At 36.3% G+C, this 72,089-nt stretch overlaps 4 protein-coding genes across 6 annotated transcripts; all 4 read left to right on the top strand.

The window, feature by feature from the left end:
- Positions 1-39,823: 39,823 nt before the first annotated feature.
- LOC128527664 (uncharacterized) lies at positions 39,824-45,965 on the top strand. Its single transcript, XM_053500126.1, has 23 exons — positions 39,824-39,894; positions 40,048-40,246; positions 40,337-40,450; positions 40,881-40,994; positions 41,159-41,247; positions 41,411-41,609; positions 41,727-41,840; positions 41,957-42,064; positions 42,187-42,275; positions 42,452-42,650; positions 42,742-42,855; positions 43,022-43,135; positions 43,300-43,388; positions 43,552-43,750; positions 43,868-43,981; positions 44,093-44,200; positions 44,323-44,411; positions 44,579-44,777; positions 44,867-44,980; positions 45,149-45,262; positions 45,427-45,515; positions 45,679-45,877; positions 45,942-45,965. The coding sequence occupies exons 1-23, from the start codon at positions 39,839-39,841 to the stop codon at positions 45,963-45,965; spliced, it is 2,847 nt and encodes a 948-aa protein (XP_053356101.1). The 5' UTR covers positions 39,824-39,838.
- A 295-nt stretch (positions 45,966-46,260) lies between these two features.
- LOC128527409 (uncharacterized) lies at positions 46,261-50,308 on the top strand (the record flags this gene model as incomplete). Its single annotated transcript, XM_053499738.1, has 16 exons — positions 46,261-46,327; positions 46,450-46,538; positions 46,700-46,898; positions 46,988-47,101; positions 47,270-47,383; positions 47,548-47,636; positions 47,800-47,998; positions 48,116-48,229; positions 48,341-48,448; positions 48,563-48,651; positions 48,818-49,016; positions 49,113-49,226; positions 49,395-49,508; positions 49,673-49,761; positions 49,930-50,128; positions 50,246-50,308. Coding segments are annotated over exons 1-16 (1,953 nt in total), but the record flags the coding sequence as incomplete, so codon positions are not given.
- A 19-nt stretch (positions 50,309-50,327) lies between these two features.
- Positions 50,328-53,736, top strand: LOC128527663 (galectin-6-like). The gene is made up of 13 exons (XM_053500125.1): positions 50,328-50,359; positions 50,473-50,580; positions 50,704-50,792; positions 50,955-51,153; positions 51,247-51,360; positions 51,529-51,642; positions 51,807-51,895; positions 52,064-52,262; positions 52,379-52,492; positions 52,596-52,703; positions 52,826-52,914; positions 53,088-53,179; positions 53,648-53,736. Exons 2-13 carry the CDS (start codon positions 50,521-50,523, stop codon positions 53,734-53,736), a joined length of 1,356 nt encoding a protein of 451 aa, XP_053356100.1. The 5' UTR covers positions 50,328-50,359; positions 50,473-50,520.
- On the top strand, positions 53,191-68,638 carry LOC128527408 (uncharacterized). Of its 3 annotated transcripts, XM_053499734.1 has the most exons (55): positions 53,191-53,286; positions 53,376-53,489; positions 53,648-53,761; positions 53,926-54,014; positions 54,178-54,376; positions 54,494-54,607; positions 54,721-54,828; positions 54,952-55,040; positions 55,204-55,402; positions 55,498-55,611; positions 55,780-55,893; positions 56,058-56,146; positions 56,310-56,508; positions 56,625-56,738; positions 56,842-56,949; positions 57,072-57,160; positions 57,333-57,531; positions 57,620-57,733; positions 57,892-58,005; positions 58,170-58,258; positions 58,422-58,620; positions 58,738-58,851; positions 58,965-59,072; positions 59,196-59,284; positions 59,448-59,646; positions 59,735-59,848; positions 60,011-60,124; positions 60,289-60,377; positions 60,541-60,739; positions 60,856-60,969; positions 61,082-61,189; positions 61,312-61,400; positions 61,570-61,768; positions 61,856-61,969; positions 62,138-62,251; positions 62,404-62,492; positions 62,660-62,858; positions 62,976-63,089; positions 63,191-63,298; positions 63,441-63,529; positions 63,718-63,916; positions 64,020-64,133; positions 64,265-64,378; positions 64,496-64,584; positions 65,174-65,372; positions 65,500-65,613; positions 65,748-65,861; positions 65,938-66,026; positions 66,225-66,423; positions 66,506-66,619; positions 66,702-66,809; positions 66,920-67,008; positions 67,100-67,298; positions 67,393-67,506; positions 67,593-68,638. In XM_053499734.1, the coding sequence occupies exons 7-55, from the start codon at positions 54,769-54,771 to the stop codon at positions 67,608-67,610; spliced, it is 6,126 nt and encodes a 2,041-aa protein (XP_053355709.1). In that variant the 5' UTR covers positions 53,191-53,286; positions 53,376-53,489; positions 53,648-53,761; positions 53,926-54,014; positions 54,178-54,376; positions 54,494-54,607; positions 54,721-54,768; the 3' UTR covers positions 67,611-68,638. The 3 variants fall into 3 exon arrangements, with proteins under 3 accessions (XP_053355709.1, XP_053355711.1, XP_053355710.1); XM_053499736.1 differs by lacking the exons at positions 60,856-60,969; positions 61,082-61,189; positions 61,312-61,400; ... (3 more) ...; positions 62,404-62,492; positions 62,660-62,858; XM_053499735.1 differs by lacking the exons at positions 61,082-61,189; positions 61,312-61,400; positions 61,570-61,768; ... (3 more) ...; positions 62,660-62,858; positions 62,976-63,089.
- Positions 68,639-72,089: the final 3,451 nt, after the last annotated feature.

The raw sequence follows: 72,089 nt of genomic DNA, 5'->3' as shown, positions 1-72,089 counted from the left end.
GTGTAACAAAGTTAAACAGAAATGTTTAGAGTATTTCTTCTCTTGAAAACATTTTTAATGTATACACATTGTAAAAAAAAAAAAAAAAAAAAAAAAGGACTTGATAGCTAGCTAACTACTTGAAGTACAGTAGTTAAAGTTGCTTATTTGTATAGGACTTATAGGATAGTTTTTCTGTTAATTGTCAATCTGTCTTGTCTCGGCTAGTCAGCTAATTAAGTTTTTTAGTTAGTTACTGTAGTTTTGTTCATTTATGTTGTTTCGTTAAAACACATGGCCATCAATAAGGACCAAAGCCAATGTGAAAGATTTAGGTTATACTGGTTAATCGAACTTGTCATTTTTCATGTAAAAGTCTTGGTCAAGTCAAAAGACATGAAGAGACATTTTGCTATATAGGCGGAGGTGATAAGCTGAGAGAACAGGGCCTGTATTCACAAAGCTTAGAATTCTCTCAGAAAACTCCTATCTGAGCCTTAAATGTCCTAACTGGGAGTCTTAGGTTAAAAGTGATTTAGAAAACTTCCCAGAGCAACTCTGACTAAGGAAAGTACAAGAACCTTTATTTTAGTGAGGAGATGTGGTTGACCCTGTTGCTCGTGATGATGCAGCAATTCAAGCATGTGATTGGTTGATAAAAAATTAACCTCTGACCTCTGTAAAGGTCTTGAAATGCACTCTTTGTAAAAACAGAAATATATAATAATAGTGAAATAATAACGACAGTGAAATAATAATGTTTGTATTTAATTAAATTGTATAATTATGACTACAGGCTACTTTATGCAAAGTTTCTATTTTAGGCAAAATTTCTTAAAGTTAATCAAAACAGCCAAAATTTTAAAAATGTGTCTACTTTGGAAGCAACCAATTTCCGGCACAGTAGTCACTATATTAACGTTCTTACATTTATTTACCATACTGATTAACTTACAGTACTTGTAATCTATTTCAGATTAATGGGTGCAAAATGGCTCACCTTTTTTCAATGTACATGACTACAGGACAGTCTATTTAAGTTGCACATTTGGATGGTATGTAGCAAACAATCCAAGATAGATGGAAGGAAGTAAAACAAGAACATCAAACTGGGCAGAAGAGCAATGTTTACATTTAGTGTTTGGAGAATATTTATTTTTTCCACTATTTTGTCCTCTGCTATAGAAACTCTTAAAAATCCTCCTCTCCTAACAATTTTTACCTTAGGAGCTGATTTTAGAGCAAAGATGTTTCGTGAATCATTTTTATCTTTACTAAGATTCAGTCCTAAAGAAATTTCTTAGAATTTCGTCACTAGGAGCAACGTTTATGCTTAAGAAGCTTTGTGAATACAGGCCCAGGTGTGCAGAAACCGGAGAATGAAGCAGCAAAGGCGAAAGAGTGGAGTGGAGTGTGGATTGGAGGTGCAGGTGAGCATGGCTTGTAATGTCACAGGTCCTGTCAGGTGCAGCCCTCAGACTTTTCAGACACCTAAATCTTGCTTCAGTTGCCCGAAGGTCATTTCAATGCGTGCCCTTGTCCTAGTTTGAGCTTGTGGACCTGGGTTTGGGTCTGGGGATGGAATCATAAAATACTGCCTGCAGGCATAACCACTGTCTCCAATAAGAACCTCATCATAATCATCTGTTTTATGTTATACAATCACATTAGGGAAGCCTGGGGACACACTTCATACTTATAATTGCATTATTTCCATCAACAATATCTATACTGTACCTGCTAAAGCAAAAATAAACCCTTCTGTTTTACAACCTGGGGTCATAAGTGGCTTGGAAATAACACAAATACCCTCAAAAACTGTTTGAGTGCCAAGTAAACTTTGCAACTGGCATGGCAGACAGCACTTTTCGCCATGTTCTCCATGTCTTCAACGGTGTAAAGGAAAGTGCCACTCACAAAGAACCTCAGGGCAATACACACAGTTTGTGCGGTTGTTAACGCTCATCTCCGGTGAGTTGAACATTTCACATAGGGGCTTAACAAAGAAATTAAATATATGATACCCTGACAAGGAAAGCGGTATCTCTCAAGAAGTATATTGTCATGCTGCGCTGAAGGATCCTGTCTATCACACAATACATGAGGAATTTGAAAAACTCTGCGAATAATCCTCGCACCTTCGGTAACCAGTTGCTCTCTCATAAATGAACAAGACATGGCTATGACAGATTTAAGAAAATTACCTCCACTTATATAGATGCAATCGGGGGATCAAATGTTACATATTAATAGACACATGCAGTGAATATCACACGAATGATGACCACAGTCGCACACACATGTATACATATACTGATCTTTAACTAATCAGATGTGACTTCGCCATTTCGACCAATCATAAACCGACAAGAGTGGAGCCTAAATCCTGTTTACATGAAATTAACCTGCTTCCGAGCAGGTTTAAGCTTACGGACCTGTTGCTATGACAAGTGCGAGATGCGCATCGAAGAACGAAACAATCCAAGATCAGGACAAATCCACAACAATCCAGCTAACTGATTTAGCGATAAATTAATTTGATAAATAAATTTGATTTTAACATTAAAATGCATACTGTACACACCTACCTGAGAAGCGTAAACACAAACACAAACAGCAAAAAACATGATGAAAAGCCCGAAGCACTTTGTGCTCATAAAATAATATTTACTTAATATAATAAAATTATATACATATGAAGTCTGGTTTAATTGGTACCATTTAACATTTTATTTCTATTTATGTTCATGTTTTGCTGGTGAAATACATTTTAGTCAGAGATGTCTGATCGGTCTTGTTAATTCGTTTTAAACCGCTCAATTCCCCCATCAGCGATACCGAGTTTGTTAACTTCACACCTATCGTGAATGAAAGGTGAGAAGAGGAATTACAATAACTGGGGTTCTGTGGAGTTCTTGTATTCAGCGTATAGACTGAAACAAAATCATTTTTGCTTTAGCATTGGAAACTTTATTTGGGATTATACAGTTTTGTATTTTTTGTTGTACTTCATCTTCTTGCACACACGCGCGGGCATCAATAAATTTAAAGTGAAAATAATAGTGGGCTGGTGGGTACGTTATATTTTCATATAACTTAATTAAGCACTTAAATTAAATATTATTTATTTGTCACATACACAGTCATACACAGTACGATATGCAGTAAAATGCTTGCACGACCGCCAGTGACCTTAAAAAGAGAATTAAAGCTTATAACAATAAATAAATATGAATAAAAGAAATACAGTAGAAAATTTTATTTAACTAGGATAAAATAGAAGTATACTATAAATAAAATAGAAATAAAAATAGAAATATACTGTACAATAGAGCATTTAATTTTTTTTTAAATTGGCTCACTCATGTGTAAATAGATTTTTCATTGTATATACTACCATATCATATCATTGTGTCTAACACTGTTTTATTTATATTTTACAACATTACATGCAGTTATTTACTTGCAATTGTACTTTTAAAATGTAACCTATGTATCTACAGTATAAGCATATTTACCTACTTCAGCAGTAAATGAGAAATTTGGTCGGTCGGGCTTTTAAGCTACGTTTACTGTCAGTTAAATGTGACTCAATTCCGTTTTTTTTTTTGCTCATATCGGATATCTTGTATGTCCATGTAAACAGAAAAAAAAAAACGCATGCATTCCGATATTTTAAGATCAGTTTCAGGCCTCTTTCATATGTGGAAATAAATCAGATATAAATTAGATATGTGCTAATGTGATTGTCGTGTAAACAGACAGATTGGATTTTCTGAGGCATTGTGTTCTGTATGTCATTAATGACGTAATATTATGCTCTGGTGGAAGCACATGTGATATACAGATGGAGCCACGCCAAATAGCTGCGGCCGTGTGAATGGCGTATGAATGGCGTATGGCTGCCCTATGCACGCCGTAGTCCCCCCTCCTTTTCCTTCGAGAAAGGCGTGTCAAGATTTCACAGTAAACACGCCCATTCAAGCCCTATTTATGCATTTACCTGGTTCCACCACTAGATGGCGCTTTGTTCTCAAGGACACATTAACACAAGCCAGCAATTTAGCTGCACTGAGTTGCAATCACGTGATTTTAACAACCCACCCCGAACTGACGCTGCCAAACTGCACTAGAGATGAAGATGGCGGCTTAATGGACTATTCGCAGTAAGTGGTGTTTTAATTTATAAAATTTGTTTGGGATTAGTTTACAGTTTAATTCCCTGTTTAGTTTTTTATCTGCCGTTTTGAAAATCACTGGCAGCACCAGCAGCGGTCAGATGTAACTTTAGATAACTTAATGATCTGTTTACCAAGTCTGGAGTTAACATTACAGCTTACTGTCAGTGTCACAAACTCACAATGTCACTCCTCTTTAACTAAAAAAAGACACTAAAGCTTCGAAAATACTATTTATGTCCCTATTACAAAAGCTGCACTACCGGATGAAGAGTGTTTGTGTTTTATAAAAATGCCTTTAGAGTCTGACCGCGTGTTGTCTGGTGAAATTCAGCATTTATTTATTCTTTGGGTAAGAGTTAATCTGCAGGTTATATCTGTAAATATAATGTGATGCAGTTCATGAAGGACACAAGCTGAGGATAGATGTACAGGAGCTCGCAAGCTAAACACTCATAACCGGGTTTATATTTTTCTCAATTTGGCCGTGATTTTGCGCGGTAGCGTGAGCGCTTAGTTACCGAGCTGGATAAAAACTCTGAGGTGTTTATCAGTTAAGGAGTGGGGGGAGAGGGGAGGTGTGTGTGTGTGGGGAGGGGGGAGGTGTGGGGGGCTTCAGTACTCGGGAAGTTATAGTTTGGCTTCAGAGATGAACTAATATATCCTCCTGACTACCTGGAAAAAAAAAATTTTTTTAATTACTTTTATTTTTCCTTTTTCTAATTGTTTGAAAGGCAATGAGCATACTGACAAGTTTTTTTTTTTTTAAGTTTTATTCTCACAATATGTTGTGTCCACCACACTGGACATCGGAAGTTAGTATATCCGAAAACAAACCATGAACACAACAAGGAAATTACAAAGAAAATATCAAGAATTAGTATAAACTTTGACTGGAACTAACACATCAATGTTAGTGTGGTGTTTGTTTTTTGAACTTTTTAGTGGTGCTTGCGAAGCACTACTATTGTTATCTCTCAGACTTCTTCTTCTTTTTTTTCTTCTTCCGTACAAAAGTTTGGCATGTAACTAGTCCCACACCGTTTGTCGTAGACCCATGAATGAGGTGTCAAATCATGCGCCTTATCCGGGAATGGGGTGCTATGACTTTTCTAAGGGGTGGGTGGTTATTTGCCCCCGCCCCAAAAAGTCCCATAGACTGAACATTGAGACCAACATCAGCTATGACATCATAGATATGACATCATAGCTATGTCTATGATGCCACGGCAAGCACCACTCATATTTTCTTTAGGAAATGTGCCTCTCTAGTATGTATTTCTTTGTTATGGGGTATGATATTTAAAGAAGCAATAGCCCCTTCTCCACCAGGGTGTTCAAAAGGTTGACAGTCGTAAAGTATTGGTCAAAGAACAAGTGGGTTTCTCTGGGAATAGATTTAGTCAAATGAAAAACAGCTTGTGCTCTGATGCCCTGTCCTGCTGTAATTGGGAAGGTGGTCTTGCCTTGGTACACAACAAAATCTAAGACCACGCCATTTGTTGTGGCCAAGACAAACACCTTCAGTCCAGTTGGGTATGGTTTCCCCGGGAACATACTGGCGAACTGGCGAATCTTAAAAAGTGTTATTAAATTTTTCAGAATATATAATTTATCAGAAAATTATAATTATAAGTAAAAAGTAAAAAACCTATAGGTACTGTTAATAGTGATATATATTTAGAAGACAATGACAGGGTGTACCCTTGGCCCAGAGGAGACGATGACCAGGTGTGGATGGTTGTTCTCTCGCTGTCTCTTGTCTCTGTCTCTGAGTTTTGACCAAAATTGAACAATTTGCAGCAAAATTCTCTCTGCCTCTGAAAGTGACTCCCTTCCTGCATACGATAATCAAAATTTTGGTAATAATTACAACTGTCCACTAAGGAGGACATTTTTTAAATGCTCACTTATCATGGAAAAACATTCATACATTACATTAGAAAATTCATTAAAGTGTTTTTTAGAGATTCATGTAAAATAAAACAACATTTCAAGATAAAATTTTATCAATAAAAAAGATAAGCACTACTTTTTTTTTCTTTCCATAAAATGTCCTGGTGGTTGATAGATGCCATTTTCCTAAAAGAGGAAAAGGAAGTTCCCAAAGCCCCACCCCTATAAATCTGGTATCATTTAAAAGTCCTGAATGTCCTCTATAAAGCACAAGATGAGTCAATTGGGTAGCATGCAGGATATGGGAGATATTCAAGTTTACAAATGTCCTCTAGAGAGGACAAATTTTAACTGCCGGTAGTCACGAGTGTTATATCGCTTAACTTATTTGTATGAAAAGGGCATTAAGTAAATTCTCGGTTAATTTAATGCAGACGATAATACAGACAGACCGGGGTTAACACTAACAAAGTTCAATGATTAAAGTTAGCCCAGTTTATTTACATTTCAGAATTCCCCAAAACAGTATTTTACACACTCTGTGGTCTAGGTTTACTAATATATTTTATATTTGTTACAACAAGATATTCTGTAAAGTTTATTTATCTTTGTCTTCACTAAATTCTCCTGTTGTCTTTAATCAGAGCTCCGCTGTGGAGGATTGGGGAGTCAGACGGATGACGGTTGGCCTTTTGGAGCCTGAACAAGCTGTTGAGGGAGCTGTAGGAGGGATGATGTCACAGTGCAACAGCTTTAGAATTATGTTTGTTCAGGTCTACTGTATATTCTGAACATAGAATTGCAAAACGTCTAATACTTCAGGGGGGAAACAAAGACTTAAACTGTTCCATCTTTAATATTTTTTTAAATTGATATTTTAATATAAAAGAACCAGATAGAGACTGATAAGCAGCTGGTGTTATCCGGGTATTTTAATGACCTTTAAGCAAAAATTAAACATGTTTTCACCTGTTTTATACAAATGATTGTTTTACCTTTGACTAGTTTTGGAAGAATAAATTTTATTTTTAAAGTCATGTGTGCGTGTTTTAATTGTTGGGGGATTGTTTGTGTATTTAAAAATACATTTACTTAAACCAACAACTTCAATGTGCAAAAAATGGGACCCGACGTTGTTTTAAATAGTCAAAGAGTTGGGCTAATGATAATAATAATAATAATTATTATTATTATTATTACTGGTTATAGAAACAAATGAAAACAACAGTTAAACACTTGATCATATGTATCTGTGCTAGTTTGTGTTTGTGATTATGTGACTCATAATCATTTTTTTCTCAGTATAAAATTTTTGGGGGGTTTTAAGAACTCCATCAAAAGAGCAAAGACAAATTTTAGAAGGAGTGAAAGGTAAGAAACCTCAGTGGAGAATACTGACTGTGACATGGTGCTAATTGCTCTGTGTGTGTTTGTGTGTTTTTTGGCGGGGGGAGGGGTACTTCAGACTTACTTGTCTGTGCGCAAATGTTTGTGTTAAACCAACGGAGAAATGCAGGAGCGCGCGCACACACACACACACACCTCTCATCCACAAACGCTTTAACTGTTGTCTTGTAAATCGTTGATTAAACCTATGAACACAGCTGTTCAGCATCAGTCCTAAACACAAGCGCAGGGTCTGTTTTTGTCCTTAATTAAAATACACCAATATGTTAATAATTTACACAATGATAACATGTTTATGTTTAATGTTTATTTTGCGGGAAAAGGTAATAAGCAATATTTAAAATAAAACAAACCAGGAAGTAAGTGTTTCATACATTAAAGTGCTGTGTATAACCAAGTGCCCCAACAGACATAGCAACAGTATACAGAGTGTGTGCGCTGTGGGGGATTGAAGGTGAGCGAAGATAATCATTTACAAGACAAAAGACGTTCAGAGGTGTGTTATGCCCTAAAACGACCCCCCCCCCCACTCCTGCCACTGATTGCCCCCCATTATGCAATCGCTATCTTCAAAGAAAAGCCGCCGCCCCTTTTCATTCAAACGCGTTAGCGAGTGTTTTTCTTTCCCTCCGCTCGGTTTTGTGAACACAGTTGCATTCAGTAACATGATGGAACCAATAACCTAAACAGCAGCAACAACAACCATTATGATCACACTTTGTTGAATTTATATTGCTTAAATATTTCGCAGCTCTGTCCTCTTTGCATTGCTACGTGTTTATTTACTTACTTTTCACATCGCACGTATAATGCACTCTAAAATCGACACTATCAAACTTGGAAATTATATAATATCCAATCAAACATCATCTTATTAAAAGTAACAAATTTGTCAATACTCTTCTCTTATGCAGCACGGCTAAAAAGATAATAAAAATTAAACCAAAGTGTAATGTTTGGTGTTTGTGAGCTTTTCCTAATCAGAGTTAGACGGGGGCATTTTGTGGCTGATCCAATTACACTATACTTACAGTAGATATTGCACAGAGGAAAGTTCACTTCTGTTCTCTTCATCCTAGCTTAATTTCATCTCATGAAATAACAGTAAGTTTTGGAAAGTCTGAGTTCATCTCCCCAGCCAGTGTTGTGTATGGGCAGGGTAGCATCATGGCAGGATTGGTGTCATTTTTATTATTTTTTTAGCTGTGCTGCGTAAGAGAAGAGTAGTGACAAATTCATTACTTTCACACTAATTTGTCTGCAATACATCGATACGTTAATAGTTTACACCACGATAACATTACTGCAGAAGGATCCAGAGACGTGACTTCGAGACGTTCACAGTATATTCAAACCGTAGACAGTGTTTATTCTGCTGAACATTACAAAACAGCCATGTCCAATAAAACACTGCATCTTTAATAAGCCACATTGGTTTCGAGTCAGTAGTAAAATTAACGAAAGACTGAAAAGCCCCGTAAACTTGACCCTGACAATAATAGTCGATTATTTTTATATTTATGTATATATATATATATATATATATATATATTTTTTTTTTTTTCTTTTTTAATGTTCAGAGAAGCCTATATAATATCACACGAATGATGACCACAGCCGCACACACATGTATACACAGGCCCGTAGCCAGCCTAGTGGCCTAGTGCAAGGGGGGGTTCTTTTTTTAAAAAAAGTGGACATTTTTTCTCAGTACTTTGTATTTGAGTATTTACTCATTTTGTATTTCATTTTGAGGTTTAAATACTGCATTTTAGTGACATGTGCTGGATTAGCTTGTCTGCTGGTATCATAATGTGCATGCTTTTGATGCACCAAAAATATTTACTACAATGTTGTCAAATTGCTTATCAAGATCACGTGCAACTTTTTTCACTTTAAAAACACACCCACACACACAGAGTTCAAAAGTTTAAAAACCACACTAACAACAGAATACATTTAAGGAATTTTTACTGGAATATTATTAAACTTCTCTCATCAACATGCTCTCTCATTTCTTTGTCTTTGCCTCTTCACTTTATTGAACTTATATAAAATATATTTAATATTCAACGAATTGTTATTTATATAGTCTATTAATTAGGCAAAATATAATAAAATATGTTAAATTCAACCTTTAAAATCCCAGTCATATAGCATAATTTAATCTTTATTGGCATGTCGAGCATTTACAGTAGACTATCATTTACATTCAGAACGTAAAGTAAAGAGATCGACATGAGGAATATAAACAAATATAAAAATATTACCAATAATTATCTAATAATAATAATATACAAATATTACGGGGAAAAGACGATCAGTTAATGTACTTACAAGACTGTGGGATGAATAAAAACTACTTTTTTGTGGGCTTATTCTATTTTATGTTTTATGTAACAATTATTCATAATAAACTTCATTCGAATGCTGTCTACACCGCGTATAGACACTAGACAGCATCACCTATGGTTAATAGAATAATTTAATAAATTTACTAATTTAATAGAATAATTTAATAATTCAAAATAAAATGTTAATAAATCCTAATATTATGCATGGTCAAGCAGGTTTGTTTACGCATTGAACTCGTCGTTCTTTCTTTTTTTTTGATAGATTAACATTATTTAACATAATAAATTCACAGATCCATCAGATAGGCTACTGTCTGTTAATGTTTATTTAAGATGTTACAGACTTGTCATAGCCATTTAGACTGCTCAAGAAAAGGCACAAGAGAACTATTCTGTGTGTGATGTGGGGTTGACGATTAGCTACCACTTAACTAGCGTTAGCAATTTAATCTTGAGGTAGTAACAGACTTACTCTGTTTGGCAGTCTTTTTGAACATATGTTCAATATTCTGCGATAATGACGCTGCTGCCTGCTTTCTCTTCCGTCTCTCCTGCTCTTTTTGACCCATATTATACACCGCTGGATGCCGCCGCACACATTTAAAAAACGTCAGTTGCTGCGTAGATTTGTCACGTCGCGGGTTTTTTTTTTTTTTTTTGTAAATTGTTTTGTAATAAAGTGTTATTTTAAATAATGCCCAACAATTTTAATCTGTCTCAAAAAAAATTTTTAAATAATAATAATAACAAAAAAATCTGGACCTTTGGCAGTGGGGGGTGGGTCGTTCGAACCACCCGAACCCCCCCTGGCTACGGGCCTGATACATATACTGTATGTATGTTTAAATACATCCATATATATATATATATATATATATATATATATGTTTAGAGAAGCCTATATAATCTGTCTTGTCATCTGTTTACAGCGTTGGCTGATTTTGTGATTGAGACCCATGGGTTACATTGAAATATTTTTATTAGTAGTAGTAAGCCAGGCTTTAGTAACCCTGGATAAATCCTAGAAGTAAGCCCTCTCTCGCACACGCTCTCTCTCTCTCTTTCTCTCTCTCACACACACACACACACACACATACAAACAAATAAAACATGAAATCGCGTAAAACCAAATGAAACTATGGCAAAAATATATAAGCAGTAAAAATTACAGTAGTATCCTGTAGGTGATTCCTGTCCTGATAACAGGCGCTAACCCTCTGGATCTGTTTAGTTCTGTTAGTATTGTGTTCAAGTGTGAATGTTTATAGGGATTTAATCTGTCTCTGCTGCCGCATCTATTCACCGCAGTGATAAGTGATTAATGCCCCATCAGATCTTTGATGTGGGAACGTTATGCTGGTTAAATGACTAAAGACATACTGATCCGTATGGACAGATATTTGTTCCAGATATTATGCGTTATTAATCGATTTGTTATGCCAATTTTTGACTATCAGCGGAAAAAAACATCAGCGAAAACATAAAAAATATAACGTAAACAAACTCAAGCAGGAGTTTAATTTTAAGCTTTACTTTGCAGCAAAATATTATCTACCAGTGTATTAAACTGAAATAGATAAAATACACTGTAATGTAAAATACTGTACATAGCCCACATTTGTGTTCCGTACCTACAACGAGCGGTATAGATAAATTCAGATGTTACCGTGTCTTTAAGTATTATTAAGGATGTCGTGAAAAATATTGCAATAAGTAGTTTTATTAATTAATTAATTTAATCATGAATTAAAAATAGCATAAGCATCATGGATTGTGTATTGAGTGATTTAAATCTGTTTTATTAATCGTTTTTTATCCGTCTTTTTTACCACATCATCTATTTATGAAACTATGTTGATGTAAGTTATGTTAAATATAGTAACCGACTGCTTGGACACTGCAGTTAACTGAAGCAGTCAATGCTCCATCTGGCGGAATTATACAGCATTGCAACCGTCTTTTTAGAAAGCGCATGGGGGCGTTTATGGGGCGGGGCATTGTTAACTACATCATCGCGGGGGATCACATTCCGTGCACGGATCGATCATGGTCCTGTCACGATCCTGTCATGGACCGATCATGCTCCAAGCGGCTGTTTGACGTGGCTCCCACTGTAATAAGATTGCAGGTAACGTGGAAAAGGAAAAAGCCCCCCGCCTTATGTTAATGCTTATTTAGGCTAAATAAAATTAGGAAATCAGTATTTGGTAAATGAAGCATATGCACAGGCTCCAATTATGATGTTTTCCCTCTATTCCTCCGTTTCAAAATCATGGGGACGTTTCGCGAAATTTGCATATATCGCAGAGCTAGCGTCAAGCATATTGTGTAGCGCAAGAACCTCCCTTTAAGTATGCGCAATGTTTTAGATGGTATGGCAAGTGTAAGCACTTAAATCAGATATGGGTCATAGTTGAAAAAACGTGTAAACAGATGGTCAAAAAAAATCAGATATAGGCAACAAATCAGAATTGTGTAAACGAGGCTTTTGATAAAGTCCTTACTTATATAATTCTATTATTTAATTAATTATCTTATTATAAATATGATTTTTATTCTTTCACTGTGTCAGAAGATTCTGCAGAATCTCTTCTCACCTTTCATTCACGATAGTCAAACTGTGTGCGCTGTTGGCAAATACTATAGGAGGGGGTTTAGATGAATTACCAAAACAAAGCAGACTTCTCTTCCTAAATTTTATTTCCCTAGAAAAACATTAAATAGACTAAAAAAATTAAAAAGATTAATAATAGCAATTAAATCAGACTTAATAGTTGGTTTTGATACTTTTCTTTTTATTTACTGTATGGACAGTCATATTATGCTTTCTCTGGAGAATTAACAAACCTGGTAGATTGTCTTAAAAGTCTTGAGCAGTGGAGGACTGGCCATCTGGAGCACCATAAATCATTCATTGAAATGCAATTCTTATGCAGAGAACAAAACAATTATATATATATATATATATACATACTAAAATAAAATATATTATATTATGACTTGAACAAATCGGCTCACATTGGAGCGCACTAGTGTGTTGTAAATGCCAGCATTTATTTAGCGAGTAGCCTACTGTATACTCCTGTCTTCCACAATAAACTTTGAATATCTTACTGAGCACTGGTTCCGTGGATTCCGTGATGGGACCAACAGAATACAAGCTGTGAACTGAGTAGACCAAGGGTGGTCTACCGAAATTCAAGAAATACTTACAATCTGGGGGCTCTGTCCAGGATACCTCCAATCAGGTGAGTGCTCCTTCTTTTCTCTATAACGATAGGGCAAGCACGCTTCCTGGTTTTTGGTATTTAGACTATGTAAAGTATGGGGAGGATTGTCTTGTGGCTTTTACGCCTGTTTAGCGTGCACTCGCTTCTGAAAAGTTCCTAGAACTGAAGCATAGTGTGGAAGCAGTATTCTGTTGCCCTCTTTTTGTTGTCTTTGTAGCGTGCTTTTGTTTTCTTTATTAGTATTGTGTGTTTGTTTAAGATATTGGTTCATTATGATAATTCACATTTATAAAATAAGTAATAACAACACAACTACTTATCCAAAGCCGGACCCAGAAGAGGTTCCGTGCGACTGGATAAATAGGTGTGGATTTACTTACTTTACCACACCTTGAGTCGATAATTTATTAGGGTGGACTAAATCACAATCTCAATTTTTAACCTATCCACATGGAGGTACTTTTAAGTCTGAATATTTAGCCTCTGCTAAATAGACATATGAGGGTATAGTTGTTCCAGGTTGAAATTATCCATACATGTTACCAAAAATGTGTATAAATGAAAGCTCTGTGGGATAAATACTATAGGAACTAAAAAAAAAGATTTCAAAGGTCACATAAATTCGAAACTAAATTCAAGCCGCCAGTTTACTCAATCTTTCCAATCCCTCTGCCATATCATGCTGACATAGTAAGATTAGCATCTAACCTACAAATTATTGAAATAATCTATCCTAATTTTAATTCCACTAATCTTTTCGTGAGCTGCCCATCTGTGCCTATCTCCTCCGTACTCACAAATGCGTGCTCACCTGCAAGCTGCTCTATAACTTAGAAAGCAAGGGAAGCCTCACTAAAAGGGTGTTCCTCTGGAAAGGGAAAGATTCCTGACAGTGCTCTTTCGGATGATCCCAGGATACTGATTGTAGGGATAATGATTATGATGACCCGGACGATGGAGGTCCGGATGCGAGGTCTTACCCCAACCCTCGAAAAAAAAAACTGTTTGTTTTCTCCATGGGACCAAAGGGTCCACAAATCCTTTCACCATCTGTAAGCATGCTGATGGACATTATTAAGATGCTATCTTCTTCCAACAAACCTTTGCATTTTTTTGATATGCTGATAAAGGCTTCTAGGATTATCACTTTTTTTGCAATCAGTTTGAGATGGGTACGATGAGGCTGATTTGATAAAAATGGTAAAATGTTTAGACCCTAAAAAAGACAAATGGGTTGTAATGGTGAAACAGAAAACTTGTGTAAGAAGGAATATGACTTTCTTTGGTGTAATGAGGCTATGAAACTCTTAAAAGAGGAATGAGATCACTGTCAAAAATATGTGTGTAAAAAAACATTTGTGTGTAATTCTGTCTTTTGTCTAAGTTGGATTCCAAAATCTATGGCCACGACAGCATACAGATACGAGATTTTGTGTGCTTGTTACAATACAACTCTGAAATATACGACCGTTTACAGACACAAAACTCGTTTTTACAACTCCTCTGTTTCACGGACGATTTGCGAAATTACGGCCACGAATGCTATGCGTTAAACCACTGTCAAAAATACGTCATTAAGGCCACATGCACAGGCATTACTATCCGAGGGAAGAGGAATCAATTGGCACATGCGTCCCGCCACCGTTTTAAACTCCTAATATCTTATCTACTATAGTAGACTTCTATAGTAAACTTCTCTATAATTTACTTATCTTAAACATGTCTCTAAAGATTTTGAGAGACCTGGCCCATTTTGGGTGGTATGCCCTTGCCTAAGGGCAAAGCCTAACCCACTTTTCCTTATCACCTTCTTGAATAATTGTCAACCTGAAATCGTGAAATTTTTAGGTTTCAATTGACAGATCGTTCTACAATGACTATTAAAAGATTAGGTGAGCGTGTGAGAACAATGAAAGGAGCAGCGGCCACAGCGAGCGCAACAATAACAGCAATATAAACCCAATCCTTCCTCAGGGACGCAGGTGGGAGTATATGATGCATAGGGATGCCCGCAGTTCCAGCCCTCCGAGGCCAAGGCAGGGTGTTGTTAAACCATGTGTGATATTTACAAAAGATTTAAGAAAAATAAATGACATAATTATCCCTGTTGCACCTAATGTGCTGTCCATTGTCTCCTCTATACCCTGTCATTCTTCACATTTCTCTGTTATTGACCTTTGCTCTGCCTTCTTCAGTGTTCCTGTGGAAAAGCAGACTCATTGTTCACCTTTACCCACAGGGGGTGTCTGTTCACCTGGTCTCGTCTTCCGCAGGGTTTTATTGACTCGCCTTCTGTTTTTTCAGCTGTAGTAAGAGATGCACTTGGAGATCTAACTCTCCCCACTGATCAGATATGATTGAGGCATACCAGAACCTGAAAAAGGCCGTATGCTCCGCTCTACCGCTAGGCCTGGCTAACCATCTAAAACCATTCTATCTATACGCCTGTGAGCACGGGGGAAACGCTTCTGCTGTATCGGCAATGAAGCATGTGGGGGGAGGGTGGTGAGCCCATGTGCTTTCTTACCTAAAACTTTAGATGCTGTGGCTCATGGTTTGCCTGCCTGTCTCAGGGCTGTGGCCGCCTGTCCGGTGATGGTACAAGATGTTGAAAAGTTTGTTATTATTTATTGGTCAATTTAGTATTCTTCACATTAGGTTAAACAAGTGCTACAGAACCTTCAAACACAACACATGACGGCTCTGGTCTGGGTATGAGATTATCCTTTGTTCTACAAGTAACTTAGCGATAAAATCCACCTCTTCTTTTGACACCCTCGGATATGCTCTGGCATGCTTGATCAATGCACAGGACAACACGCTAGTAGATACAGATCATGACTGCTGCTCAGAGATTGTTTACTTCACTAGTATACGTCCTCGTCTGTCTTTCAGCCCATTAACAACTGGTGACAGTCTGTTTGTAGATGGTTCCTGTTCAAAACCGTATAAAAGTTCTCTGTGGTTATGCTGTTTGTGCGCTGCCAGTTATAACTGTTGAAGCTTGCTCTCTTCCTTTTTTGTCTGCTCAGGCTGCTAAACTTTTTGCTCTAACCTGTGTGTGTGTGTGTTTCCTTTTAAAGGCTACACTTGATGCTGCATGAAAACGCTATGGGAATATCTTTTCATGTTGCCGGTTGTGAAGCATGTGTGTGCCAAACACGCCAAATTTTGGCTTATATAACCTCGGTCAGGTGACGTCATCTGATTAGATGCACCTGCAGGTTATAAATAGAAGTGAACCGGCAACATTCCTCAGATCTTTTTCTTCACCGCATTGTGCGCGTGTGTGTGTCAGCAAAAGCATACTAAAATATAAACAAGCAGAATTTAACTCATAAAACTCACCAGATAATAGCGGAGTTTAGAGTTAGATGCCCCCCTCCTTTTACTTTCGGAGGGTGATATGCATACTTTCTGCTTCGAATGTTTGGGTGAGAATTTAAAATGTTAACCATCAAAATGATTGTTTCGCAAATCCAACCAGAAGATTGGTTTGTGATGATAAAAAACCCGACGAGGGTCCGTCAACACGGTTTGCGCCTCTTACTGATAGCACCCCGTTGGCCAACCAGAGTATGGTTCTCGGATCTAATATCTCTCCTCGATGGCTCACATTGGATAATTCCAGTGAAGAGGGATCTTCTGTCTCAGGCGCTGGGGATAATATTTCATCCCTGACCCGAGCTTTGGAACCTTTACGTTTGGCCCCTGAACGGGACCAACTAAGTCAAGCTGTTCTCCCAGCCAGCGTAATTGACACTATTCTAGCCGCTAGAGCTCCCTCCACTAGAAAAGCTTATGCCCTCAAATGGAATGTTTTCAAAAGTTGGTGCTTGACGAAGCAGGTAGACCCAGTCCACTGGCGAATTGTTTCGGGGCTGGAGTTCCTTGTGCCCTAGTACCCTCAGGATGTGCGTGGCCGCTATTTTAGCCTGCCACATTCCAATCGAGGGGGTCACTGTGGGAAAACACCCTTTAGTTGCCAGTTTTATTCATGGAGCTAAACGCCACCCACTAGTGCCACGACCCCTTCATGGGATTTATCTATCATGCTCGAAGGTTGACACTCTAATTGACACTCCTTTCGAACCACTAGAGTCAGCGCCTGATAGGCGTCTAACTCTTAAGATGATTTTCCTTATGGCCATTAGCTCTCTCAAGAGGATTGGAGATCTGCGTGCCTTCTCAGTCTCCCCATCCTGCCTGGACTTTGCCCCTGGGCTAGTCAAGGCCATTCTGCATCCTCACCCAAAGTATCTTCCGAAAGTTCCATTTTCAAACATGCACCCTGTTAGTCTTGAAGCCTTCGGGTCCTCTGCCTTTTACAGCTTCGGAGCAGGTCACTACACAGACCTTGTCACACTGGGTAAGAGATGCTATTGCTCTCTTCTATGAGGCGCGTGGGCTCACTTTGCCTCTAGCAATCAGGGCTCATTCAACCAGGGGGATTGGCGGGAACGAGATGCTGCATCCCAATGCCACACTGCCCACATGACCGGATGTCCGTTCAGACAAATCAATCTGAGGAATGTTGCCGGTTCACTCCTATTTATAACGTGCAGGTGTGTCTAATCAGATTTCATTACCTGACCGAGGTTATATAAGTCAAAATTTGGCATGTTTGGTACACACATGTTTTACAACCAGCAACATGAAAAGATATTTCCATAGCGTTTTCACGCAGCATCTCGTTCACGCCTTTTCAGGGAACAGGGTTACAGCAAAGTAACCCAAGACGTTCTTTCTAAAGGAAAAGATGTCACTATATACACTGATTCTCGTTACGCTTTACGAAGTGCGCAGAAATTCACTACCTGATCTATTGCTAAAGAAGTGGACCGAAAACAGATTTTTTTCCTGACTCTGATTCTGATCTAATTAATACATGTTTTCTTGCTAGCTATTTGATTTCAGGTTTAGATCAATTGTCTTTACAACCTTTATCCACGCCATATGATTGTTCTTTTTGGCAAGCTCAGCGTGCATACGTTGCTTCTGATGGATTATGGTATTGTGCTGATGGTCGTTTGTGCCTGCCATCTCAGTGTCTTCCATTCTTTATTACATAAGATATGAAAAAACTCTTTTGTATACAGATGTTGCCATTAAAACTTTGCATGTTTTTCCGTGAGATGCCGCAATTTGGTGCGCGGCGTGCCGCGACTTGCAGCAAGCAACATTCGGGAATTTGAATTTAAAGTGCTTCACTGAATATCCGCCAGATGGCGCATTGAAGGACTTAACCTAAAAGCCAGAACAAGTACAACAAGGAGTTGTGTATAATTAGTTAGCCTAAAACAATATTGTTTCCAAAGCTGAAGCAAACATGAATTTTATTTTGTTTTACAATAAATCTTTTATGATGAATGTGTGTATATGTGCTTCATATTATTTTCATAATGATGAAATGAGATGCCCAAATTCTTGCTTTAAAATTTATAGTAAGTTTCTTATACAGTTTTTGTAATGTCTTAACAGAGACAAAACAATGAAAGACATGGTATTGCCTCGGTTTAAATGGTCTTAAATAAAATTTATTTAAATACCTGATAGTAGGCTAATTTATAATCTGATAGTGTTAACTATGCGAATGTCCTGATTCGTGAATATGCCAACATATCTTATTTAAAACGTAAAAATGTGTCGCCATCATCAGAAGACATGAATTAACAATATTATACAGTACAGTATATATATAATACGCGCGATTTATCAATAAAAATGCAGACATTCTCGGCCAGAAATTCACCAAAGACAAAAACATGTACAGTAGAATATATACAGTGGTTAATCAATCGGACTGTAGGTCCTACCGTCGCCGCGCTCGGCGGTACCGTTTGGCTTTGTGCGTTTGCTGGCTTTTACCGTTGAGTGGCGCTATATAACTACAGACTGACGCCTCATGCCTTAGTTCATTCTCTGCTGGATTAATGAGACACGGAGTTTTAGAACTGCACGTAGTAGCGGATAAAATCAAGTAAAACATTGTAGTTAAACAAATTTATAATCACAGAACTAAAATGACGATACAAATGTAGAATTTAAATTAAATTAAATCTTATTAGGATCAAATTTAAACAAAATAAATGTTAACACAGTGAGCCTTTAAATTTTATCACGTGTAATTAGAAAAGATGCGTGTAGGGTTTTGTGTCGTCTTATATCTTGTGTTCTTTAAATTTATAGTAGATTTATTAACTAAAATAAATGACCATAAAAATTATAACATTGTCAGGACGTTCTACTGCGTCAGCTGATGTTGGTCATTCAGCCCCGCTTGTGTTTGTGCGTTATTATAAGAATGAAATGCAGTAGACTGTTATGATCTGTAACGGATTCGACCCATGTTGCACGGGCGGCACCATAAAGCACGGACACGAGGAGAGGTCTTACGGGAAAAGGGTAATTTATTTAGGCAAAATGGGGAAGGAAAGTGTTGAAGGAGGGAGAATGGAAAGAATGGGATAAAGGTTGTGCATGTGCAGTCCTGGGGGCTGTGCCACACTGGCATGCGGGCACACAGCTGACGATAAGTGTTGGTGCGAGTGGCAGAACTGAGCACGCGGAGGCAGCGCTCCTGCACGCTCCCTCGTAACGGCGCTTCTCCCGCTGTCGATGGCCGGCGCGAGTTCTCGCTGACGCAAAAACCTAACCACACTTTTCCTCTTCGGCAGCGGGGCTGCGAGGGCGGGCACGGTGCGGGAGTGAAGATGCCGCGGGAGCTCGCGCAGCTCTTTCTCGCGCTGTCCTCAGCGCGGAGATCAAAGGGCGGAATTCTAGTGCCCTTGTTTAAAGCGCCTGGGCCGCGTCACATCTCCCCACTGACATGCTTCTTTCATATTCTCCATTACATCACGTACTTCCCAGACCTCAGACAAACCTCCGCGCCTTGCTTTTATAATGCGGAGCAAGCCCGAGATCATATTAACGTTAATTATCGCCAGCCGGCACAAATAGGCGGCTCCCGTCCATTTGCTGCCTATTCAGGGAGCCTACGGAGTGAGGGAGTAGTCATAGTAGATTTGGGCGTACACCCATCACACGCGCACGCCGTGGCAGATCATCATAACTGTCCTAAACTTGTATTTCATAAGGTTTTCCGAGCGGTGGTACAGCGCAACGGGGGTCATTATTTACTATTAAACATTAAACGAATTTACAAAACTTAATGCGTGCGATTAAGCGCTGATTCTACGTAGGAAAGTAAAGAAGAGGATCCTGATGCTCAACATTCCGGAGACCAAACCCCATTTAAATTAAATTAACAAATATTGCATGTAAATAACAATAGCCCACGTTTAAAACAGCATTTTATTTAGATTATAAAAAAATAATCCTGCATCTGTTTTAGGTGTTCCAGCTGCCACTGTTCTAGAATTTAAATTAAATCAAATCTTATTAGGATCAAATTTAAGCACAATAAATGTTAACACAGTGAGCCTTTTGATTCTATCACTTGTAATTAGAAAAAAAGCGTGTATGGATTTGTGTCCTTATTTCTTGTGTTCTTTAAATTTATAGTAGATTTATTAACTGAAATAAATTACCATAAAATTAAAACAGTGTTAGGACGTTCTACTGCGTCAGCTGATGTCGGTCATTCCGCCCCGCTTGTGTTTTTGCGTTATTATAAGAATGAAATGCAGTAGACTGTTATGATTTGTAACGGGTTCGACCCATGTTACTCAAACAACTCAGTTCAGGTGTAAGTAAATGTCTGTGCTGTTTGGGGGAGGGACGTGCTAATGATTTGGTCGGCTCTGTGTGTGTGTGAGAGAGAGAGGGGGGTGTCGCGGTGGTTGATTATTCAGTGAAACAAAGGCTCAGCTGAAAAATGTTAGGCACATCAGTCACTTAACCCCCAATAAAAGGTATTTGAGTGTTATGATAGTTGTAATATAACAGATGCGCACTGAATACTAAACCAGGCACGGAGATTAATGAACCAAGATAGCCCCCATACCCGTTTAAAAAAAAAATAAATAAATAAATACCAAATAATATTATTGTGTATAGACTGATTAAAAACAATGCAATTTATGCTATCATAAGGAAAATAACAAGTTCTTCCATTCCAATGATTAAAAAAGGTAACAATGTCAACTTTAGAATCTAGAATCCAGGAGATTAAAATTACACAAATTGAAATCATTGAAAGTCTCCAGAAGAGCCTCAGATTCAAGTGGTTTTTAAAGTGTGGAGAGGTCCATTACAGTTTCTCTGAATGTATAGGTGAGAACAGCCGATTCACACCTGGGGAGGGTGAATCATTTGTATTTGAATGTTGTCTGGCATTGTAAAGCACTATAGTGACACTAAAAGAACAACCCAGGATTAATAGGAATTCTTATACTGCATAAACATTATTTAGCACAAAAAAAATTCCTCGCGCTCGGGAAAACTATGCGTGCGGTTGAGCGCTGGTTAGACTATAGGAAATTAAATCGGAGGGTTTTTATTTAGACTATTAAAAAAATAACCTGCGTCTATTTTTAGGCGTGCCAGCTGCCACTTTTTAGTTAGAAGTTTTCAATACAAAGCTTATAATGCCCACATGACATGACGGAATAAGGCACGGCTGGTGATGATTGGGGTTTGTTGGGTTACAGTGGATTTTACTACGCGGTGTGAGTGCAATGGCCATCCGTCTGCTCGCGCTGACTCTGCTCTCCGCGGATGGCCGGACCGGCCCCTCCCACCTCTCGCTCCTTTGAAGTCCGGGGGCGCGTTCCATTTGCCCTGCTTGCATGCCGCACTTCCGCGTTGTTGCACGCGCGCTGCATACACAGCGCGTAGTAAAATCCACTGTAGCCCAACAAACCCCGAGTATTTTATAGCGCGGAGTGCAAGCCCGGGCAACGATAGCAACGATAGCTCACCAGTCATGTGTAATTCTGCGGTCCCGCTGCTTCTCATGTCTGAAGGGGAGGCCGCCTAACTAGTGAGCGAGGAGCGATATTGATTTGGGCGCACGCCGTGACAGGCTGAAAAAATTGCTGTCAGATTAATGTGCAAAAACTATATAATAAAACTATATAAGACTACATGCCTTTATAAGACTTAACTTTTATTTAACACTAGAAGCGCCGAGCAGCGGTCATTTGACCGCAAGGGGGTAAAAAAAAAATAATACTTCACACTCGATCAATTTCCAGGACCCTCCTTTCATGACTTTTCCTAGTTCTGTGAGCTTAATCACCCTGTATGCTTAAATTTTTAAAATCGCACCAGTAAAAGCCAGTATAAAGCTATTTTGCTCTTATTTACGTGAAATCGCTGACAGCTGCGCGGCGGCATGACGTTTCCTGTCTTTTCCAACCTGCGATTCTCATTTCTCTCAGCAGATGGCGCAAGGAATCGCGCATACTATCTATGCGTCATTCAGTGCGTATGTGTAACTATCTCAGGTTTTATTCCATATATGCAGTATATATATGGATATATAGCAATATATATATGCTTCCGTAAAATATCGACAATTCGCCATTCGTTCTGGCGTTGATAATCAGCGATATTTTATAAGGACATTTAGGGAATTTCGCTTTACTTAATTTTATAAGGTTTTGAGAAAATTAATTAGTTTGTTCGTTCTGTTAGAAGCTTCCGTGAAATTATCTCTAAAACAATATTGTTTTACATATTACATATGTAATGACCCATCCTGAGGATATAAAGCCTCATTATTGAATGTAAATAAATCAGATCTACCACAGCAGATAATAAACTATGCTATGTCATAACCGAAGCAAACACCACGATTATGCCTCGTTTCGTTCAATGTTGCTAGGCAACGGACCACGCGCCTAATCGTCGGGAACGTGGTTCACTTGGCCACGGTGTATTATAAACCTGCGAATTGTTTCACTGCTTATGCATAAAAGCGAGGGAAATGTGGAGGTGATGTGTGGCCACTGAATGAGAACTAAATCAAAGATTTCGGTAACTACACTGAGTGTAACATCTGCATAGTGACACTAAACAGCTGAACAACTTCACTTTTCCGTTTACCTCTGAGAAAAAAAGCTGTATGTTGTTTGTTTATATGTAGAATGTTTATAAAAGTACAAGAAGTAGGCGCGCACACAGACACACACACACACACACACACACCTCCCCTGAGCCCTCGGTCAACATCTAATGACCGTCGATATGCAAATGAGTCCAGACGTAGCCTAACGTGGTGTCGTGTCGGATTTCAGCGGTCAAAGAAAGTGGAAAGACTTTGAAACAGTTGCAGCGTTTTTTCAGTTACAACAAGCACAGCGATGAGTCCACGTTGTTTCACTGGTTATGACATAGTGACACTAAACAGCTGAACAACTTCACTTTTCTGTTTACCTCTGAGAAAAAAGCTGTATTTAGTTTGTTTATATTCAGAGTAACACCTTCCAACCACCTCTCATAGTCTATTGTTAGTTTTAATGATTTGGCTGAAACTAATTATCACTACATAAGTACCCCAACACCCCTGATCATGAGTTTCAGCTGAAACTAATTCTATACATGCAACAGAAAATGTAGATGCAGATTCCAAATGTATAAAGATACATGCTATATATATATATATATATATATATATTCCGCTTCAGCGTGTTTCTTAATCTTTCCCTATATATATATTTATATTATTATAAATTATAATTAATAATTATATATATATATATATACTTTTCAAATAAAATCGCTATTACTTGACCCTGAAGTTTAGTTTAGCACACAAAAACTGAAAATTCCTTTCTGGTAAATCAACTGCATATGTAGTTTATTCACAGCAATTCATTAATAAAATGAATATACATTTTACAGTACAAGGTAAACACGAGAAAGATTACAAAATAAAAAAACAAATTTTGTGCTTCCATTTCAAGTGGAGAGATATTTGACCAACAGCTTAGAACAAAAGAACTGTAGGTGTGATCACAACCCCCTCCGAACGACCGTGCCATCAATCACTGACCACCTCAGAAGTTCCCTCCAATGTATGCTGATGTTTTGCAAGTATTTTTGCAAAACTATGGCACTCTCTTGAGAGGTGGTTGGAATGTGTTATTCATTCATTTATTCTATACAAGGGCACTAACTACACAGACCAAACTGATACCTTATTTTATTCTTATACTCATCGCTGTGCTTGTTGTAACTGAAAAACGCCGCAACTGCTTCAGGGGAGGTGTGTGTGTGTGTGAGCGCGCGCGCGCGCGCGCTGCAGCCTGTGAATGAATACGCACAGCAGAGGGACAGAGACATGAGGGACATCTAATACCTTATTGTGTAGTGTCCCTTTTTCAGCGGATTTCTCTGCTACCGCAGATCAGTTTATCAACTTGTAATATATTAATTTTAGGAATATATTAACATGTGCAGACATTTAGTTGAGCGCTGCCCCTCTTGCCCCTGAATAGAGCCAGCCTCGATTACACACACATACACACACATATATATAGCATACATCGAATACACACATATATATATATATATATATATATATATAGCATGTATCTTTATACATTTGGAATCTGCATCTACATTTTCTGTTGCATGTATAGAATTAGTTTCAGCTGAAACTCATGATCAGGGGTGTTGGGGTACTTATGTAGTGTTAATTAGTTTCAGCCAAATCATTAAAACTAACAATAGACTATGAGAGGTAGTTGGAAGGTGTTACTCTGAATATAAACAAACTAAATACAGCTTTTTTTCTCAGAGGTAAACAGAAAAGTGAAGTTGTTCAGCTGTTTAGTGTCACTATGTCATAACCAGTGAAACAACGTGGACTCATCGCTGTGCTTGTTGTAACTGAAAAAAACGCTGCAACTGTTTCAAAGTCTTTCCACTTTCTTTGACCGCTGAAATCCGACACGACACCACGTTAGGCTACGTCTGGACTCATTTGCATATCGACGGTCATTAGATGTTGACCGAGGGCTCAGGGGAGGTGTGTGTGTGTGTGTGCGCGCGCGCGCCTACTTCGTGTACTTTTATAAACATATAAACAAACAACATACAGCTTTTTTTTCTCAGAGGTAAACGGGAAAGTGAAGTTGTTCAGCTGTTTAGTGTCACTATGCAGATGTTACACTAAGTGTAGTTACTGAAATCTTTGATTTAGTTCTCATTCAGTGGCCACACATCACTTCCACATTTCACTCGCTTTTATTACATGAACATAAGCAGTGAAACAATCCGCAGGTTTATAATACACCGCGGCCAAGTGAACCGATTAGGCGCGTGGTCCGTTGCCTAGCAACACTGAACGAAACGAGACATATTCGTTGTGTTTGCTTCGGTTATGACATAGCATAGTTTATTATCTGCTGTAGTAGATCTGATTTATTCAAATTTAATATTGTTTTAGCGATAATTTCACGGAAGCGAGTTCAGAACTAAATCGCTGCTCCGAGACGTTCAGAAGCTTCAAATAGAATGAACAAACTAATAAATTTTCTCCATACGATATAAAATTAAGTAGAGCTTTCCTTTTTGTTATAGTACGAAGCCCCTAGATGGACAAAGGAGGAGAAAAAACGGCAGAAAAAAGTCAAAAACTTTGGGTTATAATTCCAAACATGACTTGTTTTTTCCCTCTGACTTGTTTTTTCCCTCTTCGTTTGTCCCCTTAGAGACTCTGTAGTAGGTTTTCTCAGTTGAATATGAAAAAAAGATACCGCTTATTATCAACGCGGGAATGAATGGCGCATTGTCCAAGTGCAATTTGATCTTGGAGCTAAACTATTTGCTTGGGTGAAAGCGCCATCTAGCGATCATTGTGTGTCAGCAGCAGCTTCCCATTCAAAACAATAGGCGGTCAAATGACCGCTGAACCGCGCTTTTAGTAGGTGACACTGGCGCGGCGCTTCTAGTGTTAAGCGCACTCACAATAACGAAAAAACGTTGTGATTTTGTAAGTGTTGTGATTTTGTAAGTGTTGTAAGCTGTGCTGCTCTGTATTGTTTTTGGTGAACTTGAGCGCGTCAGAAAATGAACGCAAACGTTTTTTTTAAAGTCTGCTTGCTGTTTTCCCGACGCGTTCATAATCATTAGTCTACTTCTGCCGGTGCGCTCTGGAAAACTTAATGCATGCGGCTGAGCGCTGATTAAAACTATGGAGTAAATTAATGAGGAGAATCACGATTATAAAGTCCTGAGCCCAAACTTCATTTAAATTAAATCAACAAATACTATAAGTAAAAAAAAAACAATAGCCCACGTTTAGAAACCGTTTATAAATTCTTTCCGACATGAGTTGGCCCGGTGTTATGCGCAGAGCGCCGGGAGACTTCCTGAAGCTCAGAAATCACTGGGCATTTTTTCTAAATAGCCGCTATCTTTAACAACTGATGGAGGTTTTGAGCTGTATACACACGCATTCCTGCCTAAACAACTCTTAAAACTACACCTGTGACATAATAACAGTAATATTTCAAACATTCTGCAGGCTGATATTTGGAGAAAGGAAAGAATAATGAATAAACCAGTTGTTGGGTCAAAATAACCCAACCAGGTGTTAATTTGTAAACTACATCTCATATGAGCCAACATGAGCAACCCAACAATGTGTTTAAAGTACCTGAAATAATCCAGAACTTAAATAACAATAAACAGATACAGAGATACGCTGTATAACGGTCACTGTTGTATTTACGGCAACGAGCGAAAATGTCACTTTGCGCCACCTGGCGGCCATTTTACGAATGACTTTGAAATGCAACTGATTTATTTTGGCCGCTGACGTTTTCACGCGGCGGTGAGCGCGACGGTAATAACCATTCCAATTGATCAACTACTGTAGGATACTCGTTGTTTTCGTGCGGAGAGATGTTTGTGTGTGTCCACGCATGCTTCTCATGTAGGTGTGTACAGTATGCATGGAGAGAGTTTGTGTGTTTGTGCGTGCATCTCATATTTGACATTTATATGGACATTCATATGAAATGCACATTCTTGATACTTGTTAATAAGTGTATGTAGATAAGTTGATAAGTGTATGTTGTCAACGTATTTGTGGACATATAATTAGGAGAAAAATGTAAATTAAGGATGTCTTTAAATATAATGCAGTAACTCTATTTTTTTAACATGGTAAAGGTGTTAATGTTTTGTACATTCCTTTATTTGTCCCTTCTGTTTTTGTTTTAGGTTTCACTGTTTGTCCATATACAAAAAAAAAAACAAAAAAAACGTATGGACAACAATGTTCTGGAAGCGTTATTAAATATTTAATAAGGAACACACACAATTTAGTTTCAATAAAGTTTTATTAAATATATAATAAAGCAGGCAGTAATAGGCAAACGGTCATTCAAAATCTTTGCAAAAGTAAGAGTATACATTTTTTTATTCAATCTTTTCTTTTTAAGAAGTTTGTTAATTCTGTCTCTTATTTGCTTGTTGTTGCGGGCTGTGGGGTGGAATTTCCTAGCAACAACATCGAAAATTACTTGACGCAGATTGAGCCAGTTTGAACCAGTTGCCAGTTGGTGATTTGCAGGTCGTAGGAGAATAAGAATGACACCAAGAAAAGACATGTACATGTCACTACATGAAATTATATTTGGCAGACCCTTTTCTGTGCTATTAAGGAAAGGCAAACCTGCGATTGGAACAAATGATCTTGATGTACATATTGCAAAATATTCTGCTGCTCTAATAGATACTCTAACTAAACATTATGAACAAATTGCTGATGTGACTCCAATCCCCTTAACTAAACCCACACATCCTTTTAATGTGGAAAATACTGTTCTGGTGAAATCTTTAACCCCCAGAAAACTGGGAGATTGTAAATATGACGGACCAGCTGAAATAATCGTACTGCTATTCTAACTGATCTTTTTCCACAGTAAATCCATGCTACTAGGCTCAAGAGATGTCCCATTCGGCGTTAGATCAAAAGATGAATAAATGCTTGTGTATTATTATCTTTCTTTCTATTTGATTTTTTTGTCTCCTAGACTAAAGACATGCTGCAGTCATGATTAACCCTTGTGACTATTCACTCACCACTTTAAATACTAGCCTCAATTTTATTTCATTTTACAGTGGAACCTCGGCTTACGAGCATAATTCATTTAGGGAGTGGGCTCGTATTTCAAAACACTCGTAAACCAAATTTAATTTTCCCATAAGAAATAATGGGAACTTAAATTATTCATTCTACAGCCCAAAAAAATAAATACATAAAAATAATTAATACAAATTATTAAGTAAAAATGAAACAAATTAACCTGCACGTTACTTTTCAAAAAAGTAAAAAATAAATCCCGGCAGATAAGCGTTTCCCTTTTGCATGCAGCGCTGTGTATGTGTGCGTGTGTGTGTGTGAGGCTAGAATAAGTGGAGACTCTTGCTTTCAGCCCCTCCTGTCTCCCCCTCCTCATCTTACACATTAAATCTTTCTCCTCTCATTTAAACACACTCACACACACATTTATGGAAAGACTGTTGTTTTCCTCTAAATTATTAAAGCTTCTCCGCTTTTTTTTATGTTGCTCGCAACAGCGTAACAGCTCGTTAATTCATGCTCGTGTAATGATGAGAAGGACAAACTGCTCGATGCCTCCGTTCTTTTATTTTCTGCATTGTCAGGTTATAGTACAAACTTTCGGGTGGATCCTGCACTTAAATCCAACTAAAAAAACTACTGATGAACAAAACTCAGGCTCAATATCCTAACTTAAATCTCGCATTCGCGTTCACACACACACCGGACTGCATTACCCACAATGCATCTCCTGCACTGGACTACACTTCCGTAAAAAGCAGTCATAAATCAACGTCTCTCTCCTGCTACACTCTTTTATCTAAAAAAAATAAATAAATAAACATCGCTAAAGACACTTGTGTGAGCGCAAACTAACAGAATCACTGCTGTAAAGAAAAAAAAACAAACAAATGACCCAGCACCTTGAGGAAGAAAATAGATTTTTAACCTCTGTATTGAGAATTTCTTTTGCCTTACTCGCGCGCACACACGTATGTTATAAGAAACAGCACACGCGCTGTACAGACACGCTTCTGAACACATAATAAAATATGTTTTACACACACACACACACACACACACACGTAGTCACAGTGTTATACTAAGGCACTAAGACCCAGCAGGGGAGACGATTCCGCAGCGCAAGAGAGAGAAAAACCGTTGGCTCAGTAGTGATCAGGTGACCCTCGGCATCAAAACAAGAAGCGCATGCATAAAACATGATACTCGGTGCTCATAGACCAAGAAAATGCTGGTTTTTCATGTTAAATTTTTATTAAAAATCTTTGCTCGTTTTGCGGAACACTTGTAAACCGCGTTACTCGTAATCCGAGGTTCCACTGTAACTAACTATACACACATAACTGAGCAATTTTTCATTTTTCAAAGGATTATATAGGCTACAAAAAGAACAGATTTATAAGATCAGGTGTGCCTGTAATAACAATAATAAGAAGAAAAAGAAGAAAATGCATACATTAAATATGCAGTCTAAAATAGGGTTACATGTTAGGAACTTTTTCTGTCAGCCACCATACATTTTATATCAAGGACATAATATATATTAATATGCACATTTTGTGAGTTCTACATTTTTGCATCGTCATTCCGGTAGTACATTACTACACTATCCCTAGCACTGTGTGTGATTCTTCTTTTCTGCCTTTGTTCTCTAACTGTGTGTGCTCACTAGTTCTTCCCACAGAGACTCCCAGTTAATAGTACGCCCACAACAAGATCACAGTTGCAGAGAGCCACACTCAGGATCAGCCCACACTTACTGTACATATTTGTTTGCCCTGTTTGTTTTGTGTTGTTTTATTTAGTTTCCTCCTCATGTCTGTTAGTCATGGTTCACTCCTGCCAAATCATGTTTCACACCACAGACCATGTCAATCACTAGGAGAATCTGAAGGCATTGATAAGTTTTGTGACAGACAGCATCTTACCTAAGGCCACTAAAACACAAAATGCAAAAGACATAGGACCAGCTAGATGACAATTTGGTAGCCAAGACATCCAGGCTCACCTACGAGATATTGATTTCCATCTGGAAATGAGACAACATCACTGACCGAGGTAGTGTAAATTAAAATGCTCCAAACAACATCCAGTCCTGAAGTGTGCAGCTTCCCAGACCGGCAGCCTGCTCACACAAAGTACCACCTGCTTCGAGAAGCCCTCATCAAAGAATTTACTGACCCTAAGTCAGAACAAGGACTAGTGGCTGCCCTGAAAACAAGAGAAGGTCGTCAGCCTACTGCTAACAAAAGATGGCTTCAGGAAGAGAAGTCAAAACCACAGCATTTCTTGACTCCAATCCTCAAAGTCAGGGCTGGCTTTGGAGGGTGCCCAACACTCAAGACAAACGCCAAGCCGCTACCCAAAGAGTGGAATGCACTTCCCATCCAACAGAGAATGAGACTCCTATGCTAGTACCCAACCTAAATAGGGGAACTGCCACTGGAATGGATCGCATAAACGATAACCCTCATCCAGACATTACTCTGACCAGCCCAGACCTCATGAAAGGCAGTAAAAGGGATCATGGAATCGGCCAAACTCAACAGGAAAAAGCTTGTGGGAATCCAACAGAACCTTCAAGAGAAAATGACAAACACACCCTAGAGCAACCAGCCCAAGGAATTAACGAAGAAACTTACCAAGGTCTAAACAAACTCTTTACACCTGAATGTCATGTTAAAGGTCGCAGGCTCGCCTACTTTTTTTGCTGCTCATGCTTCCGCACATGCAAGCACTCTTTGCTGCCAATTTTTTTCCCACTGCATCACCAAGCATCATCTGCTCTCCAAGCACTCTTAACGAAACTTCGTGCCAGAACTCTTGTCTTGCAGCGAAGAAACCTTCAAAAGAAGTTACAGAGCGCCGCCGGTAACCAAGCAACCGAAGGGCTGCCCCCGAAAGACGTCATCTCAACAGCAGCACGCCAACCAATTGGCAATGCTGTGATTCCCTTCGCTGAGGTGAACCACTGGATGAGAACATAACACAAGTAAACAAACAAAGCTTCATACGCTACTGAAACTTTGGTGATCGATTCAAAACTAAACAGTAAGATTAAACCCAAGGCTCTGCTCTTGTCACTTTCTCAGATCTAGTAAACAGTACTAAAAGAATTCATTAACTGTCACCCTTCAAACTGTGTGTGTGTGTGTGTGTGTGTGTGTGTTTAATAACGTAGTTTCATGTATCATAGATTAGTCAAATAAATTCTTATTTCTTTATAAAGAACTGTTGTCTTGGTCATGTATTCTAAACATTTGCCCGGATCTTACAATACCTTGCTTGTAATTGATAAATAATTTTGATTTTAAATGGAATTGGTAAGATACACTCAATTGTTCTGTATAGTATATAAAGTGTATGCTGTAAAATTGTAAATCAATTAATCAAATTAACCCGAATCGTTAAAGATTCGACTCACCTCTGACCCCGAGCTAAAACATTACATATTAATGGTAAAGAATGTGAAAGTCATTCTTTGTCATTATTATGAAACCCCACATTATTATTTATTTTTTTGTATACACAGGGAAAAAAGCAGCATAATTTAAATGCTATATAAGGTGGTCTTCAAATGAACTAACATTGTGGACTAACATTGAGTTTGACTACTTTAAAAAGATATTTAAATATATCACGCTACAGTACATTTTTACCTGCTTAAGGCCCTGCTTTCAGGTAGAGGTGGAATAGCATTGAACACAGTTTATTTGTGTAATATTAAACTGCATAGCCATCTTGACAGTGAACTTCATCAACTTAATTTAGTAGAATTCAACAATCTATTTTAAAGTGTTTTAACAAAGGAAAACAATTGCCATTTAAAAGTCTGCCGACATGCAATCCCCACAATGAGTTCATGGCATTCAAAAAATCAAATGCAAATTAACATTGCAAATTAGATATTGCACAACTTTCATCATTGATGAAATACAGCCAGATAAATTTAAGCGTGCTGCTTTGATCTTTCTTTCATCTTTCTTGTTGCATCACAACACCCTTTTACATGTGACTGTAGTACTTTTATTGGCTTCAGACTTTACCAATGCTATTTATTTTTTATCCATCTTTGTTGAATATATTTAACACTCCTGAAAGCAATATTTTCAAATCAAATGTAACTTTGATATACAGTCCACAAAGGTAAATGACATATTACAGTCCCTACCAATTATTTAAGTGGAAGTTTTTTTCACAAGATATGCAAAATTGTGTGGCTTTTGTGCCTTCTACTCTTTATTCTTCCAATGTGGTATATGTAAAGCAACCCTGATCATGAAAAAAAAGCCATAAGGATAAATAAATTAGATTTTTTTTAAGTGGTAAAATGTCAAGGCTTATTTTATTTGAGTAAATAAACTGAAAAAAAACTTTTTTGTAGAACTGAAGATATTAAATTATCTGTCATAGTTTTAACTTTGTAATATTAATACAGTAGGTTGGGATGATTCTCTAGCAGGATAGCTTTATAACTGGTATAGCTGACAGCACTACAAACATATAACGAAGAAACAAACAAACAAATAAATAAATAAATAAATAAATAAACAAATAAATGAATGAAAGACATAATAAATCGCAGTTTGGCTTAGGCAAAAGCAAGGTAAGGAAATGCAATTCATGTTTCTGTGGAAGACCTCATCCTGTTAGAGACATTAGATTACTAGCTTGCCTTGTCCTACTGTGCATCCAGGTTTCATATCTTCTCATGGCAACCGATTCACATGCACCCAGTTTACCTCTTGATGTAATATAAAATGTAATTCATCAGACTCAGCCATGTCAAGTTATGATTTTCTGGTGGATGCTTTTGGCAATAGAAAGGAGTTATCATGGGCCGAGTCTGCAGCTGCATAGCCCCATACACTGAAAGCTGTGATGCAGTTCGTGTTCTGACACCTTTCTATCATAACCAGAAATTTTTTTTCTGTGGGATTGGACCAGATGAGCCACCATTTGCTCTATTCAATTGTATTTGCATGCTCTAGACCCACATCAGTAAGCAGACTTGTACTCAGATTATCCTTATTCATTTAAAGGTTAAAGTCCAGATTTTCCTTATTCATTTAAAGGTTTTGTGATTTTGACCTATTGGTGGTTAATGTTTTTTAGTTGATTGTTTTGTATTTTAGTTGTCTAATTTGTTTTAAAAGTTAAACATTAAATTCGCACAGCAAAATTCTTTCATTGTACTTACAAGTACATGATATTTACACAGTAAAATTTACTTTTAAAAGCAATTGTGAAAATTGTTACAAGGATGTTATTATATATATATATATATATATATATATATTTTTTTTTTTTTTTTTTTTTTTAAGGATACAGTATGAAAAAATTCCATTGATTAACTTTCAATAAACTATGGGTTTATTTTTTTCTAGTTGCCTCAAGTCAGTTAGTTTCACATATAACATATATTCGTCTTGACTATAATCTTAGAATTAACTACTTACAATATTAAATCAAGAAGAGAACTGATGACCGAATTCAGAAAATGAATCGAAAACACTTTACAATATTTTATAGAACCAAGACTTTTGTTTGTACAGAATTTAGAACATAGGTATAATAAGTGTGTTATATATACAGTAAGTGTGTTTCTCTATATAATCCTCTAGCTACATGAACACACTAATCCCAGTGTTTCACTAGTGCCTGGTTACCATAAAGGTGGAAAATTTTCTCAGTACACTGGAGCTATGAGAGAACGTCCTGTGCATTTCCATGTCATGTCTATATTTCTGGCCTCGCAGGAACTCCTTAAATGGCCCAAACATTTATAAATGGCTTGAAGCAATGTCAGGACTGTACGTGGGATATGGCAATAACACCCACCGAATGTGTTTACCACTTGATTAAGTGTATCACTACCACACACAAAATTGTTAACTGTCCATTTTCAAGGATCAGATGTTTCATTGACTGAATGTTTACAGGAACTACTGCAATGGGCTCTGAGCCACCTAGGCCAGGATCATCATTCATGGACCTACAGTATGGCTTTCTTTAAAATGTTTGCACCATTTAAATGTTTTACTGAAACTAAGATTCTTATAACCGTACTGTGCCTGATGTCTTCTGTAAAGGTCAATCGATTTTATGCTTTCATTAACGAGACATTTCATAACAAGTCCCGGTTTAACATGCATGCCCTTCATACATAAATGGTATGATAGCCTGGTGACAAGTATGTCTTTTGTACTATTTATCCCACTGGCTTTGTGCCCCTGGCTCATAAGGAAACTCTGAAAAAGGATCATTTGAATAGCAAACTAATACTCCACCTTGGTTTATTTTAGATCATACGAAGATAAAAGAGTCTTTGAAATTACATATGTTTTTTTTTAAGCTCATTTGCTTTTAACTGCTTTTCAAACCGATAATTTTGATACTTAATCTTACAAACCACATATAGCAAACTACTTCTGATACTTTTGATAATTTATTGTTAAGAAGTCATAAATGATAGTGCCAGTACTACTACATGTTGAGTAACTGCTGGGATTAAACAAAATTATATCATCACATACATATCTCTCTCTCTCTCTCTCTCATTCTCTATATCACTTATCCTGCAGTTCATTGCATTGCATACAAGCACACACACTCTCACACACAAGGGGCAATTTGAAAGCAGTCTGCATCCCCCAAATGTCTGTGGACTATTGAAGGAATCCCACCAATCAGAGGAATTCGAAGTACATGAAGAGAAAACCCACAAAACACAGAGAGAACATGAAAACTATATGCTTACAGACCTAAGGCAGGAATTGAACCCTCGACCTCGGAGGTGTGAGGCCACAGTGCTTATGGAGAGGCAACATGCTGCCATAATTTTAGATATTATCTCAGGTGAAAACATATAATAATAGTAATTAATAAATGTAAAGACCAAAACATATTGAAAAGCTATGTGACACCATAGTATTCACACTTGATATTGACAGGTTGTAATGGTTATAGTTGTGTATTTTTAAGCTGTGGAAATGATTCATGCTGAATGTATAACCCGTGAGAGTCCCTTTGAAAAAGAAAAAAAATCCATTTTCATGTGCCTGATAATGCTTTATATTGAGCAATTAACACAATCTTAATCTTAAGCAATCTTAATTAGCTGGCTAACATGTGAGAAGCTACAGTAAACAGTATCACAGGCTAATGTGGACATCACCTTTTTTCTAAAAGATACTTGGTTTTGGATGATGGATTATGGTTTCCATTAAAAAGGGCTGCTAAGGAGTGAATTGTGGCATGAAACAAATAAAATTAAAATTTTCAAATTATTTTGAGGACATTCATTTTAGTTGTGTATTTTAAAATAACCAGGCCAAAAGGGTTAAATTGGATTCTGTCATGCATACCTACTGTTTACCTTAACCTGAGCTGACTTATTACATTTATGCTTTACCGTTTAAATATCTATCCCCCCTCCTTCTTGGGATTCCTACACCAGTACCAATTTTCCAACTCCTCTATCCATCAAAACTTAAATGTATAAATATTTTCATATAAAATATAAACACACACATACTTTTATAGACAACATCATATAAAATGATTTATGCCACTGATTTATTGTGTAAAAAATATTTATGATATTATATTAATATTTTTCTGTACAATACATTAGTGTTTTTGAGTATTGTGAGAAAGATTAATTTCACTGCCAAAGGGCTAACGAGTTTAAACTAGTTCATACTATTTCTTAAACACCTTGGGGAGTAAACGCACTGATTAACCTGAGGTGAAAAGGAGTTCCATCCCATCGGTGATACAGTATAAAACTCTGTGTAACCCCACAGACTCTCATTCTGTTCCCACAGAACTTTGCCTGCTGTGTGTATCTTCTTATCCTGCTTATTGCCAAGATGAGTTGTAGGGACAGAGGAAGAGGAAGAGGATGGGGTCATGGTGATCGTGGACACAGACCTCATTCCCCACATCGTGGACACAGTCCTCATTCCCCACATCGTGGACACAGTCCCCATTCCCCACATCGTGGACACAGTCCTCCTTCCCCACATCGTGGACACAGTCCTCACAGAGGGCATTCTTGCGTAAGTACTGGTCAGCAATAATACATTGTTTGATTAAATTTGTAAATGTATCTCTAAAGTGACAGCTTTTCAACTTTTTACATGCGACGATTACATTTTTGTATTCATTATACAGCTATTACATTTTAAAGTAGCCACAGAGATATGAAGCATGAACTTTCACTTATGTGACAATCCCTATCTTTTCCATCTTTTTTTTCTTTACTATGTGCAATTTCTAGTTTGCTAGTATTGTGTAATTTTCTATTGTGGTCAGGTGTAACTATCTTGGAATCAAGAAAAAAATACTTATAATGTAAAATAGGGAATTTTTGAGAGCATCCATATTAATTCTCATGTCTTTTCAAACACTAGGAGAAAAAAACATTTCACTTTACGGAAGAATCACAAATGAAATTAACAGGGGGCACATCTTTCACCCAAGTGACCATTCCACCTGAGGTTTCAAAACCAGTCATCCAGCCTGTGAGTAAAAACAAATAATTACATTAAAAAGATACTGTAATAGCATGATTACATTTTAAATGCTAATTATTAATTTTATAATTCTTATGTTTTACTTATACTTTATTCATTGTGCCACAGACCATTCCCTATGTCGGACAACTACCAATAAAACTAGGAATGCGACTGCATGTTGTAGGACTGGTACCTCATCACGCCAAACAGTATGCTATCATATATTCCTTGATGGGAGTCATATTAAATACACATTTATTATAAAACACAATGATGTTTGTAATTGGAAGGTCATATGATTAATGCCTTGAAAAAGCAACATAAAGAGAAACTAAAAAAGGATTAGGTGAAAGCAGATACATTTTTAAATAAGGTTGCTACTGTTCTAAATCATGCAGTCTAAAGACACTGTTGTAATAATATGCTTGACTCTCACTTTAATATTTGGTGTTTGGAACAGTAAGTTTGTTAATGCTCTTTTTTGGGTCATATCAGGAAGATGAATCTGCATTTTTCATCAAGTATTGTATTTAGGGGATGATATTTTGAATTAAAGTTGGTTGGATGTATACTATAATACCATCACAGCCTGATGGGGTCTTTATCAAACTTTTGCAACAAGGGCAGAAGCACACAATTGTCTAGTATATCTTTTTCTGCTGTTGCTGTTTAGAATTCCATTTAGGGGCCCCGAACCTGTTCCACAATGATGTGCACCAAGTGAGGTCTCTGTAGTCATAGTTTCCTATGGTTTGGGTGATGAACTGTACTTTGATATCACAGGAAAATTCTGGTATAAATTGCAACGCCAAACCATGTTATAGGCCTCCTGACCTGATATTGGTGTCTGACCTCACCAATGCTCTTAAAGCGGAACTAACAAATTTACTGCGTCATGCTCCAAAACCTAGTCGAAAACCTTCACAGAAGAGTGGAGATTAAAAATAGCAGCAAAAGAGAACTAAATTTGCAATTGGGTGTTCGACAAGTACATATAGTATAATTAGTCAGGGCTAGCTATAACAGAAGGCTTACATGCAAATCAGAAAAATAATACATGAATGCACTTTATAAATATACCATTATTGCATTTGTAGCTGCTGCAGATGTAATTTATTTGCTTTAAATAAGTTCTATTGATTTTGGTATTTTAACTAACTATTGGTTTTTCTATGCAGGTTTCAAATAAATTTCAAAACAGGAGTAAAAGACAGTGATGACGTTGCTTTTCATTTCAATCCCCGGATTGGACAGCATGTATACATGAACATCTTTTTAAATGGGAAATGGCAGAAGGAGGAATTGGGTCCTGACAAGCCCTTTGTGCCAGGGACACCCTTTACATTACTGTTTATCATCAACAGGGATTTCTATGAGGTCGGTTACTTAAAATAAATCACATATATTTATTAAACAAAAATTGAAGGTAAAATATTAAAGCAAATGTACAACTTGTCCACAGGTCCATGCAAATGGAGTGCATCTCTACACATTCAAACACCGCATTGCTTTAGAAAGAGTTACTACACTTGGAATTGTAGGAGATGTTTTAATACTCTGGTTGGGTTTTGAAGTAAGTAGTGATAATGACTTTTGTTCTATATGTAAATATTTTAAGTAGTACAGGGCGTGATCACTTACCCACAACCCTGTGTGGCAGCTTACTCCTAACTATCGTATGCAAATTCCGACTATGTCTTAAGGCTTATTAAACCTTGTACTGCATCTAAGGTATCAACAATGTTTTATTGCCTCTTTTACTCAGTTTTGAGCATTTGTAACTAATAGAAGTGTATTACATAAAAAAATGGAGTGCATTTTTCTTTTACCTTTAAAGTTTAAAATTGAGAAAAAAATATTGTTGACCATATTCATATAATTACAATTAATTAATTATTTAATTAATTAATTACCAGAGATGGGTTTAGTTGTGGGTACAGGGAAAGATAGAATTTAGTCAGTAAAATGAATTTTTTTTTTTTAAATAAATGCAATTAAAAACACTTAACCTATCACCCCTACCTTAAATAAGGAATCATGGCAAACATCCACAAGCACCTTTACCATCCCATCAGAGGTTTCAAATCCAGTCATCCAGCCTGTGAGTTGAACAGCACACTATAAAGATAAATAAGTGTCTGAATAATTATTTTAATGATAATTGCACAATATGTCAAAAATAAAGGAAAAGTATGAATTTATATATTTTTTGTTCTATATCTTTTATGCAAAAGAGCATTCCCTATGTGGGACCAATAGCTGGAGGCATAAAAACAGGAATGCGGCTGCATCTTGAAGGATTTGTTCCTCTAAATGCCAAACAGTATGCAATGATATATTTCTTAATCTTTATGTCTTAACATTATAATTATATTATAGGTCTATCTGCTACATATATGTAAAGTTCATTAAAAAAAATTACTTGCAATGACATATCATCTTTTCTAATGTTGTAAATTTGTTTTTACCCATGCAGATTTCAAATAAACTTCAAGACAGGGGTAAAAGACAGTGATGATGTTGCTTTTCATTTTAATCCCCGGATTGGACAGCATGTGTACATGAACATCTTTTTAAATGGAAAATGGCAGAAGGAGGAATTGGGTCCTAATAAGCCCTTTGTGCCAGGGACACCCTTTAAATTACTGTTTATCATCAATAGGGATTTCTATGAGGTTGGTTACTTAAAATAAATCACATATATTTATTAAATAAAAGTTGTAGGTAAAATATTAAAGCAAATGTACAACTTGTTCACAGGTCCATGCAAATGGAGTGCATCTCTACACATTTAAACACCGCATTGGTTTAGAAAGAGTTACTACACTTGGAATTGTAGGAGATGTTTCAATACTGTGGTTGGGATTTGAAGTAAGCAAATAACTTTTATTTAATCAAGATAAATCGTTCAGGATCAATTGTTTTAATTTTGTGTCAAGTTTTAATTTTTGAAAAACTATTTTTGATGTATTCATTTACTCACCAGACATGGACAAGTCCAAGAAAAATGATACTGATGGGATGTGGAAGCTGGGCATTCATCCCATTGGAGATTTCCTATCCAATCACCAACCCAGTAAGTAAAGTAACATATAACAGACATAAATCACATAAAAACAGAGTTCTTAGAGAATTCTTTAAAATGTACAAAATCTGAATTTTGGTTTAAATCATAGGACAATTCTTTCATGACATCATGGATAATTGACTGTGCATAATGTCTGTTCTTCTCAAGGCAATCCCATATACTGGTGAAATCTCAGGAGGAATGAAACAAGATATGGCTATAGTTTTCCAAGGAACAATTCCTGTAGATGCAACTAGGTACACTTTAAGAATATTTGAATAAAAAATGTAAATCACATTCAAGCAATTCCTGAAGTTATAAATCAGTGACAATTAAAATCTTAAACTTTTACATTCCCTTTTTACTTTCAATCATAGTGAATATTTCCAATGCTTTGCTTCGTTTCCCAGATTTGCAATTAATTTCATGACGGGGCCATCTGGAAAAGATGACGTTGCTTTCCACTACAACCCTCGCATTGGTTATTGTACTGTTATGAACAGCAGAACAAATGGAAGCTGGGAAAAACAGGAAGATGCATGTCATAACCCTTTCACCAAAGGAGGAGCCTTGATTATTCTAGTAGTCATCAATTCTGAGGGCTATGAGGTATGATATTTTTTTTAATAATTGACAGAGAGTTGTAAATAAATAAAGATTGTAATCAATAATCAAGTATGTTTTTCTTTCTTCCTATAGGTCTATGTTAACGGCATGAGACACTGCACATTTAAGCACCGCATTCATCCATCAAAAGTTTCTAATATTGCCATTGATGGAAATATTTCACTTCTCGTCTGGGGTTTGATTGATGTATGTTTACACATTTATTTTGAAAAAGAGTAAAAAAAAAATGCTGTAGCTGCAACCTGATTGCATTAAAGAATATACATTTCTAAAAAAAAATATATTGACTTATAGATTAATACACAAATATTTAAGTACTGTTCACTATTAACTTCAATGATTTGCTTAATAATTTAATTATTTCTCATAGCTAGGGTCAGGGTTATGGTTAGGGTTAGGGCCTTCCCCTACAGAAAGTTTCCAATATTAACATCCGTGGATATATTTTCCTTGTTTACTGTACAAGTCATTTAATAAAGTTGCTAAAGCTGCAAACTGATTACATTCATAGAAGTTACTTAGAGATTAGTTACTTTATAGTTTTTTACACTTTATTATTTAATTCTTGTTCATTATGCATTTTAATAACTTGCTTGATATCTTCATTATTTATCAGAGCTGGAGCACAACTGCATCCTCTACAGAACTGAAGAAAATCACAAGCACTTGGACCTCAACTTCGATATCGACAACCTCTCCTTTTGAGATTTCAAATCCAGTCAGTAAGCCTGTAAGTATAACAGTATTTATCATGTGCAGAAAAGTCATAACATGTCAAAACAAGCTTTTCAAGTAATTCAAATAAATCTTGATTTTAACTTTTACTTCTTAGAAAAGTTGTTATACTTTCCATAATGGCATCCTGATTGTGATCATCATTTGTTCTGTCTCCAGGCACTTCCCTATGTGGGCACAATTCAAGGAGGGTTAAAACCAGATACAGCTATATTCTTACAAGGGACTGTTCCTGCAGATGGAAAGAAGTATGCTACTACACCTACTTAAATAAACAACAGAAAGAACATATGCAATCACTAAAGTTAAAATAAACAGGACATCAAGAATTAGAAAATGAGTTTAAATTGTTCTTCAAAAGAAGTGATCTATTTTTTACATAGATATTTGTGATGGTGTGTCTTTTCACAGCTTTGAAATTAATTTCAAAACTGGGCCAACTGAGGCTGATGACATTGCTTTCCACTACAAACCTATCTTTGGTGATTGTACTGCTCTAAACAGCAAAAGAAATGGAAGCTGGGAGACACAGCAAAATGAATCTGATAAACCCTTCACCAAAGGAGGATCCTTCCAGATTTTTATTGCTGTCAAACCAGATGCCTATGACGTATGTGTTGTTATTTATTTATTTATGCATTTTTAATAATATCTAATCTCTAATAATATTGAAGGAATCAGTCAAATGTCTAAGATAATTAATTGGACAATCAATCAATTTCTGCAGGTCTACGTGAATGGTTCCAAACATTGCACATTCAAACACCGACTTCCTCTAGAAAAAGTTTCAACATTAAATTTCAAAGGAGATGTTTCCCTGTTCATATACGGCTTGATTCAGGTATGTCAAACAGGTCTCACTTTCAACTTTAAAGGTGTAGTTTAAAAAAAAAAATTGCTGCTTATGTTTCATTAAAAGTTTAAAGTTAATTCTTGAAATTTTATATTTCTCACCAGAAATGGACAAGTCCATTTGTCTCCATCAAAGAGAAGAAAACTTTACTGATGGGAAGTGGAAGCACAAGCTTTATCCCATTAGAAGTTAGGGATCCAATCAGCAAGCCAGTGAGTAAAAAATATTAAGACAAGCATTTTGCTTTATGGCATTAGAGATAGTATAAAGTGTTTCCTTAAATTATGGGATAATTATCATACTCGACTGTGTACATTGTCTGTCCTATTTCCAGGCAGTTCCATACATTGGTGAAATCCCAGGCAGTGTAAAACAAGATATGGCGATAGTTTTCCAAGGAACTGTTCCTGTAGATGCAACTAGGTAGACTTCAAAAATCACTTTCAATTAGACATACAGTATAGAAAACATTCAAGACAATTTCCAAAGTTATAAAGGAGTAACAGCTTAATTCTTAGAATTCAGTTTTTTTTTCTTTTTTTTTTTCTTTTCAATTGTCCTCCACCAATATATTTGCAATTCTTTCCTTCTTTTCACAGCTTTGAAATTAATTTCATGACTGGACCAACAGAAAATGATGACATTGCTTTCCAGTACAACCCTCGCATTGGTGATTGTACTGCTCTGAACAGCAAAAGAAATGGAACCTGGGAGACACAGGAAAGTGCATGTCATAATCCTTTCACCAGAGGAGGAGCCTTTATTATTCTAACAGTCATCAATTCTGAGGGCTATCAGGTATTTTTTTTCAATAACTGACAGAAAATTGTTGTGGAAGAAGTAAGATCAAAATGTATAAACAAGTTTTTTTTTTTTTTTTTTACTGTAGGTTTATGTGAATGGGATAAAACACTGCACATTCACGCATCGCCTTCCCCTAGAAAAAGTTTCCAATATTAACATTCGTGGAAATATTTCCCTTCTCGTCTGGGGTTTGATTGATGTATGTTTACTGTACAAGTCATTTGGTAATGTTGCTGTAGCTGCAAACTGATTACATTAATATGTTACTTAGAGATTAATTAATTTATAGATTGATACACTTAATTAATTCATTCTTGTTCATTATGCATTTCAATAACTTGCTTGATATCTTCATTATTTATCAGAGCTGGAGCACAACTGCATCCTCTACAGAACTGAAGAAAATCACAAGCACTTGGACCTCAACTTCGATATCGACAACCTCTCCTTTTGAGATTTCAAATCCAGTCAGTAAGCCTGTAAGTATAACAATATTTATCATGTGTAGAAAAGTCATAACATGTCAAAACAAACTTTTCAAGTAATTAAAGTAAATCTTGATTCTAAATTTTACTTCTTAGAAGGGTTGTTATACTTTCCATAATGGCATCCTGATTGTGATCATCATTTGTTCTGTCTCCAGGCACTTCCCTATGTGGGCACAATTCAAGGAGGGTTAAAACCAGATACAGCTATATTCTTACAAGGGACTGTTCCTGCAGATGGAAAGAAGTATGCTCCTACACCTACTTAAATAAACAACAGAAAGAACATATGCAATCACTAAAGTTAAAAATAACAGGACATCAGAAATTACAAGATACATTTAAATTGTCTTACAAAAGAAGTGATCTATTTTTGACATAGATATTTGTGATGGTGTGTCTTTTCACAGCTTTGAAATTAATTTCAAAACTGGGCCAACTGAGGCTGATGACATTGCTTTCCACTACAAACCTATCTTTGGTGATTGTACTGCTCTAAACAGCAAAAGAAATGGAAGCTGGGAGACACAGCAAAATGAATCTGATAAACCCTTCACCAAAGGAGGATCCTTCCAGATTTTTATTGCTGTCAAACCAGATGCCTATGACGTATGTGTTTTTATTTATTCATTCATGCATTTTTAATAATATCTAATCTCTAATAATATTGTAGGAATCCGTCAAATGTCTAAGATAATCAGTTGGACAATCAATCAATTTCTGCAGGTCTACGTGAATGGTTCCAAACATTGCACATTTAAACACCGACTTCCTCTAGAAAAAGTTTCAACATTAAATTTTAAAGGAGATGTTTCCCTGTTCATATACGGCTTGATTCAGGTACGTCAAACAGGTTTCACTTTCAGCTTTGAAGGCGTAGTTAAAAAAAATGCTGCTTATGTTTAATTAAAAGTTTAAAGTTAATTCTTGAAATTTTATATTTCTCACCAGAAATGGACAATTCCTTTTGTGTCCATCAAAGAGAAGAAAACTTTACTGATGGGAAGTGGAAGCACAAGCTTTATCCCATTAGAAGTTAGGGATCCAATCAGCAAGCCAGTGAGTAAAAAATATTAAGACAAGCATTTTGCTTTATGGCAATAGAGATAGTATAAAGTGTTTCCTTAAATTAGTGAACAATTGTTATACTCGAATGTGTACATTGTCTTTCTTATTTCCAGGCAGTTCCATACATTGGTGAAATCCCAGGCAGTGTAAAACAAGATATGGCTATAGTTTTCCAAGGAACTGTTCCTGTAGATGCAACTAGGTACACTTCAAAAATTGCTTTCAATTAGACATATAGAAAACATTCAAGACAATTTCCAAAGTTATAAAGGAGTAGCAGCTAAATTCTAAGAATTCAGTTTTTCTTTTTTTCTTTTTTTTCAATTGTCCTCCACCAACATATTTGCAATTCTTTCCTTTTTTTCACAGCTTTGAAATTAATTTCATGACTGGACCAACAGAAAATGATGACATTGCTTTCCAGTACAACCCTCGCATTGGTGATTGTACTGCTCTGAACAGCAAAAGAAATGGAACCTGGGAGACACAGGAAAGTGCATGTCATAATCCTTTCACCAGAGGAGGAGCCTTCATTATTCTAGCAGTCATCAATTCTGAGGGCTATCAGGTATTTTTTTTCAATAACTGACAGAAAATTGTTGTGGAAGAAGTTATATCGTAATGTATGAACAAGTTTTCTTTGTCTCTTTACTGTAGGTTTATGTGAATGGCATAAAACACTGCACATTCACGCATCGCCTTCCCCTAGAGAAAGTTTCCAATATTAACATTCGTGGAAATATTTCTCTTCTCGTCTGGGGTTTGATTGATGTATGTTTACTGTACAAGTCTTTTGGTAATGTTGCTGTAGCTGCAAACTGATTACATTAATATAAGTTACTTAGAGATTGATTAATATATAGATTTATACACTTAATTAATTCATTCTTGTTCATTATGCATTTCAATAACTAGCTTGATATCTTCATTATTTATCAGAGCTGGAGCACAACTGCATCCTCTACAGAACTGAAGAAAATCACAAGCACTTGGACCTCAACTTCGATATCGACAACCTCTCCTTTTGAGATTTCAAATCCAGTCAGTAAGCCTGTAAGTATAACAATATTTATCATGTGTAGAAAAGTCATAACATGTCAAAACAAACTTTTCAAGTAATTAAAGTAAATCTTGATTCTAAATTTTACTTCTTAGAAGGGTTGTTATACTTTCCATAATGGCATCCTGATTGTGATCATCATTTGTTCTGTCTCCAGGCACTTCCCTATGTGGGCACAATTCAAGGAGGGTTAAAACCAGATACAGCTATATTCTTACAAGGGACTGTTCCTGCAGATGGAAAGAAGTATGCTCCTACACCTACTTAAATAAACAACAGAAAGAACATATGCAATCACTAAAGTTAAAAATAACAGGACATCAGAAATTACAAGATACATTTAAATTGTTTTACAAAAGAAGTGATCTATTTTTGACATAGATATTTGTGATGGTGTGTCTTTTCACAGCTTTGAAATTAATTTCAAAACTGGGCCAACTGAGGCTGATGACATTGCTTTCCACTACAAACCTATCTTTGGTGATTGTACTGCTCTAAACAGCAAAAGAAATGGAAGCTGGGAGACACAGCAAAATGAATCTGATAATCCTTTCACCAAGGGAGGATCCTTCCAGATTTTTATTGCTGTCAAACCAGATGCCTATGACGTATGTGTTTTTATTTATTCATTCATGCATTTTTAATAATATCTAATCTCTAATAATATTGTAGGAATCCGTCAAATGTCTAAGATAATCAGTTGGACAATCAATCAATTTCTGCAGGTCTACGTGAATGGTTCCAAACATTGCACATTTAAACACCGACTTCCTCTAGAAAAAGTTTCAACATTAAATTTTAAAGGAGATGTTTCCCTGTTCATATACGGCTTGATTCAGGTACGTCAAACAGGTTTCACTTTCAGCTTTGAAGGCGTAGTTAAAAAAAATGCTGCTTATGTTTAATTAAAAGTTTAAAGTTAATTCTTGAAATTTTATATTTCTCACCAGAAATGGACAATTCCTTTTGTGTCCATCAAAGAGAAGAAAACTTTACTGATGGGAAGTGGAAGCACAAGCTTTATCCCATTACAAGTTAGGGATCCAATCAGCAAGCCAGTGAGTAAAAAATATTAAGACAAGCATTTTGCTTTATGGCAATAGAGATAGTATAAAGTGTTTCCTTAAATTAGTGAACAATTGTCATACTTGACTGTGTACATTGTCTGTCTTATTTCCAGGCAGTTCCATACATTGGTGAAATCCCAGGCAGTGTAAAACAAGATATGGCGATAGTTTTCCAAGGAACTGTTCCTGTAGATGCAACTAGGTACACTTCAAAAATTGCTTTCAATTAGACATATAGAAAACATTCAAGACAATTTCCAAAGTTATAAAGGAGTAACAGCTTAATTCTAAGAATTCAGTTTTTCTTTTTTTTTTCAATTGTCCTCCACCAACATATTTGCAATTCTTTCCTTTTTTTCACAGCTTTGAAATTAATTTCATGACTGGACCAACAGAAAATTATGACATTGCTTTCCAGTACAACCCTCGCATTGGTGATTGTACTGCTCTAAATAGCAAAAGAAATGGAAGCTGGGAGACACAGGAAAGTGCATGTCATAATCCTTTCACCAGAGGAGGAGCCTTCATTATTCTAGCAGTCATCAATTCTGAGGGCTATCAGGTATTTTTTTTCAATAACTGACAGAAAATTGTTGTGGAAGAAGTTATATCGTAATGTATGAACAAGTTTTCTTTGTCTCTTTACTGTAGGTTTATGTGAATGGCATAAAACACTGCACATTCACACACCGCCTTCCCCTAGAGAAAGTTTCCAATATTAACATTCGTGGAAATATTTCCCTTCTCGTCTGGGGTTTGATTGATGTATGTTTACTGTACAAGTCTTTTGGTAATGTTGCTGTAGCTGTAAACTGATTACATTAATATAAGTTACTTAGAGATTGATTAATATATAGATTTATACACTTAATTAATTCATTCTTGTTCATTATGCATTTCAATAACTAGCTTGATATCTTCATTATTTATCAGAGCTGGAGCACAACTGCATCCTCTACAGAACTGAAGAAAATCACAAGCACTTGGACCTCAACTTCGATATCGACAACCTCTCCTTTTGAGATTTCAAATCCAGTCAGTAAGCCTGTAAGTATAACAATATTTATCATGTGTAGAAAAGTCATAACATGTCAAAACAAACTTTTCAAGTAATTAAAGTAAATCTTAATTCTAAATTTTACTTCTTAGAAGGGTTGTTATACTTTCCATAATGGCATCCTGATTGTGATCATCATTTGTTCTGTCTCCAGGCACTTCCCTATGTGGGCACAATCCAAGGAGGGTTAAAACCAGATACAGCTATATTCTTACAAGGGACTGTTCCTGCAGATGGAAAGAAGTATGCTACTACACCTACTTAAATAAACAACAGAAAGAACATATGTAATCACTAAAGTTAAAAATAACAGGACATCAGAAATTAGAAGATAAATTTAAATTGTTCTCCAAAAGAAGTGATCTATTTTTTACATAGATATTTGTGATGGTGTGTCTTTTCACAGCTTTGAAATTAATTTCAAAACTGGGCCAACTGAGGCTGATGACATTGCTTTCCACTACAAACCTATCTTTGGTGATTGTACTGCTCTAAACAGCAAAAGAAATGGAAGCTGGGAGACACAGCAAAATGAATCTGATAAACCCTTCACCAAAGGAGGATCCTTCCAGATTTTTATTGCTGTGAAACCAGATGCCTATGACGTATGTGTTTTTATTTATTCATTTATGCATTTTTAATAATATCTAATCTCTATTAGTGTTGTAGGAATCAGTCAACTCTCTAAGATAATCAATTGGACAATCTATTAATTTCTGCAGGTCTACGTGAATGGTTCCAAACATTGCACGTTCAAACACCGACTTCCTCTAGAAAAAGTTTCAACGTTAAATTTCAAAGGAGATGTTTCCCTCTTCATATACGGCTTGATTCAGGTACGCCAAACAAATTTCACTTCCAGCTTTAAATGCTTGATTTGAAAAATGTTGCGCTATATGTTTAATTAAAAGTTTAAAGTAATTTTTTTATTTAATATTTCTTACCAGAAATGGACAAGTCCTTTTGTCTCCATCAAGGAGAAGAAAACTTTACTGATGGGAAGTGGAAGCACAAGCTTTATCCCATTAGAAGTTAGGGATCCAATCAGCAAGCCAGTGAGTAAAAAATATTAAGACAAGCATTTTGCTTTATGGCAATAGAGATAGTATAAAGTGTTCGCTTAAATTATGGAACAACTTGACTGTGTACATTGTCTGTCTTATTTCCAGGCAGTTCCATACATTGGTGAAATCCCAGGCAGTGTAAAACAAGATATGGCTATAGTTTTCCAAGGAACTGTTCCTGTAGATGCAACTAGGTACACTTCAAAAATCGCTTTCAATTAGACATATAAAAAAACATTCAAGACAATTTCCAAAGTTATAAAGGAATAACAGCTTAATTCTTAGAATTCATTTTTTTCTTTCTTTTTCTTTCAATTGTCCTCCACCAATATATTTGCAATTCTTTCCTTCTTTTCACAGCTTTGAAATTAATTTCATGACTGGACCAACAGAAAATGATGACATTGCTTTCCAGTACAACCCTCGCATTGGTGATGTTACTGCTCTGAACAGCAAAAGAAATGGAAGCTGGGAGACACAGGAAAGTGCATGTCATAATCCTTTCACCAGAGGAGGAGCCTTTATTATTCTAGCAGTCATCAATTCTGAGGGCTATCAGGTATTTTTTTTTTTTTTTTTATAATTAACAGAAAATTGTTGTGGAAGAAGTAAGATCGAAATGTATAATCAAGTTTTCTTTGTCTCTTTACTGTAGGTTTATGTGAATGGCATAAAACACTGCACATTCACGCATCGCCTTCCCCTAGAGAAAGTTTCCAATATTAACATTCGTGGAAATATTTCTCTTCTCGTCTGGGGTTTAATTGATGTATGTTTACTGTACAAGTCTTTTGGTAAAGTTGCTGTAGCTGCAAACTGATTACATTAATATAAGTTACTTAGAGATGAATTAATTTATAGATTGATACACTTAATTAATTCATTCTTGTTCATTATTCATTTTAATAACTTGCTTGAGATCTTCATTATTTATCAGAGCTGGAGCACAACTGCATCCTCTACAGAACTGAAGAAAATCACAAGCACATGGACCTCAACTTCGACATCGACAACCTCTCCTTTTGAGATTTCAAATCCAGTCAGTAAGCCTGTGAGTATAACAATATTTATCATGTGTAGAAAAATCATAACATGTCAAAACAAACTTTTCAAATAATTCAAGTAAATCTTGATTTTAACATTTACTTCTTAGAACAGTTGCTTTACTTTCCATAATGGCATCCTGATTGTGATCATCATTTGTTCTGTCTCCAGGCACTTCCCTATGTGGGCACAATTCAAGGAGGGTTAAAACCAGACACGGCTATATTCTTACAAGGGACTGTTCCTGCAGATGGAAAGAAGTATGCTCCTACACCTACTGTACTTAAATAAACAACAGAAAGAACATATGCAATCACTAAAGTTAATAATAACCAGACATGAGGAATTAGAAGATAAATTTAAATTGTTCTCCAAAAGAAGTGATCTATTTTTGACATAGATATTTGTGATGGTGTGTCTTTTCACAGCTTTGAAATTAATTTCAAAACTGGGCCAACTGAGGCTGATGACATTGCTTTCCACTACAAACCTATCTTTGGTGATTGTACTGCTCTAAACAGCAAAAGAAATGGAAGCTGGGAGACACAGCAAAATGAATCTGATAAACCCTTCACCAAAGGAGGATCCTTCCAGATTTTTATTGCTGTGAAACCAGATGCCTATGACGTATGTGTTTTTATTTATTCATTCATGCATTTTTAATAATATCTAATCTCTATTAATATTGTAGGAATCAGTCAACTCTCTAAGATAATCAATTGGACAATCTATCAATTTCTGCAGGTCTACGTGAATGGTTCCAAACATTGCACATTCAAACACCGACTTCCTCTAGAAAAAGTTTCAACATTAAATTTTAAAGGAGATGTTTCCCTGTTCATATACGGCTTGATTCAGGTACGTTAAACAGGTTTCACTTTTAGCTTTGAAGGCGTAGTTTAAAAAATGTTGCTGCTTATGTTTAATTAAAAGTTTAAAGTTAATTCTTAAAATTTTATATTTCTTACCAGAAATGGACAAGTCCATTTGTCTCCATCAAAGAGAAGAAAACTTTACTGATGGGAAGTGGAAGCACAAGCTTTATCCCATTAGAAGTTAGGGATCCAATCAGCAAGCCAGTGAGTAAAAAAATATTAAGACAAGCATTTTGCTTTATGGCAATAGAGATAGTATAAAGTGTTTCCTTAAATTATGGGACAATTATCATACTTGACTGTGTACATTGTCTGTCTTATTTCCAGGCAGTTCCATACATTGGTGAAATCCCAGGCAGTGTAAAACAAGATATGGCGATAGTTTTCCAAGGAACTGTTCCTGTAGATGCAACTAGGTACACTTCAAAAATCGCTTTCAATTAGACATATAGAAAACATTGAAGACATTTTCCAAAGTTATAAATCAGTGGCAGCTGAATTCTAAGAATTTTTTTTCCTTTTTTTTCTTTCAATTGTCCTCCACCAATATATTTGCAATTCTTTCCTTCTTTTCACAGCTTTGAAATTAATTTCATGACTGGACCAACAGAAAATGATGACATTGCTTTCCAGTACAACCCTCGCATTGGTGATGTTACTGCTCTGAACAGCAAAAGAAATGGAAGCTGGGAGACACAGGAAAGTGCATGTCATAATCCTTTCACCAGAGGAGGAGCCTTTATTATTCTAGCAGTCATCAATTCTGAGGGCTATCAGGTATTTTTTTTTTTTTTATAATTAACAGAAAATTGTTGTGGAAGAAGTAAGATCGAAATGTATAATCAAGTTTTCTTTGTCTCTTTACTGTAGGTTTATGTGAATGGCATAAAACACTGCACATTCACGCATCGCCTTCCCCTAGAGAAAGTTTCCAATATTAACATTCGTGGAAATATTTCTCTTCTCGTCTGGGGTTTAATTGATGTATGTTTACTGTACAAGTCTTTTGGTAAAGTTGCTGTAGCTGCAAACTGATTACATTAATATAAGTTACTTAGAGATGAATTAATTTATAGATTGATACACTTAATTAATTCATTCTTGTTCATTATGCATTTTAATAACTTGCTTGAGATCTTCATTATTTATCAGAGCTGGAGCACAACTGCATCCTCTACAGAACTGAAGAAAATCACAAGCACTTGGACCTCAACTTCGATATCGACAACCTCTCCTTTTGAGATTTCAAATCCAGTCAGTAAGCCTGTAAGTATAACAATATTTATCATGTGTAGAAAAGTCATAACATGTCAAAACAAACTTTTCAAGTAATTAAAGTAAATCTTGATTCTAGATTTTACTTCTTAGAAGGGTTGTTATACTTTCCATAATGGCATCCTGATTGTGATCATCATTTGTTCTGTCTCCAGGCACTTCCCTATGTGGGCACAATTCAAGGAGGGTTAAAACCAGACACGGCTATATTCTTACAAGGGACTGTTCCTGCAGATGGAAAGAAGTATGCTACTACACCTACTGTACTTAAATAAACAACAGAAAGAACATATGCAATCACTAAAGTTAAAAATAACAGGACATCAGAAATTACAAGATACATTTAAATTGTTCTCCAAAAGAAGTGATCTATTTTTGACATAGATATTTGTGATGGTGTGTCTTTTCACAGCTTTGAAATTAATTTCAAAACTGGGCCAACTGAGGCTGATGACATTGCTTTCCACTACAAACCTATCTTTGGTGATTGTACTGCTCTAAACAGCAAAAGAAATGGAAGCTGGGAGACACAGCAAAATGAATCTGATAAACCCTTCACCAAAGGAGGATCCTTCCAGATTTTTATTGCTGTCAAACCAGATGCCTATGACGTATGTGTTTTATTTATTCATTCATGCATTTTTAAAAATATCTAATTTCTATTAGTGTTGTAGGAATCAGTCAAATGTCTAAGATAATCAGTTGGACAATCAATCAATTTCCGCAGGTCTACGTAAATGGTTCCAAACATTGCACATTCAAACACCGACTTCCTCTAGAAAAAGTTTCAACATTAAATTTCAAAGGAGATGTTTCCCTGTTCATATACGGCTTGATTCAGGTACGTCAAACAGGTCTCACTTTCAACTTTGAAGGCGTAGTTTAAAAATTATGTTTAATTAAAAGTTTAAAGTTAATTCTTAAAATTTTATATTTCTCACCAGAAATGGACAAGTCCATTTGTCTCCATCAAAGAGAAGAAAACTTTACTGATGGGAAGTGGAAGCACAAGCTTTATCCCATTACAAGTTAGGGATCCAATCAGCAAGCCAGTGAGTAAAAAATATTAAGACAAGCATTTTGCTTTATGGCAATAGAGATAGTATAAAGTGTTTCCTTAAATTATGGGACAATTATCATACTTGACTGTGTACATTGTCTGTCCTATTTCCAGGCAGTTCCATACATTGGTGAAATCCCAGGCAGTGTAAAACAAGATATGGCGATAGTTTTCCAAGGAACTGTTCCTGTAGATGCAACTAGGTAGACTTCAAAAATCACTTTCAATTAGACATACAGTATAGAAAACATTCAAGACAATTTCCAAAGTTATAAAGGAGTAAAAGCTTAATTCTTAGAATTCATTTTTTTTTTCTTTTTTTTCCTTTCAATTGTCCTCCACCAATATATTTGCAATTCTTTCCTTCTTTTCACAGCTTTGAAATTAATTTCATGACTGGACCAACAGAAAATGATGACATTGCTTTCCAGTACAACCCTCGCATTGGTGATTGTACTGCTCTGAACAGTAAAAGAAATGGAACCTGGGAGACACAGGAAAGTGCATGTCATAATCCTTTCACCAGAGGAGGAGCCTTTATTATTCTAGCAGTCATCAATTCTGAGGGCTATCAGGTATTTTTTTTCAATAACTGACAGAAAATTGTTGTGGAAGAAGTTATATCGTAATGTTTAATCAAGTTTTCTTTGTCTCTTTACTGTAGGTTTATGTGAATGGCATAAAACACTGCACATTCACACACCGCCTTCCCCTAGAAAAAGTTTCCAATATTAACATTCGTGGAAATATTTCTCTTCTCGTCTGGGGTTTGATTGATGTATGTTTACTGTATAAGTCTTTTGGTAAAGTTGCTGTAGCTGCAAACTGATTACATTAATATAAGTTAGTTAGTGATTAATTAATTTATAGATTTATACACTCAATTAATTAATTCTTGTTTATTATGCATTTCAATAACTTATCATTATTTATCAGAGCTGGAGCACAACTGCATCCTCCACAGAGCTGAAGAAAATCACAAGCACATGGACCTCAACTTCGACATCGACAACCTCTCCTTTTGAGATTTCAAATCCAGTCAGTAAGCCTGTAAGTATAACAGTATTTATCATGTGTAGAAAAGTCATAACATGTCAAAACAAACTTTTCAAGTAATTCAAGTAAATCTTGATTCTAACTTTTACTTCTTAGAAGGGTTGTTATACTTTCCATAATGGCATCCTGATTGTGATCATCTTTTTTTCTGTCCCCAGGCACTTCCCTATGTGGGCACAATTCAAGGAGGGTTAAAACCAGACACTGCAATATTCTTACAAGGGACTGTTCCTGCAGATGGAAAGAAGTATGCTACTACACCTACTTAAATAAACAACAGAAAGAACATATGTAATCACTAAAGTTAATAATAACAGGACATGAGGAATTAGAAGATAAATTTAAATTGTTCTCCAAAAGAAGTGATCTATTTTTGACATAGATATTTGTGATGGTGTGTCTTTTCACAGCTTTGAAATTAATTTCAAAACTGGGCCAACTGAGGCTGATGACATTGCTTTCCACTACAAACCTATCTTTGGTGATTGTACTGCTCTAAACAGCAAAAGAAATGGAAGCTGGGAGACACAGCAAAATGAATCTGATAAACCCTTCACCAAAGGAGGATCCTTCCAGATTTTTATTGCTGTGAAACCAGATGCCTATGACGTATGTGTTTTTATTTATTCATTCATGCATTTTTAATAATATCTAATCTCTATTAATATTGTAGGAATCAGTCAACTCTCTAAGATAATCAATTGGACAATCTATCAATTTCTGCAGGTCTACGTGAATGGTTCCAAACATTGCACATTCAAACACCGACTTCCTCTAGAAAAAGTTTCAACATTAAATTTCAGTGGAGATGTTTCCCTGTTCATATACGGCTTGATTCAGGTACGTTAAACAGGTTTCACTTTTAGCTTTGAAGGCGTAGTTTAAAAAATTTTGCTGCTCATGTTTAATTAAAAGTTTAAAGTTAATTCTTAAAATTTTATATTTCTTACCAGAAATGGACAAGTCCATTTGTCTCCATCAAAGAGAAGAAAACATTACTGATGGGAAGTGGAAGCACAAGCTTTATCCCATTAGAAGTTAGGGATCCAATCAGCAAGCCAGTGAGTAAAAAAATGTTAAGACAAGCATTTTGCTTTATGGCAATAGAGATAGTATAAAGTGTTTCCTTAAATTATGGGATAATTATCATACTCGACTGTGTACATTGTCTGTCCTATTTCCAGGCAGTTCCATACATTGGTGAAATCCCAGGCAGTGTAAAACAAGATATGGCTATAGTTTTCCAAGGAACTGTTCCTGTAGATGCAACTAGGTACACTTCAAAAATCGCTTTCAATTAGACATATAGAAAACATTGAAGACATTTTCCAAAGTTATAAATCAGTGGCAGCTGAATTCTAAGAATTTTTTTTCCCTTTTTTTTCTTTCAATTGTCCTCCACCAATATATTTGCAATACTTTCCTTCTTTTCACAGCTTTGAAATTAATTTCATGACTGGACCAACAGAAAATGATGACATTGCTTTCCAGTACAACCCTCGCATTGGTGATTGTACTGCTCTGAACAGTAAAAGAAATGGAAGCTGGGAGACACAGGAAAGTGCATGTCATAATCCTTTCACCAGAGGAGGAGCCTTTATTATTCTAGCAGTCATCAATTCTGAGGGCTATCAGGTATTTTTTTTTTTTTTTTATAATTAACAGAAAATTGTTGTGGAAGAAGTAAGATCGAAATGTATAATCAAGTTTTCTTTGTCTCTTTACTGTAGGTTTATGTGAATGGCATAAAACACTGCACATTCACGCATCGCCTTCCCCTAGAGAAAGTTTCCAATATTAACATTCGTGGAAATATTTCTCTTCTCGTCTGGGGTTTAATTGATGTATGTTTACTGTACAAGTCTTTTGGTAAAGTTGCTATAGCTGCAAACTGATTACATTAATATAAGTTACTTAGAGATGAATTAATTTATAGATTGATACACTTAATTAATTCATTCTTGTTCATTATGCATTTTAATAACTTGCTTGAGATCTTCATTATTTATCAGAGCTGGAGCACAACTGCATCCTCTACAGAACTGAAGAAAATCACAAGCACTTGGACCTCAACTTCGATATCGACAACCTCTCCTTTTGAGATTTCAAATCCAGTCAGTAAGCCTGTGAGTATAACAATATTTATCATGTGTAGAAAAGTCATAACATGTCAAAACAAACTTTTCAAGTAATTCAAGTAAATCTTGATTTTAACATTTACTTCTTAGAACAGTTGCTTTACTTTCCATAATGGCATCCTGATTGTGATCATCATTTGTTCTGTCTCCAGGCACTTCCCTATGTGGGCACAATTCAAGGAGGGTTAAAACCAGACATGGCTATATTCTTACAAGGGACTGTTCCTGCAGATGGAAAGAAGTATGCTCCTACACCTACTTAAATAAACAACAGAAAGAACATATGCAATCACTAAAGTTAAAAATAACAGGACATCAGAAATTACAAGATACATTTAAATTGTTCTCCAAAAGAAGTGATCTATTTTTGACATAGATATTTGTGATGGTGTGTCATTTCACAGGTTCGAAATTAATTTCAAAACTGGGCCAACTGAGGCTGATGACATTGCTTTTCACTTCAACCCTCGCTTTGGTAATTGTACTGCTCTTAACAGCAAAAGAAATGGAAGCTGGGAGACACAGCAAAATGAATCTGATAAACCCTTCACCAAAGGAGGATCCTTCCAGATTTTTATTGCTGTCAAACCAGATGCCTATGACGTATGTGTTTTATTTATTCATTCATGCATTTTTAATAATATCTAATCTCTATTAGTGTTGTAGGAATCAGTCAAATGTCTAAGATAATCAGTTGGACAATCAATCAATTTCTGCAGGTCTACGTGAATGGTTCCAAACATTGCACATTCAAACACCGACTTCCTCTAGAAAAAGTTTCAACATTAAATTTCAAAGGAGATGTTTCCCTCTTCATATACGGCTTGATTCAGGTACGTCAAACAGGTCTCACTTTCAACTTTGAAGGCGTAGTTTAAAAATTATGTTTAATTAAAAGTTTAAAGTTAATTCTTAAAATTTTATATTTCTCACCAGAAATGGACAAGTCCGTTTGTCTCCATCAAAGAGAAGAAAACTTTACTGATGGGAAGTGGAAGCACAAGCTTTATCCCATTACAAGTTAGGGATCCAATCAGCAAGCCAGTGAGTAAAAAATATTAAGACAAGCATTTTGCTTTATGGCAATAGAGATAGTATAAAGTGTTTCCTTAAATTATGGAACAATTGTCATACTTGACTGTGTACATTGTCTGTCTTATTTCCAGGCAGTTCCATACATTGGTGAAATCCCAGGCAGTGTAAAACAAGATATGGCGATAGTTTTCCAAGGAACTGTTCCTGTAGATGCAACTAGGTAGACTTCAAAAATCACTTTCAATTAGACATACAGTATAGAAAACATTCAAGACAATTTCCAAAGTTATAAAGGAGTAACAGCTTAATTCTTAGAATTCAGTTTTTTTTCTTTTCTTTCCTTTCAATTGTCCTCCACCAATATATTTGCAATTCTTTCCTTCTTTTCACAGCTTTGAAATTAATTTCATGACTGGACCAACAGAAAATGATGACATTGCTTTCCAGTACAACCCTCGCATTGGTGATTGTACTGCTCTGAACAGCAAAAGAAATGGAACCTGGGAGACACAGGAAAGTGCATGTCATAATCCTTTCACCAGAGGAGGAGCCTTTATTATTCTAGCAGTCATCAATTCTGAGGGCTATCAGGTATTTTTTTCAATAATTAACAAAAAATTGTTGTGGAAGTAGTATTATCGTAATGTTTAATCAAGTTTTCTTTGTCTCTTTACTGTAGGTTTATGTGAATGGCATAAAACACTGCACATTCACACACCGCCTTCCCCTAGAAAAAGTTTCCAATATTAACATTCGTGGAAATATTTCTCTTCTCGTCTGGGGTTTGATTGATGTATGTTTACTGTATAAGTCTTTTGGTAAAGTTGCTGTAGCTGCAAACTGATTACATTAATATAAGTTAGTTAGTGATTAATTAATTTATAGATTTATACACTCAATTAATTAATTCTTGTTTATTATGCATTTCAATAACTTATCATTATTTATCAGAGCTGGAGCACAACTGCATCCTCCACAGAGCTGAAGAAAATCACAAGCACATGGACCTCAACTTCGACATCGACAACCTCTCCTTTTGAGATTTCAAATCCAGTCAGTAAGCCTGTAAGTATAACAATATTTATCATGTGTAGAAAAGTCATAACATGTCAAAACAAACTTTTCAAGTAATTAAAGTAAATCTTGATTCTAAATTTTACTTCTTAGAAGGGTTGTTATACTTTCCATAATGGCATCCTGATTGTGATCATCATTTGTTCTGTCTCCAGGCACTTCCCTATGTGGGCACAATTCAAGGAGGGTTAAAACCAGACACTGCAATATTCTTACAAGGGACTGTTCCTGCAGATGGAAAGAAGTATGCTACTACACCTACTTAAATAAACAACAGAAAGAACATATGCAATCACTAAAGATAATAATAACAGGACATGAGGAATTAGAAGATAAATTTAAATTGTTCTCCAAAAGAAGTGATCTATTTTTTACATAGATATTTGTGATGGTGTGTCTTTTCACAGCTTTGAAATTAATTTCAAAACTGGGCCAACTGAGGCTGATGACATTGCTTTCCACTACAAACCTATCTTTGGTAATTGTACTGCTCTAAACAGCAAAAAAAATGGAAGCTGGGAGACACAGCAAAATGAATCTGATAAACCCTTCACCAAAGGAGGATCCTTCCAGATTTTTATTGCTGTGAAACCAGATGCCTATGACGTATGTGTTTTTATTTATTCATTCATGCATTTTTAATAATATCTAATCTCTAATAATATTGTAGGAATCCGTCAAATGTCTAAGATAATCAGTTGGACAATCTATCAATTTCTGCAGGTCTACGTGAATGGTTCCAAACATTGCACATTCAAACACCGACTTCCTCTAGAAAAAGTTTCAACATTAAATTTCAGTGGAGATGTTTCCCTGTCCATATACGGCTTGATTCAGGTACGTTAAACAGGTTTCACTTTTAGCTTTGAAGGCGTAGTTTAAAAAATGTTGCTGCTTATGTTTAATTAAAAGTTTAAAGTTAATTCTTAAAATTTTATATTTCTTACCAGAAATGGACAAGTCCATTTGTCTCCATCAAAGAGAAGAAAACTTTACTGATGGGAAGTGGAAGCACAAGCTTTATCCCATTAGAAGTTAGGGATCCAATCAGCAAGCCAGTGAGTAAAAAAATGTTAAGACAAGCATTTTGCTTTATGGCAATAGAGATAGTATAAAGTGTTTCCATAAATTATGGGATAATTATCATACTCGACTGTGTTCATTGTCTGTCCTATTTCCAGGCAGTTCCATACATTGGTGAAATCCCAGGCAGTGTAAAACAAGATATGGCTATAGTTTTCCAAGGAACTGTTCCTGTAGATGCAACTAGGTACACTTCAAAAATCGCTTTCAATTAGACATATAGAAAACATTGAAGACATTTTCCAAAGTTATAAATCAGTGGCAGCTGAATTCTAAGAATTTTTTTTTCCTTTTTTTTCCTTCAATTGTCCTCCACCAATATATTTGCAATTCTTTCCTTCTTTTCACAGCTTTGAAATTAATTTCATGACTGGACCAACAGAAAATGATGACATTGCTTTCCAGTACAACCCTCGCATTGGTGATTGTACTGCTCTAAATAGCAAAAGAAATGGAAGCTGGGAGACACAGGAAAGTGCATGTCATAATCCTTTCACCAGAGGAGGAGCCTTTATTATTCTAACAGTCATCAATTCTGAGGGCTATCAGGTATTTTTTTCAATAATTAACAAAAAATTGTTGTGGAAGTAGTATTATCGTAATGTTTAATCAAGTTTTCTTTGTCTCTTTACTGTAGGTTTATGTGAATGGCATAAAACACTGCACATTCACACACCGCCTTCCCCTAGAAAAAGTTTCCAATATTAACATTCGTGGAAATATTTCTCTTCTCGTCTGGGGTTTGATTGATGTACGTTTACTGTATAAGTCTTTTGGTAAAGTTGCTGTAGCTGCAAACTAATTACATTAATATAAGTTAGTTAGTGATTAATTAATTTATAGATTTATACACTCAACTAATTAATTCTTGTTCATTATGCATTTCAATAACTTGCTTATCATTATTTATCAGAGCTGGAGCACAACTGCATCCTCCTCAGAGCTGAAGAAAATCACAAGCACATGGACCTCAACTTCGATATCGACAACCTCTCCTTTTGAGATTTCAAATCCAGTCAGTAAGCCTGTAAGTATAACAGTATTTATCATGTGTAGAAAAGTCATAACATGTCAAAACAAACTTTTCAAGTAATTAAAGTAAATCTTGATTCCAACTTTTACTTCTTAGAAGAGTTGTTATACTTTCCATAATAGCATCCTGATTGTGATCATCATTTGTTCTGTCCCCAGGCACTTCCCTATGTGGGCACAATTCATGGAGGGTTAAAACCAGACACGGCTATATTCTTACAAGGGACTGTTCCTGCAGATGGAAAGAAGTATGCTCCTACACCTACTTAAATAAACAACAGAAAGAACATATGTAATCACTAAAGTTAAAAATAACAGGACATCAGAAATTAAAAGATATATTTTAATTCTTCTCCAAAAGAAGTGATCTATTTTTGACATAGATATTTGTGATGGTGTGTCTTTTCACAGGTTCGAAATTAATTTCAAAACTGGGCCAACTGAGGCTGATGACATTGCTTTCCACTTCAACCCTCGCTTTGGTAATTGTACTGCTCTAAACAGCAAAAGAAATGGAAGCTGGGAGACACAGCAAAATGAATCTGATAAACCCTTCACCAAAGGAGGATCCTTCCAGATTTTTATTGCTGTCAAACCAGATGCCTATGACGTATGTGTTTTATTTATTCATTCATGCATTTTTAATAATATCTAATCTTTAATAATATTCTAGGAATCATTCAAATGTCTAAGATAATCAGTTGGACAATCAATCAATTTCCGCAGGTCTACGTAAATGGTTCCAAACATTGCACATTCAAACATCGACTTCCACTAGAGAAAGTTTCAACGTTAAATTTCAAAGGAGATGTTTCCCTCTTCATATACGGCTTGATTCAGGTACGCCAAACAAATTTTACTTCCAGCTTTAAATGCTGCATTTAAAAAATTTAGCTGTTTATGTTTAATTAAAAGTTTAAAGTAATTTTTTTTATTTAATATTTTTCACCAGAAATGGACAAGTCCTTTTGTCTCCATCAAAGAGAAGAAAACTTTACTGATGGGAAGTGGAAGCACAAGCTTTATCCCATTAGAAGTTAGGGATCCAATCAGCAAGCCAGTGAGTAAAAAATATTAAGACAAGCATTTTGCTTTATGGCAATAGAGATAGTATAAAGTGTTTCCTTAAATTATGGGACAATTATCATACTCGACTGTGTACATTGTCTGTTCTATTTCCAGGCAGTTCCATACATTGGTGAAATCCCAGGCAGTGTAAAACAAGATATGGCGATAGTTTTCCAAGGAACTGTTCCTGTAGATGCAACTAGGTACACTTCAAAAATCGCTTTCAATTAGACATATAGAAAACATTGAAGACAATTTCCAAAATTATAAATCAGGGACAGCTAAATTCTAAGAAGTCTGTATTTCTTTTCCTCTTTTTTCTTCCAACTGTCCTCTACTAATATATTTGCAATGCTTTGGTTCTTTTTACAGCTTTGAAATTAATTTTATGACTGGACCAACAGAAAATGATGACATTGCTTTCCACTACAACCCTCGCATTGGTGATTGTACTGCTCTGAACAGCAAAAGAAATGGAACCTGGGAGACACAGGAAAGTGCATGTCATAATCCTTTCACCAGAGGAGGAGCCTTTATTATTCTAGCAGTCATCAATTCTGAGGGCTATCAGGTATTTTTTTTTTTTCAATAACTAACAGAAAATTGTTGTGGAAAGATCGTAATGTATAATCAAGTTTTCTTTGTCTCTTTACTGTAGGTTTATGTGAATGGCATAAAACACTGCACATTCACACACCGCCTTCCCCTAGAGAAAGTTTCCAATATTAACATTCGTGGAAATATTTCCCTTCTCGTCTGGGGTTTGATTGATGTATGTTTACTGTACAAGTCTTTTGGTAAAGTTGCTATAGCTGCAAACTGATAACATTAATATAAGTTACTCAGGGACTCATTAATTTATAGATTGATACACTTTATTATTTCATTCTTGTTCATTACGCATTTCAATAACTCACTTATTATTTTCATTATTTATCAGAGCTGGAGCACAACTGCATCCTCTACAGAACTGAAGAAAATCACAAGCACTTGGACCTCAACTTCGATATCGACAACCTCTCCTTTTGAGATTTCAAATCCAGTCAGTAAGCCTGTAAGTATAACAATGTTTATCATGTGTAAAAAAAAAAAAAACTTTTCAAGTAATTTAACTTAATCTTGATTCTAACTTTTACTTCTTAGAAGAGTTGTTTTTACTTTCCATAATGGCATCCTGATTGTGATCATCATTTGTTCTGTCTCCAGGCACTTCCCTATGTGGGCACAATCCGAGGAGGATTAAAACCAGACACAGCTATATTCTTACAAGGGACTGTTCCTGCAGATGGAAAGAAGTATGCTCCTACACCCACTTAAATAAACAACAGAAAGAACATATGTAATCACTAAAGTTATAAAACAAAAAAACAGGACATCACTAATTAGAAGAAATTTAAATTGTTTTCCAAAAGAAGTGATCTATTTTTGACATAGATATTTTTGATGGTGTGTCTCTTCACAGCTTTGAAATTAATTTCAAAACTGGGCCAACTGAGGCTGATGACATTGCTTTCCACTACAAACCTATCTTTGGTGATTGTACTGCTCTAAACAGCAAAAGAAATGGAAGCTGGGAGACACAGCAAAATGAATCTGATAAACCTTTCACCAAAGGAGGATCCTTCCAGATTTTTATTGCTGTGAAACCAGATGCCTATGACGTATGTGTTTTTATTCATTAATTTATGCATTTTTAATAATATCTAATCTCTAATTATATTGTACGAATCAGTCAACTGTCTATGATAATCAATTGGACAATCAATCAATTTCTGCAGGTCTTTGTGAATGGTTCCAAACATTGCACATTCACACACCGACTTCCTCTTGAGAAAGTTTCAACATTACATTTCAATGGAGATGTTTCCCTCTTCATATATGGTTTGATTCCCGTATGCCAAACAGTTCTTACTTTCAGCTTTTAACATTTTGTTTGCTGAGTTTAGGTTGTTCTTTTATACTTATTTTTTGAATTTTTCAATTTTTCAACCAGAAATGGACATTTCCTTCTGTTTTCATCAAAGAGAAGAAATCGTTAATGATGGAAAGTGGAAGCACAACACCTATCCCATTAGAAATTAGTGACCCAATCACCAACCCAGTGAGTAAAATAAACTAATAGTTTGACAATAGACAAGTTGAACAGAAGTAGTGAAAATTTAATTATGCTTTATCCATGAAACAATGTTTTCTTCTTGAAATGTTCAACACTAGATTGCACTCATTGATTGTTCTATTTCTAGGCACTTCCATATGTTGGTCAAATCCCAGGGGGTATAAAACAAGATACGGCTGTAGTTTTCCAAGGAAGTATTCCTGTAGATGCAACTGGGTAAACTGTCAAAATTGAAAAATATTCTCTGTTAAAAAAAACTACTTTAGTAACAACAAGCACACTACAATTCATACTACAATAGAATACTAGAATACTGTTTCTTTTATTTCAGTTTTAAGGCTATCACATTTTAATTAAGATACTTTTAATTGATATTTCTTTTCTTTGTCTTTTTTTTTTTACAGATTTATAATTAATTTTCAATCTGGGCCATCTGATAGTGATGACATTGCTTTCCACTACAACCCTCGCATTGGTGATTGTACCGCTCTGAACAGCAAAATAAATGGAAGCTGGGAGAAACCAGAAAATGTATGCCATACACCTTTCACCAGAGGAGGAGCCTTTACTATTATAGTAGTCATCAACCCTGAGGGATATGAGGTGTGCCTTTTTATTTTCTAGTAATTGACAGAGAATTCTTATAATTAAAAAAATTATCTTTAAAAAAAATATATATAATATTTTAATATTTTTTTCCATGTAGGTCTTTGTGAATGGCCTAAAACATTGCACATTCAAGCATCGCACTCCTCTAGAGAAAGTTTCCACAATCAACATTCATGGAAATGTTTCCCTTCTCGTCTTTGGTTTTATTAATGTATGTTTACCATATTCTTGGTATTATTGTGTAGACGCTGTCTGCTTACTATAAGAAATAAGTTTAACAAATTTAATGCACCTGTTCAATCTCCATTTCAATAGCATGTTTGATATCTTTTTCCTCCTCAGCGCTGGAGTATGACTTCATCATTCACGGAACTACAAAAAATTACAAGTACTCAAATCTCAACCTCGAGTTCAACATCCTTGCCTTTAGAGATTTCAAATCCAATTATTAACCCCGTAAGAAACCTATTTTTAACCAACTTTTCTCTAGTGTTATATCAGAACTATTTTAGTTTACTATTATATTTTTATCAAAGACTTTTCGGTTGTTCACTTTACCTGTTTTGTTACCAGGCACTTCCTGCTACATGCAAAATCCCAGGAGGAGTACAGCATGACAGTGCTGTATTCTTTCAAGGCACCATTCCTGCAGATGCAAAAGGGTATGGTCTAGAGCCCAATAGAATTCACTTATGGATATCATCAAGTATTCTCTCTTGCTTATTTATGTTCTTATTTCACTTTTTTTCTTTTTTATCCTTGTGTTGCCATTTAATGTTAAGATTAACATAATTGGAATATTATGTTACATTTACACAGTTTGTCCTTTATAATTAATTTATTTGCTAATTAAAAGATACAAAATACTTTTATTTAACACAAATTAACTTCTTATTAAAACAAATTGTTTATTGCTTTCAACATATTGTCATTACTTTTAGTACCAGCATTATGCTCAGGGTTACACCCACGAATAACACAGAAATAACACCCACATGTTTTCTGGTACATGTTCGTAATTTTGCATAATTGTTTCATCTACAAACTTGTTAGTCTTACAAGCCAACTTCAAGCTCTAATATTATAAATGACGTGCAGAATTATCACAATGAATTCCATATAACTAAAGGTGGTCAGACTATAACATTTTAAAAAGTGCAGGTCGCAAATACTTATGCAAGGCTCTAAATACATACTACTATCTAAATATGATGATCCAAAACATTTATATACATTTGTTTTTCTTCACAGATTTATAATAAATTTCAAAACTGGGTCATCTGAGGGTGATGACATTGCTTTTCAATACAACCCTCGTTTTGGTGAGTTTACTGCCTTAAACAGCTTTAGAAAAGGAAGCTGGGAGACGCAGGAAAAAGCACCCGATAAACCCTTTACAAAGGGATCACCCTTCCAAATTATTATAAGCATCAACTCAGAAGGTTATGAGGTATTATTATTATTGTTATTATTATTATTATTATTATTAGTAGTAGTAGTCATTTGAATATTCGCAAAACATTGTTGTAAATGGCATTAAAACTGGTGATAAAAACAACTATACATCCTTTCCACAGGTTTATGTGAATGGTTTAAGACATTGCACATTCAATCATCGCATTCCATCAGAGAAAGTTTCAACACTTGACATTCGTGGAGATATTTCCCAACTCATATGTGGTTTTATCCAGGTGTGTTTAACAGTTTTGTACACATAACATAGTGACATAAGTGCACATTAATAGTGTTCTTTGCTTTATTTTTTCAGGTGAAGGTGTATGTAAAGAATGTGCTAAATATTTTTCATGTTTGATATTGTTTTCAGGGTTGGAGTACTTCTACATTTTTTACTCAACTTCAGCAAAATACAGTCATAGAGAGTTCAACAATAATGACAGAATCTGGACCTGTAGAGATTTCACATCCACTTATCAACCCAGTAAGTTGAACAGTATATAAGATGATAATAATAGCTACAACATATTTCCTTTTTCTAATACATACTTTCTATCCAGACACTTCCCTATCTAGACAAAATACCAGGGGGAATTAAACAAGACATGGCTTTATTCCTTCAAGGGTCTATTCCTCCAGATGGCAAAGGGTAAGCTTTGGGGCCCCAATAAATGAAAATATACAGTAGAAATAACCATGTACATGTATTACATCCAAGGTAGCATGAAGAGTAACCATTAAATGATTTGATGAATGTTTTTTACTTTGCCTTACCCCCATTTATTTTAAAACACTTCAATGTACTATTTGGAAACAGATATTTAAACATGTTTGTTTTTCTTCACAGATTTATAATAAATTTTAAAACTGGGTCAGCTGCTGGTGATGATATTGCTTTTCATTACAACCTTCAAATTGGTGAGTGCACTGCCCTGAACAGCTTTAAAAGTGGAAAGTGGGAGATGCAGGAAAAAACATCAGATGAACCGTTTGCAAGGGGAGGAGTCTTCCAAATTATTTTCGTCATCAACTCTGAGGGTTATGAGGTATGTTTTTTTTTTATAATAATTATAAAAAATTCATTTGTATAAAAGAAAATTACAACTTACTTTTCCTTCTCTTTTGCAGGTCTACGTGAATGGATTAAGGCATTGTCTGTTTAAGCACCGCATATCTTTAGAGAAAGTTTCCACACTTGATATCAGCGGAGATGTTTTGATCTCCATAGGCGGTTATATTTATGTATGTAAACAGTATATTTTTGCCCACTAAGCTACTATTACCAATATTACTTTGTCCTGATTCTTCTTTTTTTTCCTATCAGAATTGGAGTGCTTCTGCCATCTTTTCAGAAATAAATAAAATCCAAAGCACACAGAGCTCAACCTCAACAACCATGACTCTAGAGATTTCACAACCAATCCCCGACCCTGTAAGTAAAACAGTAAGAAATGTTCAGACACAAAACTGACATGATATATAAAACTAATTTCTGCATTCAAATATGGGAAACCCTGATCTTTTATGTTCCATCCATATTAGGTGGTTCCCTATGTAGGAAAAATCCCAATAGTGGTAAAGCAAGACAAGGCTGTATTTTTTCAAGGAAATGTCCTTGAAAATGCCAATGAGTATGCTCTCTCTCATCACTCAGAAAATGTTTTCGACAATAAAACTAGTATAATATAGTGTTTTAAAATAGTGTTTTTTATTTCTTTATAGATTTCAAATAAATTTTAAAACAGGGCAATCTGATGGTGATGACATCGCTTTTCACTTCAGCCCTCACATTGGTAAATATACTGCCCTGAACTGCTTTAGAAATGGAACCTGGGAAAAAGAGGAAAATGCATCTGATCAACCTTTCACCAAGGGAGCACCTTTCCAAATTATTGTTGCTTTTAAATCAGAGGGTTATGAGGTCGGTTACTTAATTTAGACACCATTAATAACTAAATAAATGTATGATTTTTAAACGTCATTTTAAATAATTACAACTATTTTTATGTTCCTAGGTTTATTCAAATGGCATGAAACACTGCACATTTAAACATCGTATTGGTTTAGAGAACGTTTCTACAATTGAAGTTCATGGAGAAGTTACACTTCAGCTCATCGGTTTTGTTGAGGTATGTAAAACAGTTTTCTGCATTTTAAAAATGTTTTTACTAGCAGTTCCATTAATTAACACATTTTCTATTTGTCTTCCCTTCAGAACTGGAAAAGTCCATAAATTAAAATGAGTTTACCTATGAATATGGGGAAGAAGTTCAAGAGGCTAAAGAAAGACAATGAGGTTTTGCAGCATTTTTTTTTTTTTTTTACCTGTGTACCAATTTCCAAAATCTTCTCTTTATTATTATATATTTTTTTTTATTTGCCTATAATGCCACCATCTTTTATCCTTATGATTTGTGCAAGCATTACAACTAGGGGCCTGTTTGACTTATGTGAACATTTTATTTACCAGTTTAATCTAAAAGCTAACATCTAAACCTGCACTGCCTAATCTTACTAGCATTGGTCTTCTAATGAAATAAAACAAATGTGACTTTGAGACTTTTATGTGAAATGATACAATGTTTTCACATGGACAAACAATAATTTGTTATTTACAATGTATGTAACTGGTTTTCAGTGTTTAAATATGAAATATCAGGGGAAAAAAAAGGGTAAAGTTTTTATTTTTATTCCAAAAGTTTTAAAATTTTCTATATCTTAGTCTTTATCTTAGTGAACTATTTTCTTGACAATTAATCATCTATGAATGGGATATTTACTTTATCTTTCTTTATTGAATTAATGCTGTAAAGCCTGCTTGAATTCTTCCTACATAAATCATTTAAGTAAAATTAACTTCTTTTTTTTTGTCTATGCAAAAATGCAGAATGAAGAGATAAGGCCGTCCAGAAGTTTAATCTTCTGGGCTGATTTTTGTTGAAGGGTAGCTTGTCAGTTTAACAATTTACACCAGAAAGGCTTTAAGGTGTTCAAGCTTGCATTATGATTGGGGAATTTGGGCAATTAAAGGTATATTTCTCGTACTGATTGTGTGTGCTAAGTGGTAAAATTGGTTAATTGCTGATTAGTTAAAGAGTACCTTTTGGGCTAGTATATGTCAGGTCTTTTTTCTTTTTACTGGCTTACTGCTTAATATTGAAAGGTTCCTATTTGTTTAACTCATTACTGCTTGTGTTAATTGTCAATAAACAATTTACATCTTATGGAGCTAAATAAACAATAAACAATTGGGGATACAAATGTTTATCTTCTGGATTTTCTTTTCTCTTAATTTTCAAAAAGTGCATATGTTGACACAGTTGACATGAAAATATATTGTTCTAGCCCTAAATCTTACATGATCTCTGTGGAATAAAAAAAGAACACTTAAAAGTATGCTACTTTTTTAAAATACTTAAAATTCATAGAGAATGTGAACCACCAAATTAAAAGCATAAGCTTCGTTCAAAACATTCAGTGAAACTGTGTTTTATAAATAACCACGCCATGTTTTAATAGTACAATCTAGGCCTTTAAGTCTTCCATAAAATTTTGTAATACCTGCAGAAATCAAGTCATTTTATTTCTACAGTACATGTAACTCAACACCATTTGACCCAAAGTGCTTTCTAGTAGAATTGCAGATTATTCAGATATATACAGTAAAATACTTTTAAAACAATGGCAGTTCCATTTACAATCTGATATGGGTCCTTGGCTGATCCGTGGCAATTGAATTGTGCACAGACCCTGATTCCCCGCAATGATGCTGTGAACAAATCCCCCCCCACCCTTAAACGCCCTATTGCGTTGTTCTAATAATCTGGTTGCAATGCTGTATAGTCTCATAAGGGGAACAGTGACTGCTTCAGTTAATATATTAATCATTCAGTGATGTTAATCAGTTAACTAATCATATTTTCATTATTAAATCAAGCTTGTCATCTTAGAGATATATACAGTGTCAGTGTCTGAGTACCAGTCACTAACCATGCTTTAACACTAGAAGCGCCGAGTCAATGTCATCTACTTTTAACGTGGTTCACCGGTCATTTTGACCGCCTATTGTTTTGAAAGCCGCGCTGCATTCCTGGGGATCACAAGCCGATCTGGCCGAGGCGCGAGAGACGGAGTCACCCCTCCTTTCTCTCGCCCTCTCTTCCGATCGCGAAGTCTCTCCTTCCACTTCACAAGTGCACTCCGGTGCTTCTCGTGAGTGTGTAGAAGAGGCTTGCTTTCTTGCTTCTAAGGAAGATAGAGAGTATGAGGAGCTGCTTGAAGTCATAACGCGTGCAGTCGAGCGGCTGCACATTGATTGGCCACAGGAGCAAGCCTTCCCCAAATGCTCAAAATTAGATGACAGATTTCGGTCGGGTGGCCAGGAGATGGAGCCTCCACAACGAATTAACTCGTTCATGGAGCAAGACTTATTCATCCCGTACTTTGAATATTTTTGATGCAAAAGCACGTGGTTACATGGTGATGCCTCAGATAGAAGAGACGCTCGCGGCTATCTCTCTCCTGGGACATCATCCTCATTAAAGAAGCCAACACTTCCCTCCAAGCCATGTAGAACTTCTTCTACCCTGGTAGGGAAGGCGTTTCAAGCAGCAGGTCAAACCGGCGCTTCTTTGCACACCATGGCGGTCTTGCAGGCGTATCAGGCTGAACTGCTAAAGGATTTTAGCACGAGCAACACTGTGAATGAGTTAGCCTTCACAGAATTACGCCGGGCGACTGACTTGTCCCTTCGTGCGACCAAACAGACAGCTCGTGCTATCGGCCGTTCCATGGCCGCCCTGGTGTCCGCAGAAAGGCACCTATGGTTGAATTTGACGGGCATCAAGGATAAGGATCGAACATTCCTCCTTGATGCCCCCGTCTCACCTTCCGGCCTGTTCGGCGAAGCTGTAAATTCCGTCTCCACTAGGTTTCAGGAAGCTAGGCTTTATGAACAGGCTTTTGGAAAAAATTTTCCACGCCGTGCTCAAGAATCAAGACTGCCGGCCACCCAGTCTCGATCAGATCTGATTCTCGCCAGACGGGAGGCACAGAAAGAAAGTGTCAGCAGCCGGGCACCCCCTCGTAAAGACAGGGGTACGGCTCGCCGCCCCTCACAGCCCGCCTCAAAGAGGTCAGATCGCCGCACTGTCTTCTGACAAGTCGTCCTGAAGCTTATGCGCCCAGGACCGTGGGGGAGGACCCCCCCCGGGGAGGGGTGTGTAACAACCTTTCACATAGAAAGACGCCCTCCCTGGCAACCCCAGCGGGTCGGTGCTCAGTTTGCCACCTTTGGTGCCACCTTTGCCACCTTGTCCACCACCTTTGGTGTTTCGGACAACACCGGCCTCCAACGGTACGTTAGTCCTTCGGTCTTATCCTGCTGTAATCCAGAATGCCGAACCACTAACACCCCCCCCGTGTAGCCGAAGTGCTAAAACTAGTGCCCCTTTCGGAGAAGCTGGCAGCGTGGAAGCTACAGTGGTTAATCAATCGGAATGTAGGTCCTACCGTCGCCGCGCTCGGCGGTACCGTTTGGCTTTGTGCGTTTGCTGGCTTTTACCGTTGAGTGGCGCTATATAACTACAGGCTGACGCCTCATGCCTTAGTTCATTCTCTGCTGGATTAATGAGACACAGAGTTTTAGAACTGCACGTAGTAGCGGATAAAATCATTGTAAAACAAGTAAAACATTGTAGTTAAACAAATTTATAATCACAGAACTAAAATGACGATACAAATGTAGAATTTAAATTAAATTAAATCCTATTAGGATCAAATTTAAACAAAATAAATGTTAACACAGTGAGCCTTTAAATTTTATCACGTGTAATTAGAAAAGACGCGTGTAGGATTTTGTGTCGTCTTATATCTTGTGTTCTTTAAATTTATAGTAGATTTATTAACTAAAATAAATGACCATAAAAATTATAACATTGTCAGGACGTTCTACTGCGTCAGCTGATGTTGGTCATTCAGCCCCGCTTGTGTTTGTGCGTTATTATAAGAATGAAATGCAGTAGACTGTTATGATCTGTAAACGGGTTCGACCCATGTTGCACGGGCGGCACCATAAAGCACGGACACGAGGCGAGGTCTTACGGGAAAAGGGTAATTTATTTAGGCAAAATGGGGAAGGAAAGTGTTGAAGGAGGGAGAATGGAAAGAATGGGATAAAGGTTGTGCATGTGCAGTTCCGGGGGGCTGTGCCACACTGGCATGCGGGCACACAGCTGATGCTAAGTGTTGGTGCGAGTGGCAGAACTGAGCACGCGGAGGCAGCGCTCCTGCACGCTCCCTCGTGACGGCGCTTCTCCCGCTGTCGATGGCCGGCGCGAGTTCTCGCTGACGCAAAAACCTAACCACACTTTTCCTCTTCGGCAGCGGGGCTGCGAGGGCAGGCACGGTGCTGGAGTGAAGATGCCGCGGGAGCTCGCGCAGCTCTTTCTCGCGCTGTCTTTAGCGCGGAGATCAAGAACGGAATTCTAGTGTCCTTGTTTAAATTCCCTGGGGCGCGTCACATCTCCCCACTGACATGCTTTTTTTTATATTCTCCATTACATCACGTACTTCCCAGACCTCAGACAAACCTCCGCGCCTTGCTTTTATAATGCGGAGCAAGCCAGAGATCATATTAACGTTAATTATCGCCAGCCGGCACAAATAGGCGGCCCCGTCCCTTTGCCGCCTATTCAGGGAGCCTACGGAGTGA

Source organism: Clarias gariepinus, chromosome 7, assembly GCF_024256425.1.
Source record: "Clarias gariepinus isolate MV-2021 ecotype Netherlands chromosome 7, CGAR_prim_01v2, whole genome shotgun sequence".
Taxonomy (NCBI): Eukaryota; Metazoa; Chordata; class Actinopteri; order Siluriformes; family Clariidae; genus Clarias; species Clarias gariepinus.
The sequence above is the reverse complement of the archived record's forward strand: the minus strand, read 5'-3'. Positions and strand labels throughout refer to the sequence as shown.

Excerpts from the sequence above, each read along its gene's own strand:
- LOC128527664 (XM_053500126.1), top strand. The coding sequence starts at position 39,839 with ATGAAACAAGATATGGCTATAGTTTTCCAAGGAACAATTCCTGTAGAT. Across the intron at positions 40,451-40,880 it reads TCGTCTGGGGTTTGATTGAT|AGCTGGAGCACAACTGCATC; the intron begins GTATGTTTACAC and ends ATTATTTATCAG. Across the intron at positions 45,878-45,941 it reads TCAAACCAGATGCCTATGAC|GAATCCGTCAAATGTCTAAG; the intron begins GTATGTGTTTTT and ends ATAATATTGTAG.
- LOC128527663 (XM_053500125.1), top strand. The coding sequence starts at position 50,521 with ATGGGAAGTGGAAGCACAAGCTTTATCCCATTAGAAGTTAGGGATCCA. Across the intron at positions 51,154-51,246 it reads TCAATTCTGAGGGCTATCAG|GTTTATGTGAATGGCATAAA; the intron begins GTATTTTTTTTT and ends TCTTTACTGTAG. Across the intron at positions 52,704-52,825 it reads GGGATCCAATCAGCAAGCCA|GCAGTTCCATACATTGGTGA; the intron begins GTGAGTAAAAAA and ends TCCTATTTCCAG.
- LOC128527408 (XM_053499734.1), top strand. The coding sequence starts at position 54,769 with ATGGGAAGTGGAAGCACAAGCTTTATCCCATTAGAAGTTAGGGATCCA. Across the intron at positions 55,403-55,497 it reads TCAATTCTGAGGGCTATCAG|GTTTATGTGAATGGCATAAA; the intron begins GTATTTTTTTTT and ends TCTTTACTGTAG. Across the intron at positions 62,859-62,975 it reads TGAAACCAGATGCCTATGAC|GTCTTTGTGAATGGTTCCAA; the intron begins GTATGTGTTTTT and ends CAATTTCTGCAG.